The following is a 70,597-nucleotide window of genomic DNA, read 5'->3' on the forward strand; positions in this document are numbered from 1 at the left end:
GGATGATCCTTTTTTTTTTTTTTTATCCCTTGGAGGAGTGAGTTTTTTTTTTTTTTTTTCATGTTGTCCGTCCACTGTGGCTTCACATGCTGCTTTGCTGATTCCAGATAATGAGCGTTCTCTCTCCCTCGCCTCATTTCGATCCACCTCTGTCTTCAGCTACAGTCGGGAAAGGCAAGAGTCTCATCCCTACTGGATCCCAGTCTACCAACAAAGTTTTGTTTATTCATTTAATTTAGTTATATATATATATATAAAGATGACAACAATGCATTTAAGAATGATTCTGATTGTTTTATTGCTCTCATTTAAATCACTACTTCATAGAAAAACACCCACACTTTAAGTCCTTCGGAGCAGCCTGACAGTTTAGCACATACGATGCGTGGCATAAAATCGGTTTCAGTGTCACAGCACGATAAATATAACAGTTATGTACAGATGACGGAAACAAAGAGTTAAACCTCTGGGGGCGGGGGGGTTGTTGGGAAGGGGAAAAAAAATGCAACATTAACAGTCATTAGCTTCACATTTCTAAAGATTAAACATACTGTGAGAGATGAATCAGAGCCGCTTAGCAAGACAAATGACAGGCAAAATAGAGTGTGCATGAGAATATCGTAAAGTTGGAAGTAATAAATATGCTTACACAGCTCAAATGATTTGGATGCATGAATACACAGGTCTATTTTAATCAACCTTGCATAAATCAGTTTGGTACCGGTGATGAGCATACTTGAGCCGGAACATTATAAATGTGTTTGCTAAATGGAAATCAGAATACAGTGCTGCGACAAGTATTTGTTCAAAATTACGTATTTCTTGTGTTTTGGCTATTCAGTCACATGTTTCAGATCATCAATCTAGTTCTAAGAGGAACCAGCCCCATGTGAAGAGGGTGAATTAGCTGCGTTTGACCACATGTGGATGCATTTTTAATACTCCAGTTTGTTAGAAATTCAGCGAATAAATCAGGGAAAAACAGAACAAGACCAAAACTACCGCAGGCCTCAATTAAGCCTCAGGGTTCTTGACTTAAAAACAAGAAAGAGATTGGATCAAAACAGCCATCATGGGAGAATTCACTGGCAAAAAAAAAATAAAGAACAGGAAGGTCAATGTCAATTTTTTCTAAAACCTACTTTGTTCATCCCTAATGCTTTTTTCTGTCACTGAAAGAAACAAGTGTAACTTTTTAGAAGTTATTTCTGCTGTTAGAGCATCTCAGGAACAAAAGAAAAGGGAAAATGCAACTTCAAGACCTGAACAAAGTGTAGTAATTTACAAAACCAGAAATTCTGCTCATCCGTTTATGACCTTCAGGTCAAGAACGTTGTGCAGCAGGACAGTGAACATCTGAAACACTCACCCAGTGAAAGTCCAGACTTTCCATTGAGATGTTGAGGAATTTCAATGGGATCAATTATTTTTCACATAATGTTGGGTTCATTTGTGCAGGTTTTTCTCCAATAAATAAATTGAAAAAGACAAAAGATTGCTGGTTTTGCTCACTGAGATTTTCTTTAGATGGTCTTTCACATTTTTATGTGGCCAAAAATGTCCAAAAAAAAATATCTGTAAGTAGGCAAACACATTTTGCAGCACCGTACGCATCTTTTCTGACTTTTTACTCCAAAAGACAATGAATCAGTAACCGGTCCAAATTTGGATTTGCATTATTTGAAAAAAAAAAAAAAAAAGACAACAACCTAAAAAGTATTTAAAGATTAAATATTAATCAAATCATCAGCCTCTGTATAAAATCACATTGTAAAATAAAAGCCACCTAATAAAAGAATCGATTGTCTCTCGCGCCAACGTTACACTGAATTCATGAGACGAGCTAGAATGCTTCGTTTCTCCTCGACTTCAGTGTTTGAAATATCATCAAAAGGACGAGTTGCCACATATTAATATTAATGCCATGTTCAGTTGTTCAAATACAAACATTAAAGTACTATCTTGTTTGTTTTTTATAAATCAGGTGGATTTACCCTTTCACATATCTGCTATTTCACTTTTTACAATGATAAAAAAAAAACAATAATAGTAATAATATAAGTCACAAAATGAATCTGACACTTATACAGTGCCAAATTGAGGGGATACGGAATAAGTCAGATTAGTGTTTGATCAGAAACCATTGCACAATAGAAGCATTTCAATAATAAAAAAAAAACAACAACAAAAAAACATGTCTGGCACCTAAAGAGAAGAAGAGGTAGAGCTACGTGAGGGCTTCATAAATCTAAGACTCTAAACAGGGAAACGACAGATGAGTGGAGGCAGACCACTGAGAAGACAAAGTGGAAAAAACTATGTCCACCTCTTGCATAAAATCCAACCAGCAAGCTATTTTATTGAGTTTAAATATAACAATAAATATATAGAAAAAGGAAAATGAGACTAGAGAAAAAAATTAAGATGAAACCTGTGTTGATTCTGAGACGAAGCTGCTATTTATTTTTTTTTTTCTAATTTTTGGATTTGTTGGAACAAATCTGTTAAAATATTTACAAGTCGGCTTGTGACTTTTGCATAGATGACTTTGTGTAGGCCGTTTTGTGTGCAACACGTGAACGGAAGACGCGGATCCCAGTGTTTGTGCATGCATGCAAGTTTTTCATAATAATAATAATAAATTAAAACTTTGGATATTGGTATGTACAGAGAAATGGACTTTAGCAAATCATATAATTACTATTGCTTCCAGGACCTCTGTTCATGTCTACAAACTTTATGTTTAATAAATTAATTAACAACACATACTTTCAAAAGTGAAGTCAGATGACGTTCTGTTTGATTTTCAGCCGACGACGCTGAAAACTCAGTACCACCAAAGTGTTAAGACGCAATACTTCCATCTATTCAGATTCAAATCCTTGTGTGAATTGTCGTTGAAATAACCGCCACGGATGTGGACTGTGGTAATAAAATAAAAGGTCAAATAAAATAAAACAAGAAGATGTTTGCAGTGTTGCGCTGTTTGAGTACAGATTTCTTTCACAGTTCAGTTTCAGAGCTCTTCCTGCCGAGGAAGCCGTTCTCCACCCCGTCGATCCGAATCCGAGGTGAGCCGTGTGGACCGCAGCCAAAACTGAGAGAAAGACACAAAAATGAAGTGACATGAAGCGTCTCCCCGTCTTCACGTCTCTCAGATTTCTTCGCATTTTGTCACTTTGCAACCACGAGCCTCAATGCGTTTTATTTTTTCTAAAATAAGATATAGAAAAATGTCTAGCTAGACGCTGGATTCAGCCCTGGTTACTCTGCCACATCTCAATAAACTCCTGTGCAAGTTTTGAGTCCAGTCAAAGTCCAGTACTGAGCTAAATTGGGAGTCTGTGGTGATACTTTGGCAAACTTCTGCTTAGGGCTGAAACGACTAATCGGTTTAATTGTGATTATTCAATTGTTGAAATAATCGTCAACTTAGTCAGTAATCGATTAATCGTTAACTGGAGCATACACATTATAAAAATGTCCATTTGCTAAAAGAACAACACTCAGAGTAGAAATTAAGCAAAAATTGTAGAAGAAAAAAATAAGTTAAGGTCAAAAAAAAATTGTAAGTATGTTCTACCAGAACTCCTCTAGTGATTTCACTTCAAATGTTTCAAATTCTGTAAAAAAATTAAATAAATATCCCATTAAGCATATTTTATTATCAATTATTAACCAGTCAAATCACAAAAAAAAAAATCAACAGAGGGCCTTTTTAAGCATTAATGTCTGAGCTTTTCACATGTTCATGTTAGAAATAATTTCACATCCTTCGCAATAAAACATTTTCCTATTTTAAAAAGGAAGTGACTGTGAATGTATTTTTCATATTGCATTAAAAAAAATCTTAAATAAAAAAATCAGCAGAATTGGCAATTTTAGTTATCCGATTAATCGTCAGAATAATGGGTAGATTAATCAATAACTAAAGGAAACGCTAGCTGTGGCCCTACGTTTGTTAACTCTTAGGTTCTAATTAGCAATGAATTTTTTTTTATGTAAAAACAATATAGGACAGCTGTGCAAAAGGAGGATGGTACTCACTTACACAGAGGGGGAGCCAAAGTAGTGTTCAGCACGGTGAATGGGGGTTAAGGACAGTTTGCGGCGAATCTCCTGATGGGGGGGAAGAAAAGAAAAAAAAACAGCAAAAATGTTTTGGCAAAATCCTAAATTTCAAGTTAGGCTGCACAAGCAAAAACTGGAGAAGGAAAAGAAAGGAAGCAAGCAATGTTTTTAATTTATTTTTTCTTAAGGTTCCAACATGAACTCATCCGCTAACGGTTTGAGCCGGGCAGGAAGTCAGAGTCAGAGCTAAAGGGTGAGCACGGCAGGAGAAGCTTCGAGAAGCAAAGTCTGAGTGGCTCTCTTAGCGAGAGCGAAGCAAACCCTGGCCAGTGGTACTCACTATCCAAAGATTTATCCCCCAACATGGGCTCCTGTTCCATCATCTCCATAGAGATTTTTATAGAGGGGATATTTTCATGGTAGGGGTAGTCAGACTGTGGGAGGACGGAGGGACAACATTAACCGCTGGAGAGCTACTTTCTGACACATCACATCAACAGTGGAGTGGAGAAAAAGTGCCATTTTTCTCCCATTTTTACTGTCGACTGTTACTTACGTAGTCAATTTCACTGTCGATGCTTCCCTTCTTCTTGTTTTTCTTCTTCTTCTCGTCCTCCTTCTTTTTCTTGTCCTTCTCCGGGATCACATCGTCCAGGTAGCTGAGGTCGTGCTGGGAGAACACGTAGTCCATGGCCTTCCGTACGGCAACTAACGCCAAAATCTAGGAAACGGAAGCGCAGGGAGATCATTCAAATCAAACTTTATTTGTATAGCACATTTCAGCAGCAAGGCATTTCAAAGTGCTTTACATCAAATCAAACACAAAAATACAATGCAACATAGAATAAACAATAAAAACAATATCAAGTCAGATTCCGTCATTCCCAACAGAAGGTTGGAGAATTTATCAATCCGTAGCAATAAGTATCGCGATAAATGTATTGTCAGTATCGGTCGATAATACATCTAACAGAATATTCAATGTAAAGGATATTTACTGAAGTCCTATTCAAAACAGTGCAGCATTTCTGAAGATGTTACCAGAGGAAAGGCTTCAGCGGCTTTACTTCTCATGATTAGATTGGTGGCATCAGCTAACTCACTCTTTGGTTACCTAGCAACAACCTGCAGAGTACTGTGCACGGCAACAATTTCGGTTTTCGTCACCGTGCCTCATAACAACTTAAAATATACAATGGCATGGAAAACCGTGGCTGAAGCAGGAAAGGTCACGTGACCAGTTTGGCAGTATTTACTTAAAACAAAAAACACCTAATAAACAAATTACTGATATCGACATCTAATCGATATAGCACGCTTTTCTCGCGGTACATTTTTCAGCACCGTCCTTCGCGCTTCAGTTTTCACTCGGCTACACGTCAGGCGATCCTCACCATGACGGGGAAAATGATGGCGGCGACGGTGGACTTGAGGATCCAGAGTAGAGCCAAGCATAGGACCTGGATGAAGGTGAAGAGGTGGATGCGTCTCTGGGGGACGTGGCGCAGGTAGATGAGGTCCGGCTGGTGCTTGGCAGGCATGAGGAGCAGCAGCAGACGGTCCATGAACTGTCGGTTTTTTTGTTTTCAAAGCAGACAATCAGATGAAGAAAAGTGAAATAAAAAGAAATCAACACTTCTGTTGTGGAGTTTTTTTTTTTTTTTTTACCCCCCACAAAAGCGTTCAGAGAAAGGCTGGCGGCTGAGAACTGGTTCGTAACTGGTTTTAATGGAAGTAAAAAGCAACAGCGAACAAGTCTGTCATTTTACAAAAGCAGGGCCAGCCCGTCACAAATCTCTTTTGGGCTGTTTGGTTTCAATTCTGACTAGAATACCCAACTTTTGATCAGTAATCTAAACACTAATGGACCAGAATCTACACAAGAACAGGTGATGCTATAGACACAACAGTATTTATGTGCCAAGAATATACAATTAATATATAGATGTAGTTACTCCTTCAATAGCTTGGCTCTCTTCAACTTATGTTGCTATGACGATACTAAGTGCCTACCAGTACTAATATTAATTCCTCTTCGCCATTTTTCCCCCATTACAACTACAGTGAATGTAATCGGACACTTTTTTGAAGAAGGGAGAAATGTATGTGACAGCCCAAAACAAAGTAGTGCATAAATGACAGGAAAATGATTTGAGTCTTTGTAAATAATAACAGTATTCTGAAAACACAAATTCATTTTGTATTTAATTCAAATGCGCAGTTTTCTCCTCAGACGACTCTTTATATGTTGTTGTTGTAGATCTTGTCACAAAAAGAAATTTTCACAATTATCCACTTTATGATGGTTTGCTGCACAAAGTTTCGACGAGCAACTGTAAAGTTTATTATTGCAGCGTCAACCGTGAGACGCATAGAGGGCTATGAAGAAGGCACTGTAAAATATAAGCTTTGTATAACCATCTTCTAAGAAGCTAACACAGCCATACGCTTATGTGGTGATTACCAATGCTAGTTAGAGTGAAGCAACTCACCTGGACACCATTGAGAGACGCCACACCCATATAGAGGAACACGCCATAGAGAACAGGCATCGGGATGAACTGCAGACAACAAAGCAAAAACCATATCTATCTTAAACATGCAAATGAATGTAGTATCAGTAGCTAAAGCTAAATTATAAATAAGAAAATAGAACAGTTTTGTGTGTTAAAGCTCCAGCTAGTGTAGGCATTAATACTTTAAAGTAGCTCACAAATAGCAGATTAGACAGCAGTTTGAGGAAAAACTACTTTTACAGAGCCTGGAAAACAAAATGGCCACTAGGGGGCGCAGCAGCTCCAAAAACAGCCTCCGCTCAGGTTGTTTCCCACCTTAATGAGGGAATGGAAACTCTACCCTCTTCTCCAACTGGAGCTTAAAGCCCTGATGAATGTGCCTTTTTTTCCACATCGAATTAGTGCAGCTACAGGGGCTACTAATCGGATGAACGGAAGATTCTAAATGATTTTTAAAAAATAAAGACAAGTGACGAGAGCTCGCCCTAAAAGGGACGGACTGTAATCCGTGTTTCCATGGAGGAATTAGGAGCTGGACGGAATACCTTCAGGATAGGAGCCATGAAGACAGAGAGTCCCGTCAGGAGGAACACAAAGATGCCAGTGACTCTTTGTTCCCTGGATGGGGGGGAAAAAATAGGAAAATCAGCATCATTTGTAAAGCCTAAAAGTAATTAGTTTGATTTTCACACACTGAGTGTATTTACATGCCACAAATGTATTTAAAAAAAATCAGAATAGGAGATTTTTAATAGAAGAACTTGGTGAGATCCTTCTCACAAATACTTGAAAACGCTTCAAAAACGGCCGTCAGTATGATGGAGCAAAAACATGAAAACGAAACAACAACTCACCTGACGCCCAGGAACTTGGGCTGCTCTCCGGGGGCCGAGGTCTGGGTCTCCATTTTCAGGGAATCGATGTGGGCGATGGAGATGACGGTAGCAGCTACGTACCATGGCAACCCCATGAAGGAGCAGAGTATAATCAGGACGGCCACCCAGAACAGGTCCAGGTGATAACCGGCCCCTTTCTGAGCACGAAGAGAGAGAAGACAAAGGGTTTCATAGGGTTATCTACTCGAGTAGACGGTACTTTTTCATTTTACTTAAATAATCCTATTATGAAGCATTGCTACTCTTACTACAGACAGATTTCTTGACACTCAACCCACAACGAGTGACTTGGTAGGATTAAAAACAAGTTTCTTTTTACCAAAGATTCACACACCTGCATCGTGTGTTTTATGTTGAAATAATTGTTTGGGGGGGGATTGTTCTTTTGATTGTCTTGGTTGTTTTGTACTTATTCACAGGAATTATTTCCATTTTGGCCTTTAAAATACCAACATTTCCACATAACTTTAGGTTTTGGTTTAGCTAATGATGTATTATTATGTTGTTTTTTTAAAATATTAAGTGATCGAAGTTTTGATCAGTTACTCGGTACTTGAGTTGCCTTTTAACCAAATACTTCTTTTTTTTTTTTTTCTTTTTTATGTATCCGAGGACTACCTTTTACTTTTACTTGAGTAAAAATATGTTGAAGTAGTACTACTCTTATCTGAGAAAAAACTTGGCTACTCCACCTGCTTCTGTTCACAGAGGAGGTTGGTGTTATTGGATGCTGATGGCTCCTGTCATTTGCGTGAGAGAGTTGCAGTGTAAACGTTTTCAAAAATACATTTTGAGAGGACTTTATGAAATAGACGAATGCAAATTAGTACACAAGGAGCATATCTTAGAAGTAGCAAAATGAAATGCCTGGCACTACTTACTAAATGTGTTGGTCTTTCACGTAACGTGGAAAAAGCTTAAACAGCTGTGAATATTTTTGTGTAGTATTGTATCTACCCGCTTTTGTGAATGAATGAAAAGCAGCTTAAATAATAAAAAAAAAAACAGTAATTTCTCCCCCATGTACTTAAATGCCTCATTTATTATCAAGCTTTTTGTCTTCACCGTCTTTTTTCCAATGTAATTTAAAAGTAATTATTATATACAGATCCAAAATATTTCTTAAATAAGTGGTTAAAAAAAAAAGAAGCTTTTGTCACTTCACAAGGTCAAAATGTTAAATTTTACTTTAAAAAAAAAAAAAAAAGCGATTACTGATGTAAGAGACGTAAAGATCTCCTGTGTACATTTAACAACATTCAGGTGAGCTGCCTACCTTTAGCTTGTGTTCTTTCCTGTTCACAATCACCGCAGTGATCTGTTGATCCATGAAGATCAGAATCGTGACCAAAAGGGCAGGAAGTGCAGCTGCCAGGTACACCCACCAGGGGTTTCCTCCAAACGGAGGAACAAACCAGCCTCGTGCTGGATTTGTGGGCTGAAAAAAAAAAAAAGCTTTAGTTGTAATGGTGAATCCACATGCAAGGACACGGCTAACATCCGAAGCATGAAATTAAGAGAGCAGGTACCCGAACACTCTGTAGGTTTCGATTACTTGTGCATTTGTATGTGCAAAGAAAGCCGCCTCTGTGCTCGCAACTAGAAGAGCGTCGGCTCTCACATCACCTGTGCTCACCTTTTGCCAACTCCTCCACGAAAATGGGAGGGCTGCGAGGGCCTGCCAGCCGTCCAACATTTGAGCTCAGAAATCCCCAAGCATGCCTGTGTCTTAGTTTCAAGGTAATATGTGTCCAACTGAGCAAACTACAAAGAGCGCATTGAGCAGGGGACTTGAAAGAATTAGGGAGTCTTTCTTGCAGAAACATGGATCATTAACGGTGTAATCTAAGGAAACAGCACTCTGCTCACCACAGCATCGGCCTTTGTCTAAGGCGGAGGGGGGGGGCGTCCAGCTTGCATCTTGGTGGGGGTGGCCCATGTGAGCCCCCCCACCCGGGGCTGATTTCAGTTCAAGAACGGCACGTTTAGCCAACCCAGCACAGGTGTCTGACGTAAATGGAGGCTATTCTATTTTTTTGTTGGGGCAAAATTATTGGAAAGTCAGATTTTCTCACAATGAAAAAAAATGTTAGCAATAAAACAATCACTGGTCTTTAAATGACCACGCTCTTTGCATTCTCTTGCAAGCAAGCACCACATCTATCCCTTTTTACTCAAAAGCCGAGTTTGATGCACCCGAATCTGCTTCTAAAGAATGTATTTAGCATGGATTAACCCAGCAAGAGTTTTCAAATAAACGTCGACCTAAATCCCGGTTTTATAGCACTGAAATTACTAAAGGTTCTAGTTTTTCCTGTTGATACCTAGAAAATTGGCAAAGCATCTTTTAAATACAGGAACAATTTTGTAGCTGTAATAATATCCACATCCCTTTCCAACAACAAATCTGACTACTTCATTTGTTTAACTAAAAAAAAAATATATAAAAAATCACATGCTTAGTTTATTGTTGAGTTGATAAAAGAACATTTTTTGGCCCTCAAGTCCTTTTGACTTGACGATTTTGGCCCATGTGTCAAAAAGTTTGGACAACCATGGTGTAAAGCATATCCAGCACCAAGACGTCAAGCCCACATTGAAAACCGTGCATACGTTTCTATATGAAATGTGTAGTGATTACCTTAAATTCACTAGGCACTATGAGCTTTGGAGTGTCCACCCCGACCAAGGCGTCAATGCCACAGAAGAGAAGAATGGTCAAGATGATGGCAAAGTCACTGATAAGCTTCCTCACCTAGACAGGGGACAACATCGCTGTAGGTTAGAGAGTTTATTTTAAGACCAAAAAATAAATAAATAGCAGATACTTAACAGTAATAATAACATTTTTCTAACGTAAGCACATACGTTCATTTGGGTTTCATGCGTAGGACCGACACAAATCAGCACACGCTTGTGAAGCTGGGAGAATGGTGTCAAATTTATTTGTGTGGCATATTTCAACAACAAGGCAGTTCGAAGTGCGACACATCGTAAAAACACTAACCGATTTCGAAACAAAAGATAAATATTACGTTTTGTCAAATGCCGTCATCAAGCAAATTTGCATCAAGTATGTTGATCAATATTCCACCTACTACTAATCAAAGGTAACTCTAAACCGCTGGGTTTCTGGTCTCGATTTAAAAAAGAATTCAGTGTTTTGGCATCTTTGCAGTTTTCTGAAAGTTTGTTCCAGATTTGTGGTGCATAAAAGCTGAATGCTGCGTCTCAATGTTTGCTTCTGGGGATGCAGCGTAGGCAAAAGACAAACACATGGATGAGTTTCTAGTTCTTGCTTGGACATTCGTCCTTTAATCCTAGAAATGTTCTTCAGGTGATAGAAGCCCGACTTTGTAACTAATTTCCTTTAAGTTTGTAATGTAAGTAATGTGGGCTCTGAAAGTTCAGAGACACCCCGATTTTGGACCTGGTGTACAAACAAAATGTCAGAAGCATAGAGTTGTATAGACCCCATAGAGTCAATAGTCTGCAGAACCTTTAGCTGCCAATACAGCTGAAATTCTTCTGTATGTCTACCAGTTTGCAGAATTACGGACTTTGCCCATTCTTCTTTGAAAAAGAGTTTCAGCTCAGTCAGAGATGAGATATTGTTCATCACTCACTGTTGTGGGGAAGAATCTACTCGTCTTGAACTTCTTCAGAGCCATGGAGCAGGTGTAGGTCCCAAAGAACAGGATGAAGGACATCAGGGTAATGTCAGGCACATAGTCACAGGCTTTTCCGACCAGCAGCCCTCCGAACTCCATACACTCATGCTGTGTCAGGGACGCCCAGGTGGCGTTCTCCGGCTGGAGAGGCCAGGAGTAAACAATGAGTTGGGTGAGAACATGTTTGAAAACGCGATCCCTGAATTCAGGCTGTTCACATCGTTCAGTTTTGTGTTTTTAGAGAACAAGGACACCACATACCAGATCAGTACGGTTTGTCCAGGCAGAAGTATCATGGAGCGTTGATGAATTACCTAGAAAGAAAGAAAAAAAAAGGAACAATGATATCTAATCAGTGAAGCGGGAACGCTTTTGATGTCAGCTGAGTCGCTCTTTGCCAGTTTAAATCTGATATGGACGATGGGAAAGATAAGCAGGGGTGTCATTTGTTATTTCCAACGCAGACATGCAAATAACACACAAGTCCGACACCATGACAAATTCAGCAACATCAATCAGTACCACGGCGACCAGGGCAGCCGAGAGGTTTGGACTGTCAAGCTGCGGGATACGCACCCGGTACGCAGCGGCAGTCGTACTGAGTGATGAGGTTGTGATCAAACTCCGGGTTGATGGGGTTGTGGTGGGCCAGCTTTATCATCTTCTTGAATGCGTCATAGATGAAGATGAAGCTGATAAGCGCAGAGAAGCCTTCCTCTGTGAAGCGTGTGAAGTACTGCACCAGGAAGCTCGCATCCGTGGCGACCAGCACCAAGCAGAACAAACCAGACCACAGGCCGATCCACAGCCGAAACTCGAGGTAGTCGAAACTGTTGTCTCTGAGTGCGGATGGAAACGGGGAAAAAAGCAAGTAGTTTCAGTGAAAGTGGCAACTTAAAAAGACCGCTACCCCTCTGAGAATTCAGTTTTTTAACACAAACTCAGCAAACAAAAGCTCTTGTCATACAATACAATATTTTTTTTTTAAGAAAACACTGTTGACAAACTCCATGCAGCATTAGCTGCAGTAGACAAGCTAATGTTAGCTGACTAACAAGCTAGTGTTAGCTTCTCGGACTTGTGTTACAATTTTAGAAGTTCTCAAATAATCTCTAACCTTCCTCAATGTCCTGCTTTTGACACACACTATTTTGTTAATAACGTCTATTTCCAAGTCAAAGACAACATTTTAGATGCACCTGTTATAGTTGAAGTCGTGTTATTTAAGCAGCAGTAGGAGTAGCTGCTACTTTTCTGCGTTAAATAAAAGTAATTAACATTTTTGTTAAATATATTTGTGTAAATACCTTCAAAGTTAAGTATCACGTTATTATGATAATGTCATGACAGCGCTACGATAGTGAAAGCAAAACCCGAAATTAAAGGGCTCCACATGCAACTGCACCACACGCTTTTATCTATTTAGCATCTGTGGCGCAGGGCATGAAATAACTTGCGTGCAGCCTAGCAGCTGTTACCAACGCCGGGCACACACACCCACAACATTCTTCACTCACAGCGTAAAAATAAATGAGAGTGAATTATTGATAACGGAACAGAGTCAGCATGTTGTCTGGTAATCCTAGCAGACCGACTGAGGGGCTTAGAAAGGAGCCAAGAGAGAGACGTCGGCATTGGACAGCCTTTAGTGATTGTAAATTGATTCTGTATGTACAATTTTTATCATCGCACGAGGAAAGATCACTCATCTGAATGCTGCGGTGGATTTTTGTTCAGCTCTATCACATGAACCAGGGTTTTTGTGTAGTTGTTGGTTTTTTTTTGCAGAGTGCTCAATGAGGTTTGATGCTGTTCTTGTCTAATCAATCAGAACAGGAAGCTAACAAACTGTTCTGTGAACAATCTGTAAGTGCTAAGAGATTTACAGCAGGAACAATCCGCCCACTTGCAGCAATCTTAAAGAAAAATAAACATCCGATACAAAGCTTAAACCGTGCTCCAAGTGTTGATAGTTTCATGTATGATAGAGGAGAATTTCTTGAAAGCTGCTGCTCTGGATTCTCAATCGAATCTCCCTCTTGTCTTTATTCTTTACATTATGTTTGCATGATGACTATCCAGGCACAGGAGAAATCCTGTGACTGACTAGGGTTCATTGGGAGGTACTCACTTGCTGAAAGTGAAGAGAAGTCTTTCGAACACAAGCACCGGGCCTGTGCTACTGAGGATAGTCAGGGGCTGACCAGCTAGCAGGCAGAACACTACTCCTGTCAGCGCCGTACCGAGGAAACTTTCTAACACTCCCTGCGGCACACATCAAAAACAGGTTAGGATCATTTTCACCAAGGTGATAGAGTGAAGAATTGAACCAAAGTATGACTATAAATCTACCAGAAACACATTTTATCGCAAGTATTATACAGCTTTAACCGTCACAAGTCAACGCTAAATTTGTTCTTATGCAGATGACACTTTAGTTTATCTTGGAGACAGCATAAATTGGGGTGGGCCCATTAAATATTTATTCGTTTACAGCATGATGCTGAGAAGAACAATGAACAGTAGAGTTCTGCCTCTGAAGCAATGACTAAGAAAGGCTATTCCAGGGCAGGGATTCCCTCTTTCCCCAAATTAGAAAACAGGATTGCAGAACAGTGATGAAGTTCAGGATCGAAGGGGGTTGGGGTGGGGTTCATTTAACACCCGTGCTGAGGCTACAATGGCTGAGTAATCTGGATCTGTGGTTATTTTCAGCTCTGGCAAATCCCCCGCACACGGCTGATGCTCTCTGCAGGTGTCCGTCACAGCAGAGGCCAACGCAAGTACGGCTTCCACTGGACAGGCTGTCACCTAACAGGTGCGTGTGGATGATGGCAGCCAACACTGCATGCTATTACAGAGGAGTTAGAAATTCCTGAAAGTTATCAGCAGTTTGGTTCAGCAAATGGATTTACTATGAGCTTCTAAGCCTTAAATTAGCATGGCTTAGCAGCTGAAGAGACAAAATTGGTTTAACACGAGGAGTGATGACGGAGCGATGAGCTCAGCTGATGGTCGATGCCAACTCAGCGTCCACTGACTCCGCATCAAAACTTGGGGTTGTTTAAATGACTTAAAGTTAACAGGTAACATATCCGGCCGCACAGATACAGCACTTTTTACATCGTCCTTATTTCCTCCTCGCTTCCTTTTCTCACCGCACTCGACGTCAAGCGTCAGGACACCCAAACGGAGGCATTTTAACGAGTAAAGTCACCTGCATGTTCTCTGTAGCGTCTCCAAGCAAGCCTCCAAACGTGATTGCGTTGGTGACCGTGCCCAGATAGATGAACAGGATGGCAGACAGAGACTGAATGTGGAGGGCGTCGTAGAAGTCGCTGGCAAAAAACGGCAGCTTTCGCTTCACGTCCAGGATAAGACCTCCGCAAAACCTTAAAAAGACAGAGCCGTCGGAGTCTGTCAGCTTCACATCACAGCTCAGTTTCATCTCTTCAGAGAAATTCGAGGTTCACGAGGAGTAATAAAAATCGGCCCGGATATGTTTCTGTCATAGTTTCACAAGAGGGGGAATGCTCTGAACAAGAGAAACACAATAAGGTTATTCAGCTGTGAAGTGAGTCCATTGTTCTAGTTCGTTGTGGAGTTTTTCCTCACTGAAACTTTTACTGGAGAACAAAGGCTAAAAGACTTTCATTTGACAACAGACATGTGTCCTGACAGCAATTGGAGGCAATCAGGATTATAAAAAATGATTATAATACACCCATCTGTCAAAAACCTTTCCCCAAAAAATGCAAAAACATTCCAAGCTCCTGTTTTTTTTAAGCTGTCAGCTCCTGTCGTTCCCATTTGAACTTGTCTCGCACTTATAATGATTTCACAATTGTATGGAAAATTCGATTTACTTTCTTGTGCACTGAAGCTCCTCTCCCACTTGGTGCCCTCCACCTCCGCCTCCTCCAGCTGCGTGTCCCGTATCGTGGGGGGCGTCTCCATTTATCGGAGGAGCCTCTCCTCCAGCATACATGTTCTTTCTGTGAAAGGAAACAAAAAAATTGTCTTCAGTTTAGCAAAAACATTAACAAGAACCTTGCAATAAATATCTACTACAATGCAAAATAAATAAAAATAAAAAATGCTTACTATAAAGATGCGTAGCAAAAAAACCCAAAAAAAACAACAAAAAACCCCCCTTAAAATAAATTTGTCTTTTGCTGTGTAGCAAAGTCTCACGCTTCAAAAGTTAGAAAAACACGACCACATTGTTTAACTGGAGAAAAAACAAAATGAAAGAAACTCTCTTCTTCACTTCTGGCAGACATATTTTTTACTTTGAAGTGGTGCACACATAATAGATTTTATGAATATTACTCAAGAGCCTCAGGAATTCATGTCAAAACAGATTGTTTCACTTTGGATATTTCATTAAGTGTCCTCCTCTCCACAGATCACACGCCCACATGGTCTTATTTGGTTTTGTTCGATGTGAGGGCTCCGACGGCAACGTATGCATTACGCAACAGGTCAAACAGCGGAGTCCGTTTGTTTACTTTAAAGGCTCGGTCCAAATATTTCCGTTTGCTAATGTAAAATCTAAAAGCACAAAGGTAGGGCACCAAAACTAAAACAAAAAGTGTCACGTGATGGCCAATCAAATGAATGGCAGCTTATTTCGTTTGGAAAATAATGCGAATCAGATCAGACCTTTTGTCTGAGGAGGGAAGGGACTTGGGCGGCTCTATTCTGATGTCGGGGTCCCACTCGCCAGGAGGAAGGACGATCACTTCGTCCAGGAACTCATCGATTCCAGCCAGCAGGTCCTTCCTGCCTTTCGCTTTGTAGGCGATGTCATGAAACACCTTCAATTGAAACAAAACCGACCAATTACCATTTAAGAAATGAACGTGTGCTTTTTTATTTTTATTTTAATTTTTTTTTACAATCCAGTGCCTGGAAACAGAAACAAACAGGAAAAAAATAAACAAATAAAGATAGCAACTCCAACAAGTGAGTGGAAGAAAAATATTTCCTAATAGCTTTGTTTACCGGAGCGAAGAGTGGAGCATGTCACTGACCGTTATTTATGGCACTTAAAAATCACCGCTATGCAGATGTTTCTCAATGCGCACACACACACATACGGGTTTATGCCAGCATCAGGCCTCCCAGTGTGAATAGTTCTACCAACAAACACGTGAGTCAGTGAGTCAAAAATACTCCAAACATCTGATATACTTGCGACACGACAGTTAAGGGAGAGCTGAGAGGGCAAAGTTCAACTCGAGGAAATCCAGAGAAAACAGTTCCTAAAACTACTACATCAACAGAGAGCATGTGGGAGAGCTGAGGCTTGTGGGAAAAATGCAGGCCAGGTGCACTCAGTATTAAAAATGCTAAAAATGTTGACCTTTCTGAGAAATACTGTGGCAGGTGTACAAAAGACACCAAGCAGGAAGATTGAAGAAATGCTTTCTCCAATCCTTTTGCTTATAACTTCAGCTAGAAGTTGGCCAGAAGCTTGACTGTTTCCTTATTGGTAGAAAACAAGCTATGTCCCCAGTTTTATAAAATCACAACCAGTTTTTTTTCCTGTGCACTGCTTGCCAGGATGCCAGATAGTCTAACCGCATTATTTTACTGATCCAACAAATCTGGGTTTTCCAAAACAATCCAAGTGTTCGGTCTTTGCAATGACGTTAACGGGGAGCGAGATGCTTTACTGGCTGCTGTGGCTTCCTGTCTTTCCGTGGTTTGTCACATGCTCTCTGTTCAGAAGTTTGCACAGAAAGCAGCGGAAACTCTGGTCGTTAAAGTTTAAGACGTACAAAGCAAAAATAAGGAAAACTTTACGAAGCAAGAAACAAACTTTTTAAACCGTTTTCCACAAGTGGTCACCTGGAACTGCTTTAAAATACGAGACAGTGATTAGAGAGTGACATTAGCCTAGCATGAAAACATCTTCAGCAGGAGCAGGAGGGGAATTTATTAATGACAGCAGACTATAAAGATTATGAAAATTATTGGTGAATCAGTTAAATTTGACACTAGGAGAATATTAATACAAGCCAGGTGGTGAAATAAAGAGTGTAGCAAACACTGATTTTTATTTTACCTTTGCCGTATTACTAAACTGGGTCTTAGTATTTACCAAATGTCTTTTCTTAAATGACTAAATTAGTATTGGCAGACAAGAAATATCTTGATCCAGATATCTATTCCATAATTATTTATTTTTCTCCGAAGAATTTTTGCGGCGCTAGTGGCTCGCATTTTTGCGACAGTAGGCAGACAGGAAAGAGGGCGAGGAGAGGGGAAGACACGCGACGTCTGCGTCGAGGACTAAGGCCTCAATAATTCCATAATTTTAAAGAAAATTTTTAAGAAAAAAAAACAACATTCTCAATATCAACTTACCTCATCGGACATCAGGGTAGCGATTGCTCTTCCGATCTCTCGGTAAGACTTGGACTTTCCTTTAGGTCCCAACAGTACAAACATAAATCTAGGTACGACATGGAAGCATTAATTAGTGATTTTTTTCCGTTTTGTTTTGTTTAATGCATGTTTCCATGCGACATCAGTAGGTCACAGGGGAGGTTTTTCCAGCAGATTACCTCGTGGGCACGGGGACTTCGGTAAGCGCTCCCAGCATAACGGCCTGCTGCAGACGGACAAAAGCAACAAACGGGGTTTCCAGGAAGTCCACCTCTCCGACCAGCACGTTTGATGCCTCGGCATCGCGGGGCAACTTTTTCATGAACTTATTCTTCAGCTGTGGAGCAAATTGGAGAGAGAGAATATAAGGGTGAGTGTGTAAAGCAGGGGAACAACATAGAATATGATCAGGATCAAAACCTAACTTGCAAGATGATTTATGAAGCATCCAAATTCTTCCATTTTAAGATTATGAAAACATGCCCAAGACAAGACAAAGAAAGAAAGTAGTGTTGCCTTTATTGCCTTTAAGCATGTAGAACAGCAGCAGTGTCTGCCCTTTGCTTGAGTTATGTGGCAAAACGCATCCCGACTTTATGCCATCCAATAAACAAACTTTACAAGCGTGTATATCCAAAGTCTACACCGGTCTTGCTTTGTAGTTGACAAGGGGACAAAAACACATGTTAACCGATTTGTCGCAATCCTAAAAACACCCATAGGTTGCAGCACATTAAAGACATGGAGCAAAGTCTTGTCTTGCCTCAAACTTCTGCTTCGACAAAAAGGAACCCGCTTGAACAGTAGTTCCAGCCCCTCCGAGGGGTTACACCGGTTCATCGAGGTGGGGCAATGCTCTCCAGAACAACAACCCCCGGCTGCCTCCCCAAGGAGAAAACTGTGGTGCAATTGTGTTGTAAGAAAAATGCTTGGAATCATTAAATCAGGGATGGAGTTGTTCTGTAAAACAAATATCTGTGTCTTTCCACAGTACGGGTTTCACATTTTAAAGGTGTTTGACTTTGCTTTCAAGTGTAAAAAATAAAACAAGAGCATAAAAATCTGTATATTTGTGTGCATTAGCATCAGAAGGTTGAGAGGTTTTGGTTAAAACACTTTGCCGCTCTCCGCATCCCAATACCAAGGAGTCATGTGCCTGCTCTTTATTTGGGTCAAATTCTTTTAAGCTGAGGACATTAAAATGATTATTAAGAAGTAAACAGAGTATTATATCTAATCGGCGTATGAATTAGACGACAGTCAAAGAGCCAAAATAAGAATCAATAGAAAAGGAAGTAGATAAGGCCAAATTAGTTGAGCACATCCACAGAGTTATTAAAAGTTGTTACATTTTAACCGGATCTGCCCTGCTTTTATCTCCTGCTGTGGATCTGTCACTATGACAACAACTTAGAGAGAACTACTCCGTCTTGAACGATGACGGGGGCAGAAACAAAAAAGAGACAACTTATAGAGGCCAAGATCTGTATTATCATTAACTTTTTTTTTCCCAAACAAATGTAAGACATAAATACAAAGGACCTACCACAATAATTGGAACTCTTGCAAAGATGTGTGAAAGGCCTGAAAAAAGGCGGTGTTTTTTGTTTGTTTGTTTGTTTTGTTTTGTTTCTTGCAGCAACAGCAGAACACTATAACAATATTTTTTTTATTTTTTTTATTTGAGAACAAATACTCAAAGGGAAGAAAAAAAACCTCACCTGAAAAACTTATTTTACAACATTTACTATCATTTCAATGTACCTTGAGTATTTTAACTTTTTTAGCTGATCTGAATCTTCAAAATGGGAAACACTAGAGAACATAGCATTCATGTACTTCGTTCACATGTTTACGGCAACACACAAAGAAGAGTCGCTCGACTCAATTTACCCATATATTTACAGCCAGAGCAATATTTAAAAACAAGGAAGCACCAAGAATTGGGACAATCGGGTTTATATTTCAACTATACACCCTGAGCAGGACGGAAAGAGAGAATTTAAAAATAGCCTGGAGAAAAAACTGTTGGTACAACCGCCTGGTTATGGTAAAAATCCATGTGGATGGTGCTTTAAAGGGACACATTACCTGATCCTTTTCTGGTTTATCAGAGAAATCGCTCAGGCTGTTGGAGGTGAGGTTCCGGTGGGAAGTGGTAGGGCTACCTGCAGATAGATCATATATATATAAATGCATTGTTTGAATCAAAGAGACAGGACTACGCAGTAAATTAGACATAATCTGCCTTACAGGAGGTGAGCAAGAGCAAAGAAAAGCACGAGTCGGGCATACAGAAGGAGCTAGAAATATCAGCTAAATGTGGCAAGGCTTAAGCTTAACAAGTAATGCCAGATGGCTGCTCATTCAGTCCCTCCACAGAGAGAAGAGCTGGGCTATGTGGTCATCTCAGGGCTTCTGCTTACAGGCGTCAGCAGACACATGCTGCTTAAGCAACTACTGGCAAAAGAGAGAGAGTGTAAACTTTGGATTTTTACTCCTCCGTTGTTATTGGCAGAAAACAGAGACGATAATCTCTGTAGCCAAGCGAATATTCTAATAGGTTCTAGTAAGAGTGCATCCACATTCGAGTCAGTCTGCACGTCTAAATGTAAATGTCAGTGAGGCTCTGCTCTGTCCCGTGTTTTCACTTATGCGCTGCTTCTCAGCTGGAGGGCCGTGACCTCACTCACAGAGGTGTCCCATGCTGGAGCTCCTCATGACCTCACATGACTCCGTCAGGTCTTGTGGAATTAAATAAGGCACAGAGTGATCGAAGGACGAGCGCGGTGCTGCCCCACCCCGGATGCAGAAAGACAGCACAGACCCCGGCAAGATCAAGAGAGAGGGGAAGAAAGGCAGGAAAAAAGGGAAAGAAGGAAGAGTTTGGAAGGGCGGGGAAGAAGAAAAGAAGGAAAAGAGATTCAATCAGAAAAATATTAGTGTAGAAAAGGTGGTTAGTCTTAGAAGAAACTTAGCTATAAATGGTAGAAATGCTGGAATTGAAAATCTGAATTACCATTTTCCTGATTTGAAAACAGCCGGCTTGCACTGGAAACGCTCTTGCCGATGTCGGCAAGAGAACGCAAGTTGGACTTCTTGGTCTGGTGGCGATGCTTTCGTAACAGAGTGTACACCACCTTCTCCTTTAGGTCTGCCTTCAGCTGACCAGTCTCAATCTGGCTATCGGTGATCATCTCTGTAAAATGGAGGCATGAAAGACTAGGACAGTGTCCTCTGCAAAACATTGGATTTTTTGTGCGTCAACTCCACCGACCGACAACTTGTGGCAGTGTGGACGCCTCCATGTCTAGCAGGACCGTGCCCTTCTCGATGTACGTTTTGAGCTCCATCAAGCTGTGTAAGGACAGCGTGGCGACATGAGGCTTGCTCCAACGCTCTCCACCTTTCTCCACCTTCTCCTCAAACTTAATCCACCTTGACGCAGCAGGATGAAGACAAAGAGGCAAGGAACAATGTCAAGAGTTGCTTGGACAACAGCCAAAAAGGCACAGAGAGTGATTGTCTTTGCTACAAGTCCTATTTTTGAATTGGTCACACTCCAAAGGGTAAACACAAGGTACGCATAAAAGCCTGCAGATAAAAACTTAAATCAGTGGCTGTAAAAGAAGAACAAGGTACCATTGGGATGAAGCTGGTGTTCAGTGGTGCTCAGACCACACACACGGATCATTTGGCGAAACAAGACTTTGTTGGCACCCTGGCTAAGCTTTCCTCAGGGTACAAACCCGGGACATGGATTCTTTTTTTTTAATAACGCATCACATGTCAATGGTACAAAGAACTATTCACATGAGGCCAGAGGATGGGGTTTCCTCTCGGAATAGAGTATCTGTTTGGCCGTGGTCCACATGCCTGCGACCTGCCGTCTTGCCTAAAGCGGAGACACCGTTGACTTGTAGGAGTTCATTTGCAGACACTCCCATTTGACCCTTGCTTCCTCAAATAGGAATGAATTTTAACTTGTGAGGAGTTTCTGTTATCACCTTGGAAATTTCTGCGGCCTTGTAACATTGACTACGTGCGTCAATGTTACGGAAACACACGTTTCTTTAGAAATGGCTCAAACTGATGCCTGCATGTCATTGAAAAACGACCTGTGGAAAAGCAGTTACAGAGTTTTAAGGCTGGGCCTGTGCCAAAGTAAATTCTGTTGGGATCATGTGGGAGTTCGAGCCCTTTCCTGGTCTCACAGGGCAGGTAGCACAAAACCCGATCAGATTAGAACATACTGGGTGTTCACTGGAGTGCAACCTATTTCCTTAAAACAATCATAAAACATGTTGGGATTGTGTTCCACGTTCAGGACTGGGAAGCAGGAAATTTCTCCTGACTTTGCCCACTGCTCTTTATGTGAAAGAGCAGTGAGGAGTTGGGCTGAGGGGCCGACGCATGCCAGCCTTCTGAGATATCCGGCCAAGCGACTCACCTGGCCGTCTCTTTCCATTCCAGCTCCTGCCCGTCCACGGACAGGAGCTCGTCCAGCTCTGTGAAGAGCTGCGGGGGTGGTGGGCCGTCGTCCTCCTCTCCCAGAATGAACCGAATCCTCTCAGCTGGAGAAACTACACAGAGAAAGGTCGCGAGGTTGAGACTCTCAAAATCAAATAAAACATATTTCGTACTTGCGTTGTCTTGCAAAGCAAAGCTTGACTCGAGGAATGTCGTCACAAAAATCGGGTTTTCCTAATTGCTGTGATCAGGGACAATTTTATCTGAAGTTGGCAAAACAAAAACAGTAGCCAATATGACCTTCTTTACTCTCACGGTGAAAAATCTGCAAAGGAAATTTATACTTTTTTTTATAAAAGAGTTATTAAAATCTAATTATGTGTTATGTCACAAAACCCAAGTGAAAATACTTAGATATCTTCTTCCATACACAGAAATCCTTGAAATACCAAGATATTGGATGACAACATGTGTCAGAGAGGAAACATTCAGCAGGTAACAGTAAGGCAGAACGGAGCACAGAAAAGTTTCTCTTTTTCAAACCTTCCCTTTAGAAATCTCACATTTCGGGAAGGATCTTTAGCCTCAGAGTGGGAATACCCTCTATTGTTTTAGAAGTGCTAGCTGAGCTAACTGCTAATAACTGCTTTCTCGGCAGTGTGACATTAATTGGCTTCCATACTAATAAAGGTACTTATAAATACATTTTACAGCAGGAAGGCTCAGAAGCATTTTTAAACACTGTTTTTATAGTTCTTAAAATGAAATTGGAATCAGCTAAAATTTTCAACAAACGAGAACTTGACAAAAAGTACAGCTAGCATATTGTTCATATTTTTTTTATTATCAGCTCCAGGAAGCAAAACCTAAGTTACATGTCGTCTTACACACAAAACCTGCAGTTTCCTACATTTACCCATTCTGTGGTGTAACAGGGTTTTTATAGCCTTTAAGAAAAACAAAAAACAAACATTGTGCCATCTTAAAACCTTGGCAAAAGAAACAAAGGTTTAGTCAAGAACTGGATGGGTTGGTGTATCCAAACAGCACAAGATTAACAGAAAAAGAGAATGCAAATACTACAAATCTCAAAAATAGGATAAGCAAGTAGCAACACACTTGAATATTATGATTAAGTGTTTATAAAAAATACAGAAAAAACTGGATCTGCATAGCTTTGTATGGGAAAAGACATTTAAGGTAAATTAATACTTTCATCAGACAAACCGAACTGATCAATTCATCTTCTGATCAATTGTGTACTAGAGAAACCTCTAACCATGAACCACAGCAGTGGAAACATTACAATTTGGCAATGCTTTAATACCCCAGGTACTTAGCACCTTGTTGTTAAGTACTAAAAATGCAGTAGGACTGTTCAGCGAAAAGCGTTTGGACACCTGGTAAGGAGCTGCACTGGAAGTGGAGCAGTAATTCAAATACTTCTCCCAAAGCACAATCGCAAATCCAACAAGGAATGTCTCGAAAGGTAGAAACGGCGAGCCATGGAATGCTAAAGTCAAAGGGCAGGTTTGAATCTGGCCTTTGACTTGGGCGGTGGGGGTGGAGTGTTCTAGACGGGTGGTACGTGCATCATACAGCTGCACGGGTTAAGTGTTCAGAAATTTCACCAGGGTGATGTCATAGCTCCTTCAAACCAAACACTGGCTCCAGTGTACCAGCATATGTAAGGAACACCCTATGAAATGCAATGATACTGGTTGAGTATTTTTGGAAAAGGGAACCCCGTCTCACCCTCATCGTTACGATGTAATGTTCTGGTTATCTACAAGAGAGACTAGACACACACTCTGTATCCGGAGTTTGGTCTGAAAAGAGCCATTGATGCTTGATGGGAAACCTTTGGCAGCACACCCATAGGAGGAAAACATTTCCCTTCCCTTCTGAGAAAAGTGAAATCTTACTCAGGAAATCATAGAGTTTATTGGCATATGTTAGCATTTATTTATCTTCTTGCTCTTCCTTGAATTAAGCTTAGGCATACTCTAAAAACAATAATTCCCTTTGTTTTGTATCCTACATCCAGCGGGTTTTCCATTGTATAATACAAAATAACGGTTCATGCTAACACTACCAGGAAAGTTGTGCAACCATGTTAAGTAGCGAGGCACAAGAGGCTATTTTTAAAGCTCTTTTTGTACAGAGTACTAGTCAGCCGTCTACCTTGACGACATAACATGGCTTGTAACCTGAAATAGCGCTCTGTCACCTTAATTTAGGGCAGTTGTTTTTAAACTCGTACAATCTAAAATTGAGCTACAGTGAGGTCAAGATAAGTGCAAGTTAGATCAACTTATAGGGTATTAGCCCTGTGTGAAACATCTCGATCGGACCACGCATACAAGATGTCCCCGGGACGTCTCCGGAGTCGGGACTGCTTGCCACCTCATGGCGTACCTAATCACCAAGCCCGTCTCAGGTGTTCAGTGAAAACCAGACCTTTTGTTGTGGTTAGAAACAGCTTACAAGTGGTGGTATGAATCAACGGGATTATAGGGATTTAGATAAAGGTCAAAACAGCAGGAAATCTATGAAGTGGAAGGCGGCTGTGTATGCACCGTCTACAAGTGTTTGTGTTTTCAGTCGGGACAGCGCGTGTGGCACAAAATGCTACCCACATATCTAATCCGATTGTGCCTCACTCCAACACATCCTGCATAAGTCATCTGAGAGAAATGCTCCCATTTGTACTCATTACAGCGAGTTTCTGATCATTTCTCCGGAGAAAGTACCAGAGGCGTAGCTTACGTACGGCATGACAGGACAGGGCATAACAGCCAAAGCCAACATCAAATATTTTCCATGGGGTCAACAAGGTTGCTCACGGCTCCACAGTGGAAAAATGTTTAATCCAGGAGTGGCTCTTCATACACAAGAGTTCGTCCTCTCCCTCAATCTTACGAGTGAGAGGACGGGACTGTTTACGCTTCAGATTTCCTACCGAGATACACGCCGATAATAAGGTGGGAGTCGGCGTGTGGACGAGTGTGTTTGGGAGGCATTTAATGTTCCGTTTCAGTCGCTCTTCGCTGCTTAAGTTTGATTACACTCGTTTCTCGCCTCCTGCTGTTTTACAGCCCAACACAGAGTCAATGGATGAACAACCAGCGGTAGTCGTGGCTTTATGTTGTTGTGTTGCAATTATGAACGTAGAAAAAGCAGGAGGGTTCATTGAGTTTTTATTTTGTAGGGGTTTTTTTTTTGTATGTGATCTGTGTATTATCTAATAACTACATAATTAACTAGGCCTCTATAAGTGGACTGAACTGATTTTAAAGTAACACAAGAAACCATTTAGATTCATAGTATTATTTACTGAGTTATACAGAGTAGCTGTAAAGGTTTCACAAGTTTAATTGCTGGATCAAATAGCTTCCTACAGCCTTACGCTTTTGTCCATGACCAAACTTAATTTTAAAGATTTATAATAGATACAGACATTACACACTTATTTTTCAGACGCAGAGCCTTTTTGGCAACACTGGTAAAGATGTTCAAAAAAATAAAGAAAGAAATAAAAAAACGCCTTAAAATAAAATCTTTCTTGTTGCCCTACCAAACCTACTATGATACAGTAATAATATAAATGATATAGTTGCTCTTTAGAAATATTAGCTCCCAAAGATTATTTTGAAAACAATTTATTGAAGTTCTAATCAACTCTCCGTCGGTCAGAGGATCTGAGCACCTTTAGAAAATAATGGATGATTCCTGTTACACTGGGGTTTCTTTTATTAAATGACTACAAGAATTTGCCCATATCTACATCCACATTCAGTAATTCAGAAAAAATATTCGGATTCTGCTTGTATATCAGAACAAATGGGGTTTTATTTTTAAATAACAACCTTTAAGCAGGTATTAAACATACTTTCTCATTAAGATGAAGTAATATTCCAATCTAAAATGTCATAATTTCACTGACTGTAAGTGGAAAATCATTCTTTGAAAAAGAAGGGGAAAAAAAGGCTAAAACAACAAAACAAGTTACTTGATCACATTTAGTTACTGGAATAAATTCACTTTTTAAAAATGTTCTAATTTATTGAACGGTTCAAGCATCACAAATGTGCAGAGTTTGCTCAACACCACCGAGACTTTAACTGAAGCCGTATGTTTTGGTTCGATCAGCACAAGATTAAATGTTTAAATGTTTAGGGGGAAAAGAAAAAAAAAACTCCAGGTGGATCTCTAAAGCAGTGTTTGTCCAGCAGTCCAAAATCAGCAAAAAAAATATAATTTTTAATTAAACGAGCAAAAAAAAAAAAAAAAAGTGATTTTTTTTTGTGTGTGTTTTGTTTTATTTCCATGCACTTTAACTAAAATGTTAAAATTAAGGGGGTTTTAAGTGCCTGATCTAAGGGTGCTAATGGCCGTGGGGGTTGCGTTTTGTGGCTCATGCGTTAAAATTCAAATGATTTTCAAAGTAATTAAATTGGGCCTGAGACATGAAGATAAGGAGATTAATGAGACCAAGCCACTTATCATATCAAGGTATCTTCGGATGACTGAGCACACAGGCTGCATGACACCAGACCGTGAGGCGCAACAATGGATTACAGCGTCAGAGAAGAGAGGATTACCCAAGAGCACGTCTGCACCATCGAGGCTGAGAGACGACGGCTTCATGTCGCAAAACGCACGACATGGAAAACGTGGGGAGAGAACTTTCATTCATCTTTCCTCTCCTCCCACCAGTTTTAAAGTAACATATTCTTCTCTGCAAGAATATGTCACAAAGGCAAAAGAACACACTGTAAATATTTGTTCTTCTGGCCAAAGAAGCCCAACGAATTTCAGATGCATCCTTATTTACAATCCAAACATTACACGCAACGTTCAGTAGTCTCCCTTGATATGAAACAATCATGTGGCCGCAACAGCTGACATTGATAAAAAAATACAACTGTCAGAAGGCAGAACAGCTGGACATTCCTGCAGACCTTCTGTCTCCATGCTTCACTTCGTACTCCCACACAGTGCAGAAAAAAACATTTCACTGTAAATTCTGGACCTTTATTTTATTATTTTTTTTTATATTTCAGATAGCTTGTTATATAGACATAGTTTAACTTAAAAGACATAACTTAAACTATGTCTTTTAAGTTACCATCCACTATTACTGGAATGAATGCTAACTGTACATTTGGGACAATAGTTTGGATTTTTTTTCCATATGGGTTCTGTGGACAGGTTAAGAGTAAACATGGGCTGGTTAGTTGTATCAAAGTTTACCTTGGATTTAAAGTTTCAGGCTGCTACACATTGCCAGAGAAAGTGTCAGATGTATGAAAAATGTTCCCAGGTCTATTGCTGTGCAGTTGGCTGCAGGCTACAACAATTCTCCCTTACATACAAAAGAGACATATTCAGCTGTTTAAACAGGGTAATAAATCAGCACCGCCCATCAGCCTTATTAAGATAACTACTTAAAAGAGAGGTAAAATCTTACCTGAATGTTTATACACTTTAATCTGTTTTATCTTCATGTGAGAATAAGAACTAGCTTCACTCAGTCTCTGGTTTTCTTTAAAGCACGTAGAAAATCTCTAGGCACTTGGTAACTAGTAGCCTGGTAGTCTATGTAATTCTGCTCGATTCTCATCTACCCTCTGTACTGCACCAGAGTTTCCTCCCACTGAGTTGGATTTCTCCAGTAGAATTTATCGGGTCAATCAGCGCACAGAAGGAGAAGTTGTGAAGGATGAAGTCGATTTTCTGCGGCGTTTTAAAATTGCAGTCTGCCTGTAGTTTTAGCGACAGCAGTGGAGAAATTGAGCGAGGCCGTTCAGTCCGTTTGGGCCACGCTTCCAAATGTTGGATTATCATTAACAGCTGCCGTGTTCGACTAACGCCTCTCATCGCAGTGGAGGGTAGCTGTTCATAGTCCAGGCCATTTGCAGCAAGCGTCATAGCATCGAACCGGCGCATTGAATACGTCACGGACACATGTTAGCGCTTGGGTAACATTTAACACTAAGAGTCCACGTCTCCAGAAAGCAAATGTTTCTCAATATCAAAGAGCCAAGACCCTCTTTACAAAGCAAAGCATAGAATAAGGGGTGGGCTTTTTCTGCTAGTTCTCCAGTTTAAGTCTGTATGTAAACCAAGTCTCTTTATTTTGCCGTTGCACTCTTATTTGATTCTACTATCCTTAGTTTCAGCTTCTCTGGTACCCTTTAATTTGTTCGTTATTTCCTCACAAAGACCATCCAAACCCGTCTGAACTTAAATCATCCTTCTAATCACCAGTTTACTTCCCCACATACTTTCAACTATCCTGACATTTTTCCCTACATGCCCTGTTCAGTTGGGAGATTTGCCTTTTCTCCAGCTCTTCATTCACTTTAATACCTTAACGATTACCTCAAACAGACTCGTACAAGATGTTTCAGGCACATTCCAGTACTGCGAGTGATAATTATACGACTTGCAATTGAAATGTTTTGGGGCAAACCTTTCGGGGTTAAACTAATCCCCCTATACAATTACAGTAAGTGGATCTTTTAGTCTACACTGATGCCAAATTATAATGTTGATTCAAAGGTTGCTGGATCGTTCCCACCAGCAAAGCGCATTAAAGTTTTATTTTGTTGTATAGCAGGTTATGTACATCACAAACTAAAGCTAGTTTTTTTTTTTCTTCCTTGCAGATATATCCTGTTTTTGGTCATTTTTGTTGCACTTAAATGCTTCAGATCAAACTAATCTTAAAATCAGGAAATTATAACCTGAGCGAAAACACAAGGCTGTTTTCAAAACAATAATTCATTTCATTAAGAAAGATAAACAATTTAACAAACCATGAAGTAGTTGTCAATAACTGCATCTTTTGGTCAGATTTTTCTAGCCACCGACAATTGTGATTAGTCAAGGAATAGCGCCTCACTGACAACACGAAGTAGGCTAAAAGAGCCTCATCAAAACCCCATCATCTACAAAAATTTAAGAAAAGATGAGAAATAAATCAATGGACACCCATTAGTCTGGAAAAGGGGTTACAAAGCTATTTCTACTAGGGCACCAGGGCTTTAAGCAGCAATTTTCTGTGAATGGAGAAAACATGAAACAGATGTAAAACTCCCAGAGAGTGTCGACCTTCAAAAATGACTCCAAGAACAAAACTCTGACTCATCCAGAAATCCAAGAAACAAATAAGGTATGCACGCAAACTCTTGTCTCAGTGAATGTCGGTGTTTATGATTAAACAACATGAAGTAGACTGGGCCAAAAAACAATATCTATCGGAAATTATCCTGCAGAACGGAACATTTTCCTGAGAATTTAAATATGACAAAACATCTTGCGTGTTTTCTCAGCAGCAGAAGAAATGATAACGGACATTTCACATTGTCCTTGACTTCTGGTAGTGCTGTAGTTTCTCAGGGGTAACATCTGTAATTCTCTGACTTTCCTCTCCAGTTTCTGGCCAACTACCTAATTGCCTCCATCTACTTAGGTTTTAGCTGCTGAAAATCCTTTCCCACAAAACCCCAAAGAGTATAGAGCCGTGGTTAAGCGCCCAGGTGTAAGGGAACACCTCTCTTTGTGTTAACTTTACACACATTAGGCCAGTCGGGTGTCATTTTAAGATTAGCCTGTGCCGTCTTCCCACTTCTATTCCCATGACCCATCAGCTTTGTTCAGCTTCCCTAGCAGCAGAAACACTCGATAACGATTTGTGGTGAGATGTTGAAATGTATCCAAAAGCCTCCTGAGTAGATTATGAAGTGAAGGCGTCGGCGTACGTAGATCTTTTTTATTTTTAATCAGATCTGAGAGTCAATTCGTGATGTACTCACTGAGGGGTTTCAGGATGCTCGTGCAGGAGTCGTCCGCGTTCTCCGCGTCAGACTTGTACGCTCCCACAATCTGCTCCACACGTTCCCGCTTCTCCTTGTGGTTCGACTTGCGTCTGTGGCGTCTCCTGCGGTGGTAGCTCTTGGGAACGTGCACACCGATGTACACGGTGTGGTGGCCTGTGACGGCACAACGGAGACACAGATCAAGATCTGTTATATTCATAGACGAGGAGACGCTATTTTAATAGCAAAAGGAAATAAAAAAAACAACAACAACAAAAAACAATGGAGACCCAAGTGATCTGGCTTTGTATGGGATATATCCTCATCTTAGGGGATAGACTTAAAGGTGTAGTTCAGAATTTTTAAAAGTGTGGTTCTGTAGAAAGTGTTGATACCTCTCAAAAGGCTTTACATAGCAACGGCTGAAAATCTGATGGTCCAAATACAAGGATGTAAAATAGGGCATGAAATCAAACAAGGCAACGCAAACGCCCTCACTGATCAAAATTAGAATGAAAATATTTTAACTGTCAAATAAAAATAACTACCACTTGGGTAAGAAAGAATGCCGTAAATCTGATGTTAATGTTAACTTAGTTAATACAAGTTGGCAGAGGATCTCATAATTTTTATATAATTAACAAAAGATGCACTTTTTTAAATCCTTCTGCAGCTGTTTTAAGGAATCTTTATTAAACTTGTAGCACACGTCATGACTTGATAGATTTTTTTTAATTTTTTATTTTTTTTTATATATTTTTATTCAAAAAAGTACAAAGTAAGGTACATAAAAATACAGTAACATGAATTGAATTTGCTTTATCTTTTAACAACCAAACCCCACCCACCCACCCACATTAAACAGAAATAAAAAAAAAAAAAAAAAAAGGGGGGGGACAACAGGGGACATTACATGTCAATAATACAACAATTGGACATAATCAATTATATTATATATTTGATTTTTTTTAAATCTATGTCAAAAGTAACAGGAAGTCCATATAAGGCAGGTTAAATGTTCTCGTCTCTTTCTTCCCGTTAGGAGTAGTTATTATTTTCCCTTCAGAGGATTAACCCCTAGGTGACTTCATTTGGCATAAATCCAAATTAGTTGGTCCTGGAGGCTAAAGCTAACAGCTGGCCCAGAAGAGCAAAGTTCAAAGCAGACTTTGACCATCTTAAAATAACACCAATTTAAAAACATCACAGCTCTTAATGTGGGAACTATTTGGTGACCCTTTAAATGATCAACGCGTGTGAATTTTAATGGTCATTTACGGAGTAGCTAGTGATCATTTGGTACGTGGGAAATGGAGATGGCAAGCGGTGCACCGACAGTGATCTTCCTGTGTGAAACACGTACTCAGACCAGAAAATGTAAAGTGTTTCGAGTCAAAGTAGTTTGCTATTATAAAAGTAAAGTGACGTAAACATTACAGATATTTCATTGGAATATTAAGTTTTACATACTCTCCTTTTCCTATCAGGACGTTATTATCACTGGAAACCATCTGCGTGTTGTTTGTTACAACCCGTTTCACGCAGGAAGGGAAGTGCAGGCAGACCGTCTCCAACCTGCATTTCCTGAGTACATAACGGTGACAGTTTAAACATTTATTTTAAAAAAAAACTAACATTTGGTCTCATCCCCACTAAGGCAAGCTGTTAGCTTCAACTTCTGGAACCAGCTAGCCTGAATATACACTAAATAAAAATACCAGGAGAGTTATGTGCCGAAAGTAAGACTTTATCTGGTAATCTTCTAACAGAATCATATTTCAAAAACTATGAAATACCCCTTTAATGCACAAGCCAATAATATCAGCCGGGAGTTAAAGTTTGCCGTCAGTCACAAGAGCAACTACTCCCCACATTAGAGGCTCACTCAGGAAATGATCATTTATTCCGTCCAGGAAGTAATTAGAGGGAAGAAAAAAATTAAACTCTTACAAATGCCGGGATCAGCTGACTAAGTCAGAGTGAAACAACCATGTTTATATTGGCTTTGTTTTATTTTGTTCTATTCAATCTCTGCATTCCTAAAGCATGTCTCGCAGATTTGAATTACATCTTCTGCGTTGCGGCAGAAACCGACGCGCACCTGAGAGGAGACGAAAACCTCAACCCTGGACTCCCATGAGGAGAGGCTGAAAGCAGACAAACAGAGGGACAAAGCGCCAAGAACGCCGACGTGCCTCTCTCTTTATGCGAGCCTTTAAGTGGAGGTTGGGTAAACATGTTGGGCGTCTCAGTAAATACATGCGAGTGACTCTGGATTCTTCTGTGGCTTCAGCAGACGGACAATGGAAGGATTAGAACGGCCCTCGTGTGCAAAATGTCATCTTAGAAGAATTAGAGCCGTCATTGATGTAAGTTTCTGGGTCGATACTTGCGGGAAGATGACACGTTTTTCTCGGTATGGCCACAGAGGCCGTGACAAGCGAGACTTTAAGATCTGAACCAGCGGGACAACTGGCCAGAAAGCAGTACTCCGCCTACCTTCCACTTCCTCTTCATCACAGATATGCTTGACAAAAGACGCGCCTCTGTCCAGCACCGCTTCATCTTCCATTCTGCTAGACAGAAAAAAAAAAGAAGAAAAACATTGGTGATTAAATGTTAAGGAGTGGAAAACCTTTTTAGAAATGGGCTTTCTTCACTGTAAATCACAGCCATTTTTTTGCCCAAAGGTTTATTCTGCTAAATCAAGTTTCAAAAAGCATTTGTTGCCAAAAGAGCAGTTTTTCTCACTTTTTAGTCATGTTGCAATCATGAACAATATTCATTTTATTGGGATTTCATCCGCCAAACCAGCAACAACATCATGCATAATGAACCCTTTTTCTTCTTTATTTTTAACAAATAAAAATCTAGAAAATTTTGCCAAGTGTGTATGACTCAGTACTTTTTAAAACCACCAGCAGGTCGACTGGGGTGCGTCTCTGCATCAGCTTTGCTCTTCTGGCAACTCCTGTTTTAGCCGCGTCTTTCTTGGAAATCAATAAAGCTTAAGCAGCATGCATGGACAGCATCTGTGAATTCCCCGGCTGTAGATTCTGAACTGGAATAAGGCCTGGGCTTTGACTGGGCCATCCTGACAGATGAAAACGCTTTGATCTAAAATCATTACATCGTAGCTCTGGTCCTCTGTGCCAGATTATGTTCGCTGCGTCTCCGTCTTTATTGTGGAAATATATTCACGTCTGGTTTCCCTCCTGGGATGCGCAGTGGAAGGAGTTCCACTCTGCTCTCTAGCAGTCGGGTGGCTGCAAGCTTCAACATGCGCTAGAGATCAGTTTATAACTGGAAACCTTTCTGCTAACACCTTTGCGTCTGCAGCCACAAGGCCTGAAAATATGTCAGGAATTAATCAAAACCTCATTTTATCAATTGATTTCAATGTTTCTGGAATTTAAATGAAATTATTAATGAGGAATGCTATCTTCTTCTAATTTCTGGTATAAAAGGGATTACACAACGCAGCTAGTTAGTAGCACTGGATTAGCTTTCACAACCAATCTGAAACATTATACAGTCAAAACTAGAATCTGACGTTTTCCCTCCAATGTTACTGTACATACCTGATACCTTAATATTATTATTAACCTACTTCTGTAGCATGAGGCATGAATTTATTTTACCAACAGTTTGTTGTTGTTTTTTTTTCCCATTTATCACAAGTGCAGCTGACACACTTGAACGTGCCAGCAAACGAGTCAATACCAGACTCTGAGTAAGGAGTGAAATCCATTGCGAGTCTTTTTGGTTTTTTTTTTTCGATCTCAGTTATAAGCCACATCTTGGGCATAAAACAAGGATGCAGGTCCATACAGCATCTGAGGCGACTTTTCTTCTCTGTTCTTGACTTCGTTCCTTTTCGTCAAGCTGCTACTTAAAGATATTCCTGTGAGTTTGGGAAGAAAATTTGGTTCCCCCCCCCGACCCCCTGACCCCCGGTCCAGTAAAAATACACACATCCAGGCTATAAAAAAACTGCTTTAGGCCACGTGGCGAAAAATAGTCAAGCAACCTTTTCTATAAACAGAAAATTGGTCTACCACAAGCATTTCTTACTTAGCGCCACAGACTAAACTTTTCATCACCTGTGCCTTGGTTTGCTCCATTAAACAAACCATTAAAACCGTCTAGAGCGTGAAGGGAATCAAAATGAGAGATTCACGTTAAAACTGATCTCGACTGAGAGCGTCAGTGCAGATTTGCCAGAAGGAGAGGCTGGAGGGGGTTTTAGGCTGAGGAGGAGTCAGATTGCAAATTAATCAGAGTGGGGCAGCGCTGACAGCTATAAACAAAGCCAGGAAGAATACAGCGTGTTCCTTCAGTTACATTACATGCTCGTTTGAATTTCCCATGAGGATAACGATATCTGGACGTGAGATGACAGGGGTACAATGCCGATAGCAAGTGTGACGCTGCCGCGAAATCAGACGAGTCAGGAGAAGTGTGAGTTCAGCATCTACGATGTCAGTAATATCTCTGCCCTCCTTTTGTCGCTGAATAAATAGCAGTTGTGCTTCACTGCTGCGCTACGTGGAAAGGCCTCGGCGTTATCTTCTAGCTGCCGGTTTCTACCTGGTCTCCCGCCTGCGCTTTACATTCTACCCCTCCAGGACAGACTGTACTGATAGTACCACTCGTTTCAAGAGCTCGATTATGTCACTCTGTTTTCCTTTGTGCAGATCTTGTTCCTGGGCAGACCCACTGACACAGTTTGAACACGAATTATCAGCAGACTTTTTATGTTGGCCATCTTTTCGTGTTATGTTACGGTGGATTGTTCTGTTCACTGAACAATTTTTTATATATTTTTTTGCTGATCTGGTCATGTTTTTACACACTGCGACGAGCCAGGTTAGGTTTACTACTAAAGGCCCGAAGATTGTTTTATAGCCTTGGTGTTGCAAAGGCCTTCTTCTTTGAGCATGTTTTTAATCGTAAAAACATACCAACTTTTCACTCTCAGAACATATTGTGTGTGAAAGCTTAAGGCATTTCTTCTAGTTTCTTCATTAAAACCAAAGGTGTTACCAGAGATCAGTTCTTGGCCCTCTCTTAATCTTTTTGCATATCAACAGTCTGCGTTGAAAAGTAATGAACAGTGACTTCCATTGTTTTGCCAATGAAGCTCTAATACCTGCTGTTCTAACCTCCACAATCATTCCTTTATGATTCAGTGCACGTGGAGCTACGTTATTTCAATGCCAAAAAAGTGTTTTTATACATTTTAATTAGATTCTTAAATAACTTGGTTGTATCCTTCCTATGCAACCTTGCATGATTCACATCTCCTATCAGTGCTCCATCGAGGATTTCTCCCACTTAGCTCGATTTGCATCCGCGTGGAGGATGCGAGCGAAGCCATTCGGTCCGTGTTGGCCACGTTTCTACATTTTCCAATCAGCTTCATCGAGCTGGTGCACTGCAAATGTCACTGCCGAGCCATTGGTTAAAATCAAATGCAGTGGTTTAAAAGTTAAACAAACGCCACGCCTCCAACAAGCAATCGTCTCTCCATGCCCTCTGTATGACGCAACGCTTAGAGCAACTGCACCCTCTTCAGTTCTTCGTTTTGTTCTTTAACAAAGACCTGATCGCCGTTTGAAGACAAGCAGGCCCACTGCATTGCACATGCCCCACTATAGGAAACTTTTCCCACCAAAACCACCTTGCGGGTTTATTATCAAGCAGATCAATTTTACATCGATCTTAACCAAACCACACAGTTTCACTCGAAGCCTCTGTGGCGTTAGCTGAACTTTTGGACAATAAAAGGCTTCCCACTCAAGAACAATCTGCTGATGTCTAAAGTTTATTATTAAGACATCCGTTCTCACTCTGCTCACTATCACTGGTACCGAAATATAGGTGACATCTCCCAACCGAGTACCCAGGGGCTAAAGGAAATTGACTTCATATTTATACCACAAGGAATAAGGAAGTCATAAATTACTGATAAGCACATACCACTGGATGTTTTCTTTCCGAATGAATTAAGATACTGAACTTAAATGGTTGTATTTTCCCACCATTTCACTGTGAGGTTGTGCTCCCAAAACCACATCACAATTTATTGTAAGACTTCTTACTCTTCTGAAACTCAAAGGGTGCAGCTGCTTTCATTCACTGCAGCACAATCACACCACACGTGTGGGAAATGAGCCTAAGGGGGCGTTCCGAGAACGCGGCTCCGCTTTTTTTTTCTTTTTTTTTTTTTCTTCCTTTGCTCCACCTTTGCAGCAGGTACAAAAATGCAGCTAGGTGCATGGAGACAGGTCACGTAGTGCGACGAAAAAGGCCCTAAGAAAACCGCTCAATGCACGGGGAGAGAGCAAAGTAAGTTCATGTTTCAGGTTTCCTGCTGGCCATGGAGCAGCATTAATCACCTCACACGGCGGCCTGGGACAGGGAGGGCTTAATAAAGGGAAAACTACCAGAGGGGGTGCAGGGACACCCAGGATGCAGCAGAGGAAGTGAGCGGCCGGTGTGTGAAGCAGGCCTGAGCGACACAGAGAAACCTGAATTCTGCTCTTTTAGCATCGCTCAGCAAAGTCAACATGAGGCCAAGGCATGGGAACACATGGAAGAAAAGACCCCACAGCGTCTCCTTCGTCACATCATTGTTATGGGAGCATATCTGGATCTCCACTTTCACTTCCTGTTGTGGCCACTTCGTGCGCAGTGGCCAACGCTCCGCTTTGCTTCGTAATGCCCTCGTGAGGCTGGATAAACCCGCCAGAGCATGAGGAGGCAGGATCAGGGATCGGGATCAGGGATCATCTACATCTCTTTACAGAGTGACGTCCCCAGTCCCAGCAGTCAGATAGATTTACCATGAAGGCAGCAAGTGCAACAGGATGTACAATGATGAATTAGGAGCCCTGCGGTGGAAACGTTTACACTTTGCTGAAGGGGCTAAATTCCCTGGAGTTCCTCATTTCAAAGAGCCCATTATTAATCGGTGTTAGCAGTTGTTGTTTTTTTAGAAAGTTAAGTAAAACATTTCAATTTGCTGTAAAATTCCTTAGTCAGCTTAATCTCAAATTGACATCTTTTCAACAGTCATATGATGCCAGGTGAGTTTGTTACGCCTCAACAGCGTTAGCACAGAGTATCTAGCCGATTTCCTTTTATGCCAAATGGTACATTTTCACACACTCCATGAAACTCTCTGTAGATAACGCTTACCCTGTCTAGAGAATACGTTGTGCACAAATTAACTTTCAAAAGGTTGAGGAAAAATGTAGCTGCATATAAAATAGCAAAGGGAAATCCCATCTGACCCTTGTCACAATAAAAACAAAAAGAAAAAAAACAGAAAGAGTTACTTGAATAATTACAAACATAGTTCTCAAGCTGTGGATCAAAAAAACCCTGATGAATCCTTTAAAAGGGGCAAAGAGATAAGAGGGGAGCTAATAAGTCCAAACCCCTCAGTGGACACTGAAGCAGACACCAGGAAGTGAACCAGGAAGTACCAGTGAACCAGGAAGTACCACTGACCGCATTGTATTCACTTCTGAAATGGAAAGACAGATTAAAACCCAACTTAAACATATTTCTAGCTGCAAGTTGGAAAACTAAAAGGATCTGCCAGTTTTCTGTACTCACTGAACAGGCTAACAGCTATGAGAAACACAAGCTAATAGCATGTAGTTTAGTCATTAGCAGGTGTGAATCTTATAACAGTGAACCACTTTGCCATGCTGGTTAAAAAAATTGACAGATATGTAACAGTAAAAAGAAGAAAAAAAACCATAACAGTTGGTGAAAGATTTGATTACTTTTTGGGGGTGAAACTTAATCCATAAAGTCAATTTTCCTGTGCTTTCTACTGTCTAATGTCTTGTAAGGAAAATAGTGGAGACTTAAGTTCTAACACAATTCCTGACAAAAAAAAAAAAAAGTGATTTAAGGCGCCTTTCATACAATAGATCACGACCTGTTGGACAGGTGTGTCTTGGTTTTCGCAATTTCCAACAAAGAAGGTCTGACCGGTTAATGAATCAAGAGGAAGTGCAATTTCGAGGAACATAACTGATAAGTTGCAGCCTAACAGTAAAAAGGCTCATTTGTTTTCTTGGCATGCAGGAAAAGAAATGACAGAAACAAACAAAAAAAACAAAAAAACAAAAAAAAAGAAGGAAGACAAAAACATCTCCTTGCTATAAACCACGTGTCACCCAATGGAGACAAAGGAGAGTGAGAAATCAGGCCGTGTTCGTATACGCCCCCACACAGATACGTCACTCTTCACTGCATATTTACTTTGGCGAGGACTCAACCCAACCATGCAAATATTCAGAGGAAATGTAAAAGCCAACAGTAGATGGCACAGCAAGCAGCTGATGCAATTCAGCTGCTTGAGAAATAAGTTCAAATGACACCGAGGGGATTTCTGCTCGACGGTAATAATAAAGTCTGATTTGTGCCAGGAATTGCGCAACTGTGACTTGCACAAACTTTAAAGCAGCGAGTCTGACTTTTCGACAAAACCCAACCCAACTCACTCCAGACATAGTTTCTAACCTGTTGAAGATGCTGATCTGTTTTTCTGCTTTATTTTTTATTTTTTAATCATTGTTAAACAGTGATCCCAAGCCAGTTAATCCAACAAGGTTTGGAACTTAAATGTTTCACCACATATTTTGGAGACCCGCAAATTTTTCTCATCTGCCTTACTTTATTCACACCAACTTGATTGTTGTGTCTCTTGTGAGGTCATAAATCCAGACACAAGAAAGCAGATTTAGCAGTTTTTCCTTCAATATGCTTTTTCAAACATGTTTCCTGAGGGACATCTAGATTTCATTACTATTCTGTGATAAGAGCGCTTTTGTTTTAATCCTTACTTTTGATTGCCGTTACAATTCCTGATATTGGATTTCTACCATCAGTACTCCCTTGGTTAAATGGTGATCCCTCTAAATTACCAAAATAAACCCCATCGAAACTCTTCATCCTCCCTAAAGGGCTTGAAAAAAACAAAAAACTGTGAATCACCAGTAAAGGAACGACTCATCTCTCCATAAGTCTGGCGGCTGCTTTGACCAAACCTTTAAATGAAAGGAGTCAAAAGACTATTGTACAGACTTCTTTCTGAAAAACAAAAAGCATGGAAAAATACTATTTATATCTTATGCCAGTAGATTTCAGACGTTTTCTTTTTAGATTGTGAATTTGTCTGGGTTTTAATCTGTCTTTCTGGTCTTAAGCAGTTTTTGTTTTTTTAACTCTGTGCTTTTTTCTTTAGTTATAAAATTGTCAGAAAAGGTGTCCCTCAAGGTTCTGTGTTAACTCAAACTATTTTTGACATTTCATAGTAATTGTGTGGGTTGGGTTAGTGATGCATCGCTCCATCTCTATGCTGATGACCCAGTTATGCAAATATACTTGGCCTACTTGTTCCACAATACATTTTTCTGCTACGATTTGTTCAACTCAAACGGAAAAATCACTACAGTGCACGTACTTTAATCACTGTACTTTAAAAAAAATAAAAATAAAAATTAAAGTACACGGACACATGCCTACATGTACGCCTGTCCAGGGAGGCACACAAACAGCTTTATTGGTTTTTGTCATCATTTTTTGTCCACAGAAGGTACAAATATGATGAGGTTTTTTTCTAAATATCATTTTCACTTTAATTGATCACAACCTGGCTGTCTTGTGGAACTCACAAAAAACTCAAATTGGGATTAGGGCTCTTTAGTAGCTGCTTATTGTGCTTTCATTTAACATATTAAAAACATACTACATTATCATCCAGCCGACTTTTTGTCTTACATTGAAATAAATCAAATTGACACTTTTTTTTTATTTTGGTTTTAAATCAAAGGCTCACCGAGGTTCATCACAGAATGTAAACCTTTCACCCACAATTGCCCGTTTATGCATCCACTTCCTACAGGCACATTCAGTATTTGTGTTGTTTCTAAACTTGAGTGAACGGCATGTGAAACTTTAAACAAGCTCCAACAAAACAAGTCTTACCCAGGTGAAAGATGCACAATACACTTAAAGGATATAGTCGAAGTACCACGGGTACTTATGAGGTTTTAATGTTTTATTTCTAGCGTCCCTCGCCTTCACACTCAGCCATTTCTATTCCTTAACTTTCCAATTCTGTTTTGAGGATAACACTGTTATCTTGGTTTTGCTTAGAATGGACCTCTGTTAAAAATTAGGGGTAGCTTTAAAAAAAAAAAAAAAGAAAGAAAGAAAAAAAAAGGAAAACAAATACACCGCGGCGGGATCGTGGTTTTCAAATCTAATATCACCGCGCCTGCGCTGTGAGGCACACGCGCAGCTTTATTCATAAAGATGTACAGCAGATGATCCATCCACCGCTGGGCCTGCTCCGTTTTTCTCTTCCTAATTGCTAGTGACAGGCTCTTGGAAAATAGATTACCGTCCATTCATAGGCACAGCGGTGCAGGAACAGAGGCTTATCCACGACCAAACGGAGCCTTTTTCAGTGACTGGTATTTTTCCGAACACAATTAGTTTGTAATGATCCACTTTTTTTCTTTTTTTTCTTTAACCTAGTCACAGAAATACAACTCGAATAGAACCGACATTCACCAATGATAGAGTATAAATCAGATCTCTACTCCACAACACTCCTGAATGCAAGCGCCAATTTGCAGATGAAATGGGACGAATAAACTTCATAGTTGAAGTTGTACTTTCTCCGAAGAACACAGTAGTAAAGTCAACTTACTTGCTCTTTTCGGAACTCATGGCGACAAATTTGTTCTTCAAAGATAATCAAGCCTTGCACTCGGCAGATATCGCTCCTTTTTTTTATGTTGTTCCAGTTGCGTTATTTGGAAGCCTTCACCTTCGCTCTCTTTAAAAAAAAAGAGGAGAAAAAAGTAACAAAGGAGGCGATGAGTTGCGCGTTATCTGGCGGGGATGATCTCTTTGACTCGGCAAACCAAGCTCGGCACAAGAGGACGCACAACCCTCCTCATCTAGCTGGACTCGTTGGGCTCGTGCCGGGCCAACATTTTAAAGAAAAGCGGAGCGTCGGAGGCGCGTGGAGAGTCTCTTGACCTGCGTGTCTGTTTTCCATATTTAACGTCCTATCCCTCCTCCTGCGTGACGCCAGCGTTTGGACCGGGGGGGGGGGGCGGAGGTCACAAAAAGTTACTCATGGGTGGCGCTCCAGATATCTCCACTTGACAAACTGCTCCTCTATTGTTTACCAAATTAACTTGCCCTAGAAGCACTTAAAAAAATAAAATAAGAAAATCAAACTTCAGCGCACTAAATTTAGACAAATGAGGGAATGTGACATCGCTTTTAGAGAGCTGTTTATTTAAAAGACGTTTTAAATTCAGTAGAATTTCATCAATTAAAAACTGCAAAAGGTTTTGGTTTCACCTTAAGTATACATATATATATTTAAAAAAACCACACACAATTAAAGGAAACCAAAGCTATTAATTCAGGTGGTTTTGTTGAGTCCTACTGGTAGTACCCAGTAAAGGCAGACAGATGTCCAAAATAGCCTACAGGTTGTAATGGGGACTGGCGACACCTTCTGGAAGAAATACAGGTGCATCTCAGTAAATTCAAATATAATCACATTTATATTTATGCAATCCAATACTTTTTTTTTTTTTATATTTACTATGGTTTTCTGTCCAGGCTGGCAGAGCCTGAGGGCACAGAGATGAAAAAATAAAAGCTAGAGTGACAACACTGAAGTTGGAGTCCATTTCAGTTATTTTTAATCAGAGCTACATGATCATCTCTCGATCAAAAACACTTATTTTTAAAGATAGGTCTGACTTTGATGATTCTTTAAAATTAAAAATAAAACTTAATTTTATTTTTAAAATCAACACAGATGCTGAATATTAAACCAACCTGTACAGATAAGCACACAAATTAAAATTTCAAAAAGCACAAAACTTTACTAAATGTTGGAAAGCTATGCACTCATTTCCATATAAATACAAATAAAAAAAAATAAAAAAAGCAAAATCATAATAAAAAAAGTGCACATTTTCTATTAAAAACATCAAGTGAATGAGAAAAGTGATGGTTTTTGGGGTAATTCATTGTTCCCAATATTCCAGGATGTTGTTCCCTTTGGCCGTCACAATGTGCTCAAGAACTCCTTCACCTAAAAAAAAAACAACAATACATTTTTTTTTTTTTTAATCATAAAGGATATTTAGAGTCACCAAAAAAATACAGTTAATGTTCATTTCTGAGACCGTTGATGGAAAGCCCCAGCGTCCAGCTTTCAGCTCGATAAGCAGTTTTCGATTTGAGGTTAAACCGCAAGGTGTTCTTGTTTACAATCAACAAAAAACTGCCCAATAAGCATCTTTTTTTAGCTGTGCGAAACCCTGTTGCGAGTTTCCTTCTCAACATCAGAGCTCACAGACTCTGCAGAGCAGATTGGACAATAGCATTCTGCCTTGAATAGCCCGTTTAACGTCTGTGCTACAAAAGGGAACTGATGTTTCTATAAAAGTAGTGACTACTACTATTGTCCTCAAAAGTGCAGAATTACCAGAAAACAACTGGAAGTGCACCAATCAGAATTTTCCTGGCCCACACCGACTTCCTGTTTTTGACCCCTCACCCCTTCACGTCGACCCTTCCAGTTCCCTTTCTGACAGCGTCTTGTGATTTGATTTTTCTACATGTTGTTCCCCCTTTTTTTTTTTTTTTTATGAAGACTTTCTGCATTGCTTAATAACCTTTACTCACCTTCTCAATCATGTCGGCACTCTTTGAATCGTTTTGCTTAAAATCGTCGTTCACATCCAAGGTCAGAACGGGAACGTCGCTGAGATACTCGAAATCCATGCTGCGGGCACACGCCATGTAGTTAGTGAGGTTTAACAAGTTACATCTCTGCATTCAAAACCACTTCAAATAGAAACTCATGCTTGTCCATGTCCGAATGTATTCAGTTTTTAAATAACATTTGAGTCTAAAATATGTTTTTAGGCAGTTTAAATCAAACTCTGCTTAAGAACAACCGAATTTAAACTTGCCTAAAAAACAACAAAAAAACAGTACACATGCATCCACAAGTATATATGTAGGTAAATATCAAAAATCAGGTTGTGATGTGGCAAATCAAAGAACGCATAGTTTCACATCTTCAGACAAACAATGAATTAGAGTTATGAGACAGAGAAAGCAAATTCATACCTTTCCTGTGTTCATTAGTCTTATTTTTGAGCATTATATCTACTGTAAGTGCAGAATCGTTAGGATCACAACTTGTCACAGTCTAGCTCCTGTTTGTCAATAAAAGTCGTTACCAAATAATAATAATTAAAAAAAAATGCCCATCATTGTCAGTCAGGTAAAAACACACACATTTTACCATTTTTATTTTTATTGAAGTAGAGTGAATAAAACGATGTCATTTCATAGATCACCAGTTTACCATTAAATTATAAGTGCTCTCATGTGTATATAGCTACTGTCAAACATCAGGTTTGAATAACTATTTGTTAAATCGTCTTAGATTGTTACTTAAGAAAATGGAAATTAGACATTTATTTTTTCTACCACTTACCCAAATCTAAGGAAAATAAGAAACGATGGAAGGAAAATATATTAGCATTAACATCGGTCGATTATAATAATTTTTTTTAATAGTCTGATAAGTAAAACTAGGTCAATATTAAAAGTTTGTATTTCTATCTTTGTACAGTTTTTGTTCCAGAGGGCTGGGCAGTGATGGGGCGTTAAACAGAAGCAATGTAATCGCTTTGACATTAGCAAAAACAATACGGGTCAATATTGGTTATCGGCCATAGCAGCAGTATTCATATTGGCGACTGACCCGAAAAACAACATATTCCATCCATTTGGATTGTTGTATTGTCCTCTTGACTCGACAGCACTTTACAGAGTGAACCTTTTTCCATTTTGTTCCATGTCGGGAACATGGTTATGGAGTTGTTAAACACTTTCAATTCTAGCTCAACCTTTAAATAGCATGCCAACAATTAGGATGTGATGTTAGCAAGCCCTTTCCAGCTCTATACATTCATCTGTTGTCCCATGAATGACCAAAGCAGACCAGTTCAGGTGCATGTGACTCACTTCATGGTCTTATTCTGCAGCCAGCTCTCATGCTTGTAGTGGAGCTTCTCCAGGTATTCCAGGGGGATTTCCTGTTCCTCCTCTCTTCCCCTCATGTGTAATCGCTCCAAGCATTTCTGTGACGCAAACGGGAGAAAATGAACTTATTTGGGTGTACTCCATTGCAAAATATTTCTTTCGACCGAAAGAAGAGCAACCAGTGAGTGGAAGAGTACCTCTGGTGAAGCTCTGAGGTAAATGATACCATCTAGCTCAATGTGCTTGCCAAACTGGTTGTGAAGCCAGCCATGCAAGTCCTGGTAGATGGACCATTCAGTCTCATTCATGCATTCACTCTCATATAGATTGCCTGCAAAGATGTACCTGCGGCAAAAGGTGTAAAGAAGACAGGAAGGCCTACATTACTAAGACGTGAAACATGCCCTTCAGTTAAAACAGAACATACCATAAAGTTAAGAGCTAAAGCAGAAGCAATGTTGCAGACTTAGCAATAACATGATTCGTTACAAGAGAAAACTGGGTTTTCTTTTGGATGTGTGCGCCCTGATACCTGTCACTGTAGATGGATCTCTCGTAGAACAACACAGGATTCTCCGCCTCTCGGAGCTTCCCGCTTGCAGATTTGATCTGGGCGCGCACTCGGCTGATGCAGGCGTAGCTCTGGAAGGTGTAAGCCCACCTCTCGGGCTTCTCGTACATCATCTTCAACACGTTGCCGCCGCTCCTCTGAGACGTGGTCAGCTCCTAACGAAAACAAGGTCAAGACCGTGTGAGAGGGTTTCTTCCTCAATCGGCCCAAAACGCATCAAATTTATATCATTGTTAAATATTAAACGTACCCTGACATAACCAAGGCTACTGAGCAAAAATGAAAGAATGTTTCAATATCAGTAAGGTAAATATACATTTCAGCTCTTGAGGCTCAGCTTATTGCCTCTACATTTAGACGATCTAGATTTGATCTGCTCGTCAGTCCCGAGTTTAAAAATTCATCATAATTACTATTAGGATTTAGTAGTTTAGGGGGAAACCACTTTTCTATGATAAAGGGTTTGGTACATACACATTTAAGATGAAATGTTTGAAACAGACAGAGGAAAATCTACATTCAAGGCTTTATGAGCTTAAATTGAAACAGAATTTAAGACAAAGAACAAATCCTGCATCTCTATTATTTTTACTCCAACAGATGAAGAAACCATAAGTTGCATTAAAGAACATCTCTTAGCCCTTCTTTTATCAAAATTACTTCAAAGTGGAAAAAAGAAACAGTAAAAGGAAACTCTTTAGTTAGATATGAATACAGATTTGTTTCAACCTGCCACTAGAGGGCGTCTTATTACGCAAGCGGCTGTTTATTGTAGATGTGGCAGCAGGACCTTGTGCAGTGGTCTGAAACATGGGATTGTTGACTCAGTGACATCAATTCCCGCCACCAGTGTCCGAGTGCATAATGTACACAAAAAATAATCTATGCAACTGTTTTTCTATTTATTTTTTTTAAACCAACTTCAAAAGCTGAAGCTGATTCTAACCTCACAAACCAGCCCTGTTTCTTCTTTTTTAACTACATAGTTCAGTTGCCTTCTGCTTACAAATACAGAAATTAATCACTTGCAACATCTCTGATATTATGTTTATGCCTGGCAGAATAATGTGTGTGCATGTTAAACAAAACAAGCCTGAAGCTACAGGTGTGCATGTCTGTGACGATGACATGCTTAACTGTCGTAAAAGCACCTGTTTCCCCTGGGTGTGTCATGTTAACTGTAGATATGTGGACAGATGGCAGCTGCACTCTAAATACAGATGAAGACTCTCCCAGTTATCCAGACATGGACAAATGGCGGTCTGCTGCCTTCTGAAGGAGCTTTGACCCTCAAATTATAGATATGATTCTCAGAAGTCCACATTAAACTGGCTTTCTGTGTTTTTGTTTTTTAATTGTAGCCTCCTTTCAGCTCATTAAGCTGCAGTGTTGGAAATACCTCAAAGTCGCTGCTTGTTGTTTGAACGTTGCACCATCTAGCGATCGGTTCTGGTACTACCTCCCAGTCGGTGCTCTCCTGCTCCAAAAGGCGGACAAAAGTAGACTTCCCCGCCGCTGCGCACAAAAGATACACCAGCTCGACTTCAGCCATACAGTGCAATAAGAGCTACAAGCTTAACAGCAGAAGGAAAAAGTATTGTCACTAACTTTCAAGTAAGTTATAGAGAAAAAAGGCGGACATATATATATGACTGAAATTGGCGGCAAAGTACATGCCCGTGCGAAAAATAAAATAACAATGTACACAATTAGAAGCGCGTGCTATATAACTGAAATATGACTCAATACACGTTTAAAAACCTTTAAAACTTTAATAAAAATCATATTTCTCTCAGAAAGGGTTGACTCACCAATGTTTCCTTCGATTGAAATGCGTGTTATTCTCTTCTCCATAGAATCGTTCATTGCGTCGGGGCAACGTCTCTTCGGTATAGCAGGCATCTTCAGAGATTTAATAAATGAGCCGAAAAGCAGCTTAATTGGTTAAGGAGAACAGGGTGAACAGCTGCAGCTGGTGAGAAGTCTCTTGTTTAAATTTGGCGGAATAAGTCCGGAAGCAGTGTTACTCCGCCCCGGAAGCGTTCTCCCCACGGACCACCCACTTCCGCCTTTGTTTACGTATTTACTGAAGCGTTTTAATGAGAAACCTCATCAAAGTCTCATTAACCCCCCCCCCCCAAAAAAAAAATAGATGTGCAGAAGTAGTTATTGCTTCTTTAATATATTTTAGATGCTGACGCGCAAAATGTGGGGAAATTCTTACAGTACTCAGTAAAAACAGGTGAATCAGCGAGTCAAGACCGCCTTTATTTGCCTTGTAAACAGAATAAACCAATTCAGTAGCACTGAAAATCCATGTCAAGCCATTATTTACAAACATCTCATCAATCAATAAAGCAAAGAGGATCAACTGTAGGCTGGAGGCTTCGTTGTGGGCATCTCATATTCTATTACACCTCAGAGTATCTGCTGATCAGTAACATTCATAATATTAATTAGAAAAGAAAGTGAAACAAACATTAAATATGCAAAACAGAAGTTTTCAATAACTGAATAAAGGAGACGAAGCAGCCTCTAAAAAGACTCAATATATTCATTTAAGAGAAAGCCACTACTCCATGCTCACTTCAAAAAAAAAATCAGTCAGTCCTCAGTATTTACACGTGTGCATCAATATTACATTTGACAAATTCTGAGGAAACGTCCGAATATCGCTGTTTTTGAGCTAAAGCGGACGGGTTTTTTCATTTCTGTCCCAGCCAAATTTAAGAACTTTTACGATTATTAAGATTTAGCGCACTAAAGAGCCAACTGGTGACCCGTTTAGTGTTTCAGTCATTGCATAGCAACTAAACTTTTACATTAAGAAATGGGAGCATGCTTCAACTTTTTAAAGCACAGCAACAAAAAGAAAGAAAGACAGAAAAATCACATAAGTAGAATAAATCATTAGTTGTGCCTTACAGCTAACCTCGTAGCAAATGGATCCATTTAACATTCATTTGGAAAAATATGAGGAAAAAGATACAGTAGCTCTCAAAACTCAACTGTTAAAATTTCAGGATTTTAAGAGTTTGAGCGTAAGTCATTTCCAACGTTTTCCACCTTCAATGTAATGTAGTAATTACTTGCACAACTTTAAAAAAAAATAATAATAATAATAATTAAATCTAAATTTAAATTCCAGCATTTAAATTTAAAGTTGTAGTTTGTAGATGAACAAAGGGATCTCATGCAAAAGTATGATACAGTTCAGGTTCGTTCAAGGGCGCGGACACTTTCTACTTTTTTTGAGTTCCGTCCCAAAACGGATTCGTTAGCGTAGCTTTTAAATTGCACAATTTTGTTGCGCTAAAAGGTGGGGAGAAGTCTGGAAAGTTTATCCATCATGATCTCACATTTTTAGCTCTCAAAAAAAAAACAAAAAACCCTGAAATTATACGTGTATACGTTTGAGCTCTACTGCATACGATCAGTCACATGACACATCTTCTCACAACGTTCCGACATACGCAGAGGAGAAACATTCAGGCAAGAGTGGTTTGAAAACTTGTTCAAAGTGCTTCATGGCCATCCAGATACCAAGCTTTATAGCGTTATCCGACTCAAAACTGCTTATAAGTTCTCAAACAGTGGAGGTTAAATATGCATCTGTATCTATCTGCAGGTATGTATGTACAGTTGAAGGTTTCCGATCCCTCGCTAAATGTTTCTACTCGAAAGGTTTGAGCGTTTAAAGGAGGAAACTAGCACGCAGGGACAAACCTAAGAGCTTATTATTAGTAGTATTCTTAATATTAGTCCCTGCTCTAAAATAAAAATAAAAATAATAATAAAAAAAAAAACTCTAGCCTCACTTCTATAACCTTTGACACATTCATTTATCATCACCCTCTCAGAGCACAAGACGACTTGCAAAAATACAAATAAAAATAAATAAATAAAAGGAGCCAATTTGGGAGCTTACAGAAAAAGAAAAAAATCCATCCAATAAAAGGTAAAGAATAAAGTAACAAATATGGAAATTCAGGGCTGTTTAGGTCTAAAGGGAGGTAGGTTGAAAACTTGAAATATGTCGATCAAATATGGCCTTAATCTTCGGACAGTTCTCGTTGCTGGTATAGGGCGACGATGAGCCGTGCGAGGCACTTAGGGTTCTTCTGTACTGATGGCAACTACAGCAGTCGGCTAAAGTCTGACCTTTCAACGGAGAACGAAACAAAAGAGGGAAAACATACAATATGTCTTCCTAATTCTAATTTATCATCGTCATGTGTGGATACAAGGGATTCTCTTCCATACACCTAATTGTTGTTTTTTTGTTTCTCTATCTATGTTAATCAAGTCTATAATCCCTGACGATGATGATAATAATAATAATAATAATAATAATAATAATAATAATAATAATAATAAAAAGAAAAAAATTAGTCCTGGTGCCTTAAACCTATCAAAAACCCAGCCGTCTTCCTGGCAATATTAAAAACATTTCCCCAAATGGAAATCCATGTAGTACATACTGCATACATACAGCCAGAGGAGGGGGTGGGAATCTGTGCAAAAAACTAGAAAGATAAAATACATGTCTGCATCGCTGCTTATCTATCCTTAGTGGTGAGTTTCTCAATCAGCTCCTGTAGTGGGGCCAGTTCTTTCCTGTCAATGAGGTTGAACTCCTGAGAAGGGGGAAAAAAAAAAAAAAAGGGGGGGGGGGTTTAATACTTGTGTGCAGATATCGATATTATTCTTCAAATATTTGAGAATTTTCACCTGTACGAAAAAGATGAAGTGTTTGAAAGAAGTGTTGAGGTGGGCCTCCTCCTGCAGCTGCATGACGGAGTCAAAGTGCTGGTGGTAGATGTGCGCGTAAACCCTGAACAGCCGCTTCAGGATGGTCTTCGCCACAGACATGAAGTTGCGCTTAAAGGGAACGCCTTTGAAAAAAAAAAAAGAAAATAAATAAGAAGATAGAACAATTAGGTGAATAAGTAGCACAAAAGCTATTAAATGACTAAATGTAGTGCTTTGAAAATTTTGTCCATCCGACACTTGTTGAGGGTTAGAGTCAGGAAGAGGGTAGGCAAAAATCTCTGCAGACCACACACATCCTGGACATGAACTGCCTAGACCTTTTCTCTTCAGGGCTGCACACAAACCAGCCGCCATAGAGACAATTTACAGTTTGGGAAATGTTAACGAAAATGTCAACTTAATGCGTCATGCTGTCCGTTTATTCTGCTTTCTTTTCGTGCAGATGAAAAACAAGAACGAACAAGATCCGGACAGCGTTTTCACCTGGATTGCAAAAGTGTTCGTTGGCAGGCCACAGCACGATTGGAGGAAAGCGAGAACAATCATGACAGCAACACACAAGCGCCTCACGGCACCAACATGTTAAGCATTCAGCTATTTACTTTCCACAACTTTTAAATGTGTTCTGCGGTTTACCTTCCGCTCATTATCTTAGTGTTAAGCAGCTTAGCGTCAGCTAATTGTGATTAGCGGTTTTGCTTTAGCAAATTTTTTTTAATGTGTTCAGTATTAGCTTCAGCTAATTTCAGTAATGTGTTTAGCGTTAGCTTTGGCAAATTGTTTTGTGCTTTGCAAATTATTATTAGACACTAGGTATTTTTCTGTAATAAATCTTGGCAAATTTTGTGCAAAAAATACATTTTCCTTCATATCCGTCTTGGATTTTTCAGTAGCTAGCTTTCTTTTCTTCAAAAATAAAAATAAAAAAATTCCTGTGAACATCTATTGCAAATTAGGTTCTTGTATCCAAATGCAAGAGATTTTGCTGAATTATTCAATTATCTGCTGCACTGTGCTGCTTGGCTCTCAGTATGGAAATCTAAAGATTTTGGAAAAAGAAGGCAAATCTGCTGCCTCAGCGAAGGCACATTGAGCTCTTCTTCCGAGGTGTAGACTTCTGAGGCCAGCTGGCATCCATTTATGGCGGCTGGTATCTACGAAAATAACGCTCGACGCTCAACAACGCAAGCCTCAGCTGGCATAGAGGCTGAGACGTGACTGTGAGCTTCGAACACAAATTACAGAACATGAATCATGGTTAAGTGTCATGTACAAGCATGAACTCCACCTCTGCTAAAGAGGTCGGTTGCCACTAATTATACGTGTAAAAAAGATCAGTGCACTGTAGACTGTATGTAAATATTAAAGCAAGAAGTCGGGGCCATGCCTCTGCTTCGTAGATCCAGGATTTCCATTTTTATTAGCTGTAGCTTAAGCGTATTTGTATAGCTGGAAAAAAAAAAAAAAAAGAAAATAGCAGAAGACGGGTAAAAAGCACCTTTCCACAGAGCTGGAAAGAAACCTCACCGATCTTTGAAGGGAAAAGCGTTTCATCATCCAGCTGGTCCTGCACCCACGTCATGAGGTAATCGATGTACTTGGGGGCTGAGCATTTAATGGGCTTCTTGATGTTGGTTCCGTCGGCCCAATGGTACTCGTACCTGCAGAGAACAGACAAGTTTTGTTTGGGCTTTTTTTGTGTTTGTGTGTGTGTGTGTGTGAATAAACTATAAATATAACACCTGGAAGACCAGAGACGATTTTCCAGTCTAGTCACCAGATGTTATCCTCAGTAGACCTTGAAGAGGCTAATCTAAAATAATCGCTGGCATGCAAAATACCTGATGAGTACGAGGCAAAAACACATCCCTACTATAAGAGGGTAATAAAGTAATTGAATCCATTGGATGTTTTAGAAAACTTCTGCTTATGTACCGTTTGTTGTTCAGCTGACACATGAAAAACAATGCCACTCTCTAATTATAACTATCGTGAGGAAATTTGCCAGACTAATAAAAACAAGTGGCTGCTAAGGTGCTCTTACTTAGGACCGGCAGACATGACTGGACAGCTTTCTTCTGTGCAGAAGTCTGTGATGGTGCCGTACAGCATGTTGATCTGGTTGAAGAAATCCACCGCTGAGGAGAAAAAAAAAAATATATATATATATATATATATATATAAATATATAGAGAGAGAGAAAAAAAAGCAAATTATTATTACTTTGTTGATGCCGGGATTAACAGATGAGAATCAAGTCTCCCCGTATTTCAATCGCCAGGCAGAAAGCCCACATTGCATTTCCAGAATAAAGTTATTTTTAAAGGTTTTGAGGTAAAACGACAAGCTCTTATTTCAGGTTTCTATCTCCATATTTTTCTACAGTGGGCAAGATCCTAATATGGAACATGGAGGAACCAGAAACTGCAAGTAAATGAGGAAGAAAGGATTTAAAAAAAAGTAAAGCTGAAAGCATCCAAGGAATGAAAGAAAGGAGGATAGACAATAAAAGAATAAAGGACACAAGGAGGAAGAAAGGATAAAGGAAAGGAATAAAAATAAGACACCAAGTTTGACACGAGACAGGAAGGAGGACAAGATTAATAAAGATGAAAAAGGAGCAAAGAAAGGACGGAGGGAAGGAAAGAAGAAATAGCACAAGGGAGAAAGAATAGAACAAAGGATTTAAAGAAATTAAAGAAGGGAGGAAGAACAGCAGGATGGGCAATAAATACTTTTCCATACTCAGAATATGATCCCCCTTCTGGACTGTCCCTTTAAATGAGCCACCATGCTGGATGTGCTGCTGCTAGCATTAGCATTAGCATTATCAACGATGCTCACAGTCACTTTTCTCCAATGTAAACAATCACTTCATGGTAGCACTAAATGCTAAAAAGTCTCATCTGAAAATCGCCATCAAGTTCTTTCGTGCTGCCTGTCCGGTCACCATGACAACCAGTTTTTACAGCCTATTTGAAGTTACACTGACCCAAACGATGGTTGCCCATCACTTCCTTACAGAAAGCAATGCTGCCGCTGAATGGAGGCTCGTTTTTTTCTTCTTCTTTGGACTCGCATTTTCCAAAAGGAACGTTTTATTTCATCACTTTATCCCAAAACTAGAAAGCTGCACTCAGGAACACAAAAAGGCAAAGCTTTGGACTCAAACGTCCATTTTGTTACGACACGTTGACACGTAGATAAAGTGACAAACTTATTTTGTTCACAACATGTTAAGAATGACTGATGCAAGGCCACAATCTTGTTTGACAAACAGTTTTTTTTTTCACAGTTTCTATCTATTTGGACTTTGAAATGGGGTCAACGCTCTGAGCAAATAAAAAATAAAATAAATAAAATAAAGTCTTGATGTTAAAACAATATAGATGTAGTGATATGAGAATGAGGTCATCTGATAATAAAGTCTACATAGTCCAAGAATAAAGTCTTGCTATAACCAGAGTATTTGGTGAATGAAGTAGTAATTTTATGAGAACTCCCAACACCAAAGATAAAAAAAAAGCTTCAAGCTTTTTCTTTTGTCATTAAAACAAATATTTTTCCTCCTAATTTTAAGACAATTCTGGTAAAATTGCTTCTTTCTTCTGCTAGCATTGCAACAACACTCTCGTAATCAAACAAAAACTCTCGCAGCCCGGCCCTCATACTTCGTCATGCAACCTATTTTCTGTCATTTGCTTTTTTTAAAAATTATTTTTCAAAGAAAATGAGAAAAAAAAAAGATTAAACTCAGATGTGGTATGGGGGGAAAAAAACAACAACAACCGTGGTTTTATTTTTAAGCCATGTCACACTGTGTTACTGCAGCTTCCTATGAGCAGCAATCATGTGAAAAGTCAGTGAGCCCTGATGGCGAGAGAAGTGACTGCTTACAGCTGTTTTTCTCCCAACTTCCCTTTATTGTGAAAGTCAGAGCAGCTTGTGCAACAGACTAAAAAAAAAAAAAAAATCTTCCACCGTAATGACAACCTGCGCTATGTGGAAAGCGCCGCTGCGAACCTGGTGCAAAATTCTTGGTTCGTAACCATTTGGCTGCGTGTCGACCCTGCTGAACAAATTAAACTTCACAAGAACTGGATCGTGGGAGGAATTCATCTTTAAGCGGAGCCATTCACCGATCCTTTGCGGAAAGTAAACAGGGCCCTTAACGAACGGCTCAATAAAATCTATTTAGCATTCGCAGCGGTCTTCCTGGCATGAAAGCGAGCGGGTCTTCAGAGGGAGAGCCAAGAGCTCACACCGTGAAAGTTCACCCTCACCTGATCCACGACCAGGACAAACCGACATTTGAGGAGCGAGAAGTTATTTTTAAAGAAGAAAAGAACGAAAAGGAGCTGCTGAGATAAAGAAGTTGACTGGGGAAAGAAAAAAAAAAAGGCAGGACTCACTGTTGACGGCGACCCACTCATTTAAGTCTTCCCCCTCGGGCAACATGACCGCCATGCGCAGGTTTCCACTCCCCAGCGTCGCCTCGGCGTGTTTCAACAGCTCATACTGATGAGAACCCTCCGGGATATTCTTCTTGGGCTTGAATGTTTTGGACGAACGGTTGCCACTGTGGAAAGACGGCGACAAACGGAGAGATAAATCACTTGAGTTCCACAGAAAGAAAGTTTGCTTAAATAAACTGAAAAACAAAAAAACAAAAACAAAATCAAAGCAGGGTAATTTTTATTTTTTTCAATTATTACTGACAAAGGAGCCACAGATGCGAGAACAGCGGGACAGAACAGTACATCTCTCTGTGTTTAATGAGGCTGCGTTCAGCATCTCGCACTGCTCCATTAAACAAGAATTTTTCAGGCATCACAGCAGAAACAGCTCGGCGGCTAACTAGAATGTCAGCTAATCCAAATCCGCGACGGCTGAACGCTTTCCTGCGTCTCTCGCATCTGATTTTTTGAATGAAAAAAAAAAAAAAAAAAAGAAGAAGAAATCATGGTGAGAATTAACGTAGATGAATAAAATTAGCACCTAAACCAATGTGTGCTGCCGTTTATGAAACGATTTCGCAACAATGACGAGAAAATAAAGAGGTTGTGTCATCTGAGGAGCCGTGCTCTTTCTATTCCAGTTCGAAGGAATCATTAAGCTTCATAGTGAAGCGATTACCTCTTACATCCTCATCAGGCAGTGTTTGAGCAGGACTGTGAGCTCCAGGCAGAAATAAAAGCAAGAACGTAAATGTTTCTTGAATTTAAGCGTACTGCAAAAAACATACTAAGTTTGATTTTTTTTTTCTTTCCATTTTTAAATTTTGGTGTTTTCACTGTAAACACATTTTAATCCCAGCTTCCCTGTGTAGAACAGAGCATTCAGGCCAATTAACATTTTTTTTCAAACAGACATTTTACTGCTTTTAAAGTACAAGCCAAATTAAATTTTAATCTATACAATGCAACAGACAGAAATTGACTGTCAACATGTTCCAACACTTAATGAGCCAACATCTTCATACTGCACGCACCCTCTTAAAGTGAAAACACAACTAAAGCTGGTGCAAACAAAGCGGATATTTATCAATGGATAAGATTTTTATGAAAGAAAACCTCATTTTAAACAAAACTGAGCTCTTTAGTTTGGGAGCTCTTCACCAATTCATTGCGTTTTACACCAACAATCTTCAATGTCGTATAAACCAATAACTCCAGTAGAGGAAAAGGTTCATTTTCGTTGAAACATAGAATGCTTCTAAAAATTGTAAATATTGTTTGTAATTAATATGTTGATATGTAACTCAGGTCGTAGTTGCTTCCCACCTGTATAGATTTTAAACGCAACAAATCTATTTTAATTTCAGCAGAACTTTGGTTAGAAATGTTAATTTAAAAAAATCAACAACAACAACAACAAAAACAGGTTTAAACTGTAAAGGGAGTGAGATATTACAATTTAGTTTTACATTTAAAAAATGTAATTTTGGCTTTTCGGCTTAATGATTTCACTCATATACAAGACCTGCCATCCTAACTAGTATTTTTACGCCGATTGTTTTTCTTCTCATTTCAATTTCATACACGGTTATTAAACAGTTTGCAGTTTACAGACGACACGGAAATACATTCCTTACTCAAGAATACAGCTTTAGAGGCCAAAAGAGACCGAACTGTGTTTTGTTTAACTGAAGCTAATGTTAGCACTTGTTAGCAGTGTGCACCAGCAAATATCCAGGCCACACGACGAATAGATTTTTAAAAACTCAAATTACATTAACTACAAGTCTTCTTGGAATACATAGTAATTGTTTATAAGTTGATTCAACTAAACTAGAATGTGTGAGGATTTTAAAACAGAAAACAAGAAGAACACACGCAAATAACACTTATGATGAAAAGGCAAGTCCAGGAAGTAGACTAATCCTTTGTTTATTTTATCGCTAGCTGGGTTCTCAGCAATGAAATATCAGTTACTGTTCTCTACAACTTAAAACCCAAATCATGAATGCAAAAAGGGACTTCACCAAGTATTTATAACTCACAAAAGGAAGCTCATGGTTCCCCGGAGATCAGGAAAAAAATCTTCTTTAAATCAGGCTGAGAGGATGGACACTGAAAAGGGACCAAACTCTTTAATCTCACTCTTCTTCTCTGGCTTTTTCTGTCGGAACCGATGAATTTCTCAAATAAATAATTGTATAGCCACAAAAGCTCCCCGCTAGCAACACAGAGGACAGCTTTGTTTGCCAGACTCTGATAAATGACTGCTGCTCTAAACGCAGAGAGAAGGTACCTGACTTCTTCAGCAGATACTTCAATTGGACCAAAAGGGATTTCTGATGTGTGCTGCCATCTGGTGGAGCAAAAATTAAGGCACTCGTTTTAGTAATGACATGGTTTGGGTTTTTTTGTTCTTTAAAATACGTTTTTAAAAAATCCCAATTGCTATTATGACTACAGTGGAATAAAAAAAAAAATATTTACCCTTTTTTATTTCAACCTTACAATTTTAAATGATTTATCACATTCTAATATCCACCTTTTCCTGTAGTGCTCATCAACCTAAAGAGAAAAAAAAATCAAGTAGTTTGCAGAAAGAAGTGGAAAAACCAACTCCACCTTGACAGATAAGAAAACAAAACAGAAATGTTGTTCGGGGTCACAACTTGAAGAATTCTTAAAACTTTGATGAACCTCTACTTCGCTCTAGCATAATAAAGACACTACCTAAATGCCCTTGTAATTGACTCTTATTGACTGGTTGAGATCTTCCTCAGAGAAAGATTCAATCACACAGATGAGGCCAGAAATAGTGTGTCAAGGGCAGACAACCACACGAGCAGAGGACCAGGAGAGGATGTACACAAAATGTCCACAGAGGAGGAAGAATCTTCAATGACTCATTCCAGGGCTTCAGCAAGGATTTCTGAGACACTACATAACATTTAGAGAGCTCAGCTACAGTGTTACTGCTGATAAACACCTTCAGATCTCCTGCAGCCCCGTTTAAGCAGAGTCCTGATCAGATGATGGGTCAATCAAATCCAGGATGTGACAATATCCTGGATTTGTCACATCCTGGTTAGGTAAATGTGGTACTGTCAAAAAGCTTTTAATTGGAAACAGTTTTTCACATCTCACCCCTGCCTCTGGGTTTACATTATCACCAGAGTGATCAGTCATCTTTTATTTTTTATTTTATTTGTAAGAAATATGCTTCTAAAATAAATGTAAATAAATGCCGAAATGAGCCTAATTTATGTCTAATTTAGCACAAACTTGGTTACTAACCAAATATTAGGCTTACATTTCTATGGATTGATGACGATAACATTAATTTCTCTTGTTCCTTTCAGTGCACCCTGATTTTACAAATGCGGGAACACGGAGCAACATGCATAAGATCACGATAAACATTGTAATAACATTATTATTATTATTATTATTATTATTATTATTATTATTATTATTATTATTATTATTATTATTATTATTATTATTATTATTATTATTATTATTATTATTATTATTATCACAACAATAACGATGACATTCTTCTCCTAACGTCATTGTGTCATTGTTGTCATCATTTCACAATTTTATTTCTTTAAAAGTATATATCTATATTTTTAACAGTTATAGACAGATTAAAAATAATTTATTTACTAATTTCACAGTTGATCCCAATGATCACATAAGCATTAATTTAATCGATGGTTTATTGTTGCATTATTGAAACTCGACAACTTTTTTATTACAAGGAAAGTCACGAATCCACTGGGGTGGCTTGTGTTGCTTTCAAGTACCATCTGAAATGAAGGTAATTTATCAAAAGTTTTATCAAAATCTTACGGTTTTTTTGTTGTTTTTTTTTTACTTTCGGAACTCCTAATTTTTTTTAAAGGATGCTTGAGAATTGTTTGTTGTAAATTTGCCACGTGGAAGAAGTTCAATTGAAAGGAAAAAAAACAAACATATAAATGAGTAAACACAGCAACATGAGTGGGTAAGTGAAAAGCAAAGATGCGTTGAGCACTAGGACCTCGCAGGTGGGTGTCAGCTGACCGAAGCGAGGCAGCTATAATCAACGCAGGGCTGTTTGACCTGAAGCTTTTTTCGTCTGGCTCGAAGAACGGACCTGTCTGCCGAAACGGGCCCATGTCTGAAAACCCAGACAGACGCTCTCATTTTCACAGAAAGGATACTACAAGCGAGTACGTCGCCCGCGACAGAGCAGGTAAAAGCCTTTCTGTGTCAGACATGTTTTTGCCTTTAACGGAGGGCGGAGGGAGAAGGTGGGGGTGTTCTCATTTATGAGCCGTTGGCTTTGTAAGTCCTCTGTGTGAGCTTATGTTGTTGCTTTATCCGCGGCAGCAAGATGGAGTGTGAGTGGAAGCCAGACGAGCAGGGGCTTCAGCAAATACTACAGCTGCTGAAGGAGTCTCAGTCACCAGATACGTCCACGCAGAGATCCGTCCAGCAAGTATCCTTTCCTCCGGCTCTCGGGAATAAGATTTAGCCATTTATTACAGCCCAGTCACACTCAACAGGCTAGCTGTAGCTAATGTACGCCAAGGTGTTTACCATTAGAAACATGTTCACCTGTGCTGACCGGGTTTTCTTTCTTTTTCCCCCTTTCTTCCCATAATAACCTCACCAAGGTTCATGTAAACAAGGTCATGTGTACCGTTATTGGAAAGTTAATGTAGAAAGCTGTTATTGTCAGTAATTCGTCTAAAAACAATGCAATATTTGATTATTTTTTCAGACATTTCATTTATTTAAGATAAAAGTAAATAGGAATTTTATCAAATAATAATCATGCTACCCCCTATTTATGTTTCTTGCGGTTTAGTTTGAACAACTGTGTACGCAGAAAAGTCTCACCAATTGCACACTAAATTGAAATCTTGTCTTTTGTTCTAACTATGCAATATCACTTTAGCATTACGCTGTAATTACAGCTTTGGTTGTGTTTTTTTAAAAATATATACTTACTTATCTTGAAAATGAAAGCAGTGACTTAAGATGGCAACGATCTTACACCACAAGTATAAATTACTGAGAGGTTGCATGAAAACAGGATGATACACACAGTTTAGACTCTCCTTATTTAAAGCGCCACAGAATCTCGTGTTTGAACAAGTCCTGATGAAATTTATTGACTCTATGCAGCTCTGCCCTATTTTATCTTCTTTCAGCTAATTAGACTGAAGTTCTTTCCGATACACACGCTTTGAAATGAGCAAAATTTAATGAGCTGCTCCCTAATTTGGATGGCTTAATATCAAGGAATAATCAAAAAGTTGCCATTTTAAAACCACAGAATTTTCTGTCATACCATTGCTATGATGGAGAGCCCTTTTAAAAAAAAATGTCAGGGAATTGCCAGAGTTTTACCTGACTTCATGGCGTGAAGAGTGACTACTATGAATACCATTTCTCATATGTTGCTCTGCACTGCTGAACAGCTGGCTGAAACGTTACCACACCTTTCTTCGATTACAACGTAAAGATGCAAACAAGCCCTAGCTGTAGTTCCTATTAAAGTAAAGGCGTTATAAAAGTGCGGCTGACAAGGAATGAGGAACGTGTTGGTTTAAAAGTAGCCTGCGTTTTGCTAAACTTCAGTAAATAACTGTTAGAAATATTAATATCAGTATTTTTGATTTAAACTAAACGTGCATTTTAGTTGCGGTTTACTTTCGTCTGGTACGCTTAAGATGCAAGGAAGATGGAAAAAAAACCCCCAAAAAACTGGCCAGCTGTCATTTGAACTTTCACGTTGACATTTGCCGCGGTGTCGTTTTTCAACGGGGTGCCAAAAACCAAATCGCTAACGTGTCGGAATGGACATGTTTTCACTCTCATGAAGCATCCGGACGCAGGCGTACAGAGACTTGAACGGGGGGGGGGGGATAGAAGCTGCCTCGGGGACGAGGGGTGTGTGTATATGTGTGTGTGGTTTTCGCTAATTGCAGCTTATACAGTGTTAAGTGCTTCGTTACCTCTGCCGTCGTTTCGCTCGTGAAGTGCCATCACATGGAAATGAGCTTTAATATTTTCACATTAGAGGGAAAAAAGGATCATCCACAGCTAGGCTGACTTGTTTGTGTGTGGCTGCTTGTTGATCCTAAATGACTTGCTTACGCAACCCTCCTGCCCCCCTTTCTCCACCTACACACACACACACACTCTCATATGAGCCACATCATTAGCTCATAGACGATATTGCCCTAAAGACGCCATCTGGTCGGGTACTCACAGTACTCGGTCATAGTAAATTACATATTTATGACCCATTACAAACGTCCACACATTACACCACCACTTAGACACATTAACAGTATCCACTTCTCTTTTTTTTTTTTTGGTTCTGGATGAAAAAGTAAATACTCTGCGTCACTGCTGCAATAAAGACATTGATGCTGTGCATCCTGTGTGTACGGTTGTCATCCTCAACCGCTTTTTTTTCTCTCAGAGACTCGAGCAGCTGAACCAGTACCCGGACTTTAACAACTATTTGATATTTGTTTTGACCAAATTAAAATCTGAAGGTAAGCTACCTCCTTCTATTTTCACATCGCATGTTTTTTTTTGTCTGTCCCCCCCCTTTATTCTACGCAACACCTTTTGGGAGGGAGCTGTCTGGCCATGACTCAGGGTGACCCGGGGGCATCTTCGCTATAGATGATGTGGCTCTGGGAATATGGGTCGCTCTAAATTTAAACCTGATTCCTGGCAGAGATGCAGCGTTTGGCACGACTGTCTGCTAAGTACAAGATCCGAGGGGTGTTGAGACGTTTTGATTTGCTACTTGCACACCTTAGGTTTAAATGCTGAAAGGTGGACACATTTTAAATTTAGTAGATTATGATATTTAAATAGAACGGTAACATCAATAGGGCTGTGAAAAGTATTTGCCCCCCCTTATAGAGTTCAGTCATTAAAAACTGTGTTAATATCTGACGGCAGAGTGTCTGCGCATCCTTTTATAACATTTACTTTTATGTGTCTACAATTAGAGTCTTACAGTGTCTTAGATGTCATAAGAAAAAATGTAAGTCGGTCTTAAATACATAACAGGGTGTCTGCACGTCCTTCAAAAGTTTTAATTTCATGAATCTAAGATAATGGCCTTTAAAATTTGTTGAATTCATCGAAAAACAATAAGTCTTTCTTAAATACATTGATCACAGGTCTTACGTTTTGTGGTAGCAGGATTATTTAATCTTGTATTCTCTGTAGTTTATTTTTCTCATGGGACTTTTCTGTCAGGCAAATGTTTGAGTCGCTCGCAGACATCTACGTTGGCGGTCTGTAAATCGAGGCGTCTTAGGCTACCGCTAACTTGCAGCTATACCCTTACTTGTTAGTTAGCTTTTTTACGTCTATCTATCAGATTATTGACATTTTTCCTTTGAGCCATTCAGAGATGAGCTTCCTGGTGCATTTCGGATCATTGTCAGTATAATGTTCTTTTTCTGAATCGCTGTGTTAGTTTCCAAAATGTTCCAACTTTTTCGGTCTTTTACTTTTTCCATTTATTGGCAGGTTGGTTTGGAGATATTTTCCCCTTTTATAAATGGATTAATCTTTTGAAAACTGTTTTATTTTTACTTATCTTTGATATCAAAGCTTGTCTGTCATCTGAAAAAAAGAGAAAGCCAGAAAGGGGGTGAAATAGGTTTTCACTGCACAGTAAAACTGTTGAGGCAAATAATCACTGTTTCTTTTTTTTTGTTGTTGCTTTTATTAACATTTGTTTTTGTTTAAGTCTAAGTCATGTTTCTAAAAATGCCACCCGTGTATTAAAAGTTACATTCACTGGCCTGTTTCTGGTCGTCTCACAGACGAACCGACCCGTTCCCTGAGCGGACTGATTCTGAAGAACAACGTAAAGGCTCACTACCAGAACTTCCCAAACGGAGTGTCTGATTTTATCAAAAGCGAATGCCTCCAAAACATCGGAGACTCCTCTCCCCTCATTCGTGCCACAGTGGGTAAGTCGGGTGCCATGTTTTAGGGAAAATCTGTCCAATGATGACAGTCATTCGACAGATAAAATAAACTCAAAATGACTGAGTTTATTTTGTGAAATTTCCAAAACCGCCTGCACATTCAGATACCATGAGAGCTGCATGTCGTATCAAATCCTAATTTCTTCATTGGAATCGTAGCACTTACATTCTGCATGCCGATAATATATCTGGCCAGTTGGATCCGGTTTCAGTGCCCTTGATGTCCAGCTAAAGTGTATTTTAGTGACCAAGCCGCTAAATCTCATAAAGACTGGCGGGGATCTAGTTCTTGTCATCGGATATTCAGCTTTAATATCTCAATTGCATACCTACCTAATAACATGTTGCCTTAGTTACCGCAAAGCTTACTTATACGTGATTCTAAATGGATATTAGATGAAGTGAGAGTTTCTAGGAAGGATTTCGGTGTTTATTCATCACTATAGAGAAGAGTACACTCGGGGGGTGAAAAAAAACAAAGAAAATAATTTTATATTCTATTAAATAAAAATATTATTCACATAATATTCAAATATCATGTTGATTGTTTGACTGAAATGACTTCCCCTGAGAATAAAAACCTCCACCAAATGTTGAGAAATATGTCTGCTTAAAAATAATCAGTTAGCAAAACCGCAGCCTTTTGTTTGAACGCATGCAGCCATGAATGTGTTCAACTTCAGGCTCCGGTGCACCAAATACTGCATGCTTGCTGCTCTATCAAACTCGGGCTCATCAGATTGGTCCAAATCCAGTGAAAATCAGAGAAATGTGTTCTATTGTTTGTGAGGGATAATTGATGAAAATTGACACATTTAGCGCTAAACGAATGTCATTTCTTTATTCCTCTCTTCCCCTCCCTTTTCTGAGATGAAAACAAATTCATGCAGGGATGTGTCGGACGTATTGCAGCTAAATTCTATCATGGTGTCGGCAGGACAGCCCGGCAGCCATTGTTGTTGTCCTTCCCCTCCTTCACCTCTGACTGCTTGGCTTTGCAGCAGCTTAGCAGGATGCTGCTAACATGAAGCGACATTCTCATTCTCGGGAGTGCAGTTCAAATCAAAGCGAAGACCTTTACTTAAGGCTATTCCTGTAGACAAAAATCTTTCTCTTCTTATTTTGTTTTGCTAGCAATAAATGAAATATTAGGAATGCTTATTATTCCTTAAAGTATTAGGCGTGAGTAAAAACGACGGTGTAAAATAGATTTAAAAAAAATTGTACTTGGGTCATGGGGCTAGCTCCAATTAGCACCGGGCGCTCCAGATTGTCAGGACGCTGTAGCCCGTAGCTGCTGGGATCTAAGCTTGCCGTGCTTCTCTTAAGACTGGAACATGACCTGCTTAATTTTCCTGTGAAAGGTTTTAACAAGTTGTGGTCGGTGCGATGAAAAGAATCTTTCATGAGAATAGGTGATTTGTGGCTTTATTGCTTTCTGTTGAGCCTTCTTGCAGAGCAAAGCCTAGACCTTGGAGCTGCAGCTGCGGCTATTTCAACTTCACGTTCCTGTTCTGTATAAAGCTCCTTCGTGTATGCTTGTGGTAGCTGGTGTGATATCTGTGCATTCATGTGTGAGCGATCTCTCCACTGCAGGAATCCTCATCACCACCATCGCCTCCAAAGGAGAGCTGCAAAACTGGCCTGAGCTTCTGCCCAAACTCTGTCTGCTGCTGGATTCTGAAGACTACAACACATGTGAGGTGAGAAGTTCGCACATTTTTCATATGTCTAGCATGTTTGTATACTGTGTTGTTGCAAGATATAGCCATAATTGCAAAATTCTGAACAAAATGTGTTTTATTTTTTGTGCTGCTACATAGAAGAGGTCCTTCTGTGGATATATCCGCTAGATTTTGCAAAATAGCTCAATTTCAATCAAGTTGGGCCGATGGCATCTATGGACATTAATTTGAAGTCTTGTGGCTGATTGGAGTTAGGTTCCGGTCTTTGACTGGGCCATTCTAACACGTTTATTTTTTAACCCAAGCTATCCGTGCCTGTGTATTCAGGAAATTCTCGCTAGAAGTTTAGTCTTTTAACAGTTTTTCATCCAGTGTTGCCCTGCAAAAAATTCTCAATAAAACAATTATTTGCCTAGAATTTGGATAAAATCAATTTTAAGTCTTCTAAAAATCATGAGGATTAAAGCGCGGCTTTTCAAAATTCCCGCAGCACCTGGCTTTGCTACGCTACTAAGACTTGCTTGTGTTCAAACAGGATTCAGCCGTTGTGCTTTTACGTTTAGATTTTTGGATTGCATTTAGCGGTATAAGAACAAAGGCGGCTACTTTGTGTTGGTCCGTCACATAAAGTTCCAGTGAAATACAGACAAGTTGTGACTCGATATGAAAAGTTTCCTTTTTAACAGGGCTGAAAGTGTGCATGTTTGTCGCCGAAGACTCCCAGTAAGCATATGTGTTTGTTCAGTAATTTGCTGTGGGCAGAGAAGAGCTGAGGCACGACTAAAACAGCATCTGGATGACGTCCTGCTGGCCAGATGAGCTTACGGCGGCCTCACAGCTGGAGCAGCAGCTACTACCACAGATTATTCGACACAGGAATATCATCAATCTCTCTTTTCCTGTCATAACCTGAAAACCATATGACCCCATTTTCTGGCATTTAGCACATTATCATCCAGAATGAGTTTATGCAGTGAATATTTGGGGGGGGGAAGCAAACCTTTTTTTTCCCCCATGTCCTCCATGTTTGTTTTTAATCTCTAATCCATTGTCATTCAGTTTTTTTGGACTTTAAACTGTAGGTTTAGCTCCCTGTCAGATTCACAGTTTGATAGCTACATATTTAAATACCCCAGAGCAACGTTGGAATAAATCACAGCAGTTTATATATTTTGTTACTTCATAAAAGTGTCTCACCAGTGTTGTCCGGACAGGATTTCTCGTTACACCAGGAGCGTCCAGATGACTTCCAGGAAGCAGGATTATCTGAAATTTAAGGCAGAGGTGTGGTGGGGGAAAAAAAAAAAAGAATCCCCCTCATGGCAACCCAGCCATCATTTCTTATAAAGCTGATTCAGAGTCTTAGATTTAGGTCAGCTATTTACTGCAGAGGATCTTGAAGTGTGTCTCAGTGTGTGTGTGTGTTTGTGTGCGCAAGGCTTAAGACTGAACAGCGGCCGAATGTAAAAACCCTTTAGTAGAGTTGATACGTTTTTGAAAAGCCGCTTGAAGGCCACAAAGCTTCTTAATGTCTGATTTTGAAGATGATTAAGTTAATGCTGGAGCACAAGTTGTGCTCCAGGTTTAGATGTGTTCTAAAATGCTTTATGTTCTTCTATTCTTGGGTTGTTGTAGCAATGTGGACATTCCTTCTGAAACTATTGTTCAGCTTAATGGAAGCACATCTGACTAGCAGCAAATATCACAGAAATGTTCACATTTTCTTGCTGTAAAGAATCCAATTAGAGATGTGTGATTGTTGCGAATGTTTGTTTGCAGATTTATACAAAAAACGCTATTTTTGATTAATGCTAAGCCCCAGTCCCATACAACAGTACGTTTAATACAATTTAGTTACTCAGTGCAATGAATCATTACCCCACATTCTTTCAGTATTACGCTTTTGTTAGCACCAAAGTTTTTATAGCTACATTCCTCAGTAAATTCACATTTTGTTCTTGCTGACGAGGTTTGCACATAGAACAGTTTGCCAAAGTGCTAAGCCAACGTTAGCATACATTTTCTGTGTTTTGATATGACTTGACAATGTTCTTATTCATTGTGTTTCCACTGCTTTATAAACACAGCGCTTTGCCTTCACCGTCATAACATTTATGGATTAGTGTTTCAGCTGCTTCCTGCACAGTTCTCGCTCTCATACATCAAAAGCTGTTTGTTGACATTTGATCAAAACACAAAGAGCAATTCATATGACACAGACGCATAAGGAACAGTAAAATCTACCTTTGAGAAAGCTAGAGTAGTTCGAACAACAAATGCCTGGATTAGGATATCCTAGTTTTAGATGCATCTTCCAAGGGAATCTGTGTTGTGTATGTGTTGACCTCTGTAATTTTGCTGGCAATAACCAACATGTATAAATAATCCACAGTCGCTGTGTTTCCATTACAAATGCAGGCAAAACTTTGTCGATATTCCGCTAACATAGAAAAAGCACATCTTCTCATTTGCAGTGTTTCCTTAAATAATAAACTCAATGAAAAGCCACACATGAATAAGGTTGTTCTCGCGATAAGCCATTATGAAAACATTCCACCATTTTCCCACCTACCACTTTCTGTTGTCTTCTTTGTCATTTCTGCCAGTAGTAACATTCGGATTTTGATCATGTGATGTGTTTGTTGTGAAAAATAGTGTTTCCATTACAGTTTTGCAAAATACACTCATATAGATATGTTTTCAAAACCATTGTTGCACCAAAACATTTAGCAATAAAACATGAGCTTTTTTTTATTTCTAAATCCATGTGTTCCATAAAGCTGTGGTCCCCAACCACCGGTACCGGTCCGTGGACCAATTGGTACCGGGCAGTGCAAGAAATAATTAATTATGTCTGTGGATGTATTGAGTATGGAGGAGCTTTTATTTTGAAAATCCTAAACCGGATGCTGTCAGTTACGCGCTAACATGCAGCAGAATGACTAAGAAACTGAAAAGGTTGGGGACCACTGCCATAAAGTACTGTTTTGTATTTCTAATTGCACAATAACATAGTCAATGAGAATGCAGCTAGTGTCACAACTACTGGTGCTTTGCTGTCTACGTTTGGGACATATTGACATGATTGTGCAGTTTCTAAGCCGCATACGTTGTTGTGAGATTACAGATTCCAGCACTGAGAAACATTTGCTGCGCTTAGCTAATTTCAAGTACTAACATATAGTGGTTCCGCATTAATTTTAGCTCTATGATGTGATAATGTAAAATGTCAGCTTAGACTTTGTGGTGCTGTGTGATGTCGTTGCATTTTTAGCTTTATCGTGAAAGCCACATAGCCCAATTAAGTAAAAATACATTTTTAGCACTTTGGAAGTGGTATCAGTTTCAAGCTTACTGCCGCATCTTTGTTTATAGTTTCAGATCAGTATTTGGTTGATCAGGCCGAACTCATGCGGCTGTGCTTCACACCCGACCGCCGCCTCCTTTGCTCTATAAAAAGGAAGAAGCAGGTGTAAGGTTGGGGCCGGAGGTGGGGTGTCTTAATATAGGTTTTGCCTGGACAGTTTCACTGTTTTGATTAATGGGAGTTGGCATGTGGTCGCAGCGGAGTTATAAAGGTCAGTTCGATTTCTTCTTTGCTTATGTTGCTTACTGGTGGATTTCAGCTCCCCTTCTATGCTCGCGTGTTCTTCTGATATCCAGGGCTGTCGAGTTCGCCGCACACACCTTTCTCACGACTTGGCTGTTTACACTCCCATTGCACTCTGAGCCTCTCTCATCTCCCATGCTCACTTAACAGTTTGACTTGTTTTCACATAGCAAAGCAGCTGCTATCTTATTTTTCAGCACCGTTAAATGTCACGCACATCAAAGAACTCCACAATATATTTTTTCCCTGTCAACCCAGAGATGACATTTCCAGAGGCTGCTGCTTCTCATCAATTTTGTTGCTTTAACGCCTGCAAGTACTTTGCATTCTAATGAGTGAAAGTGCTTCATAATGTCTCCGTCTCCACCGTGGCGTGTCTGTGACCTTGACACCTTACCCTTTCCGTCTTATTTCATCCCCTACGTTATTTTTTTTCCTCTTTGTCGTCGCCTTCTCTGCACGCTCTGTATCTGCCATCTAAAAAGGGAGCCCTGACATGGGAGCAGGTTTCCATGGAAACACATTTCACACACCGTCTATGTCGGTGCCGTCTGCTTCTCCGGGCTGCTTTTTTTAGAATATGCACCATATTGTAAGGCTGCATACTAAACATCTGCCAGGCAGCTAATATCAAGTGAGGGGTCCGTTTTAGGGCCGCTGGCCAACAGATTGAAGGTTATTGTAGCAGTAGCAGGTGAATCCTGTTGAGGTTTGTGAAACATTTGTTTACAATAGAGCCGATTACACAAGGATTTGCAACATATTTCAATATTTTTGAAAGCTTTCGGCTGAATAGAAATCCCCATTAACTCCATTGAAGTCTGTTTCCTGTAGCTGTGGTTCAGGCAATCTGTCTGACTTGCTGCTTATTTTGAATAGAATTCCTTATTAATCCCCCACATTTGCAGAGTTGTGAAACATTTTATGCCTATTTTTTTTTTTTCTTTCCCCTCACATTTTTTTTTCTCTTTGCATGTTGTCTTTAGGGAGCGTTCGGGGCGCTGCAGAAGATCTGTGAGGACTCCGCCGAGATCCTGGACAGCGACATGCTGGATCGTCCTCTTAACGTCATGATCCCCAAATTCTTGCAGTTTTTCAAGCACAACAGCCCAAAAATTAGGTAAAAATTTCTCTTTTTCTTTTGCTGCAATGAAAGCTGTTTTCAAAATGCAAGTTGCTTTATAAACGTCACGCTGAATGTGTTATCATTGCGGACGTTAAGATGCTGGTTTACTCTGCATTTACTGCGATATCAGAATCCTGGATTCCCTCTGATGCTTTGTTGGGCTTTTTTGTTTCCCAACTGGTGTCACAGTTTTTTATTTATTTACAGGATTTAAATCAGGTACTGAAATGTCCATGTCATTCATCATGTGTCTGTGGAACCATTTTTGTGGTGATTGTTATAGGTCTACGCCGTTTGCAGTTTCTGCCCGATCACTGATCTTCAAAAAGCATGCCCTGCCAATTCCAATTTTAATCCGATATTGATTTTTATTTATGTTTTTACATTTTTAAATGTAAAATGTGTTTCACAATATTGTGCATTAAACAAACTTCTGTGCTTATTTGGAAGGAAAACGAGCCCATAAAATCGCACATTCTAAACCATTTTAACAGTGGGCATGAGATGCTTTCTTAACACTGTTTACTTTTTATGGTGGCAAGATAAACTCGTGTCTTTCTCTCATTTTATTGGAAACTGAATTACTACTAATTGGGAGTTTTATAAACTCTCATTTGTTTAAGATAAATTGGCAGGTGTACCAGTAGTTGTGCACAAAAAAATATTTTTACATGGTATTTTATTGCCCACCGAATCAATGCGCTCCAATAAAATGTAGTATTTTTCTTAATTCTTCAGTATCAAACACTGAAGGAGGCAGCAAAAGCTGCATTTATTGTAAATTTGTTGTTTTTTTTTTTTCAATAAATCTTCCCCTGGTTTAAAAACGTTCTTGTATGTGTAGATTCTGAATTGTTTTCTTGCGCTAGCGTGCCGTTGACGCACAGTCAGTTTCTTTATCCCTGCGTTTGAATGTGGCTGCAGTTTGCATTTAAACAGAAAACTAGAACTGCATAAGAAGCAGCACAGAGGCTGCATTTATAGTGGGCAGCATGTGAGCGAAACAAGCCAGTGTGACTCTCAGGTGGTGTGGTTATTGTGTTGCAGGTCTCATGCCATCGCCTGTGTCAATCAGTTCATAGTCAACAGGACCCAGGCCCTAATGCTCCACATTGACCCGTTCATCGAGGTAAGCGCAGTGCATGTGGACGCATGCGGCATCGATTTGGAAAAATGTGCATTTGAGTTTGTTGTTTTTTTTTGTGTGGAAATGTCGGCTTTTATCTAAAAAAAAAAATCATAAAGACGAGGCGCCAAACAGCCAACAAACCAATGTTGTTTCATATAAAAATTTTGTTATTCATGTCATTTTATATTTTTACTTTTTTTACATTTTGTCACGTTAAAACCACACACTTTAAATGTATTTGGGAGTCAAGGATTTGTATTTCAGATCAAGGTTTAGTCCTCTGCGGTCTGTTACTCTAAGGTACAACGTAACTTTGTTAAGGATGCACCAATTCCAGTCTTCTGGCCGATCCACTGATCTTTAAAAACGTCTGATCTGCCGATTCTGATTTTGGCTGATACCGATTTATTTTTTTTGTTTTTGTCTGAAAAGCGTAAAAAAGGACTGTGGCTGATCTTCAGACCTTTGCGGAGGTAGATGAGATTTGGTTCACCCAAGATTAAGAAAGTCTGGACCGATTTATCAGTCACTTTACAATTATGAGCATTATTTTGTGCCTCTCTCCGATACAAAATCCCAATCAAACATATTGAAGAGTTCAGAAAGGCTGTGATTACCTTTGCGAGGGCACTGCGTCTTTCGTCATTTTTAGTACAAATAGTCCTTATTACCAGTAGTAAAAGAAAAGGTGCTGGTTTGTGTGTTCTGCAGAACCTGTTTGCACTGGCGACTGATGAGGAGCCCGAAGTGAGGAAGAATGTTTGCAGGGCCCTCGTCATGCTGCTGGAGGTTCGCCTGGATCGTCTTCTGCCTCACATGCACAACATCATAGAGGTAAACGACGCAGAATGAAAATGTGTACTCCCGGAGAAGACTAAAACTAAACACAGAGTCTTCTTCTGAACGCTCAGATAATAGCAAATCTAGGTCCATGATTCAAACAAACAAGAAAATGTTGACTTTATTATTGGTGTTAGACTAGTGAAAGTGTGTTTTTGTGTGGCTACAACTTGTCAGTCATGAGAAATGTGTTCATAAAGCTAAATGTCTGTGAGGCAAACTGTCGCAAAGAAGAAACGAGAGAAGAATCAGATGACGCTTATTGTATTGGATTTTGGAGTAGCTGTTTTGTCAACTAAACTAAAGTTAAAGCTCACCATGATGGAAGATTTAAAAATTTACAGACTGTGGCTTAAATGTCTTCCAGGTTTGAAAAAGTATGGAGTTGGGAAGAAGAGCTAGAAGAGACTTT

The 70,597-nt window shown here is 39.6% G+C and overlaps 4 protein-coding genes and 1 long non-coding RNA gene across 11 annotated transcripts in view; 2 read left to right on the plus strand and 3 right to left on the minus strand.

Moving 5' to 3' along the window:
- Positions 1-273: 273 nt before the first annotated feature.
- Positions 274-40,954, minus strand: LOC122819601 (electrogenic sodium bicarbonate cotransporter 1-like). Of its 5 annotated transcripts, none has more exons than XM_044096431.1 (27): positions 40,588-40,954; positions 32,346-32,419; positions 29,844-30,020; positions 22,001-22,133; positions 20,828-20,988; positions 20,570-20,749; positions 20,244-20,342; positions 19,642-19,718; positions 17,730-17,887; positions 17,530-17,617; positions 15,820-15,974; positions 15,021-15,149; positions 14,372-14,546; positions 13,286-13,419; positions 11,731-11,993; positions 11,416-11,468; positions 11,110-11,295; positions 10,125-10,238; positions 8,760-8,921; positions 7,442-7,620; positions 7,133-7,205; positions 6,564-6,632; positions 5,466-5,639; positions 4,628-4,792; positions 4,412-4,505; positions 4,048-4,119; positions 274-3,097 (listed from the first exon to the last, which is right to left on the minus strand). In XM_044096431.1, the coding sequence occupies exons 1-26, from the start codon at positions 40,605-40,607 to the stop codon at positions 4,076-4,078; spliced, it is 3,336 nt and encodes a 1,111-aa protein (XP_043952366.1). In that variant the 5' UTR covers positions 40,608-40,954; the 3' UTR covers positions 274-3,097; positions 4,048-4,075. The 5 variants fall into 5 exon arrangements, with proteins under 5 accessions (XP_043952366.1, XP_043952364.1, XP_043952365.1 ...); XM_044096429.1 differs by having other exon boundaries at positions 4,052-4,119; positions 32,346-32,422; positions 40,588-40,941; XM_044096430.1 differs by having other exon boundaries at positions 32,346-32,422; positions 40,588-40,941.
- Positions 11,890-32,335, plus strand: LOC122819604. The gene is made up of 3 exons (XR_006368635.1): positions 11,890-11,974; positions 13,870-13,972; positions 31,934-32,335. It is a non-coding gene; the product is annotated as an uncharacterized LOC122819604 (long non-coding RNA).
- A 211-nt stretch (positions 40,955-41,165) lies between the features above and the next one.
- On the minus strand, positions 41,166-46,549 carry dck (deoxycytidine kinase). 2 transcript variants are annotated; one of them, XM_044096436.1, is made up of 7 exons: positions 46,353-46,549; positions 45,941-46,056; positions 44,503-44,696; positions 44,168-44,315; positions 43,953-44,068; positions 42,597-42,696; positions 41,166-42,000 (listed from the first exon to the last, which is right to left on the minus strand). In XM_044096436.1, the coding sequence occupies exons 1-7, from the start codon at positions 46,441-46,443 to the stop codon at positions 41,974-41,976; spliced, it is 792 nt and encodes a 263-aa protein (XP_043952371.1). In that variant the 5' UTR covers positions 46,444-46,549; the 3' UTR covers positions 41,166-41,973. The 2 variants fall into 2 exon arrangements, with proteins under 2 accessions (XP_043952371.1, XP_043952370.1); XM_044096435.1 differs by having other exon boundaries at positions 44,168-44,348; positions 46,353-46,544.
- A 239-nt stretch (positions 46,550-46,788) lies between these two features.
- On the minus strand, positions 46,789-56,083 carry mob1bb (MOB kinase activator 1Bb). The gene is made up of 6 exons (XM_044096437.1): positions 55,817-56,083; positions 53,727-53,893; positions 51,359-51,452; positions 50,842-50,975; positions 49,273-49,436; positions 46,789-49,178 (listed from the first exon to the last, which is right to left on the minus strand). Exons 1-6 carry the CDS (start codon positions 55,828-55,830, stop codon positions 49,101-49,103), a joined length of 651 nt encoding a protein of 216 aa, XP_043952372.1. The 5' UTR covers positions 55,831-56,083; the 3' UTR covers positions 46,789-49,100.
- Positions 56,084-57,837: 1,754 nt separating this feature from the next.
- tnpo1 (transportin 1) overlaps positions 57,838-70,597 on the plus strand; it is a 26,503-nt gene continuing 13,743 nt past the window's right edge. Inside the window, exons 1-8 of one of the 2 annotated variants that reach the window (XR_006368584.1) lie at positions 57,838-58,011; positions 58,149-58,257; positions 60,256-60,331; positions 61,628-61,777; positions 63,392-63,498; positions 68,077-68,210; positions 69,264-69,345; positions 70,057-70,179. Coding sequence is in view for 1 of the 2 variants with exons in the window: in XM_044095962.1 (XP_043951897.1) it covers positions 58,153-58,257; positions 60,256-60,331; positions 61,628-61,777; positions 63,392-63,498; positions 68,077-68,210; positions 69,264-69,345; positions 70,057-70,179 (777 nt within the window). In the remaining variant the exon portion in view is untranslated. The remainder of the gene's footprint in view (positions 58,012-58,148; positions 58,258-60,255; positions 60,332-61,627; positions 61,778-63,391; positions 63,499-68,076; positions 68,211-69,263; positions 69,346-70,056; positions 70,180-70,597) is intronic. The other variant, XM_044095962.1, reaches the window with a different exon arrangement.

The sequence above is a fragment of the Gambusia affinis genome, linkage group LG17 (genome assembly GCF_019740435.1).
Source record: "Gambusia affinis linkage group LG17, SWU_Gaff_1.0, whole genome shotgun sequence".
Lineage (NCBI taxonomy): Eukaryota > Metazoa > Chordata > Actinopteri > Cyprinodontiformes > Poeciliidae > Gambusia > Gambusia affinis.

What these genes read in the sequence shown, in the direction of transcription:
- LOC122819601 (XM_044096429.1), bottom strand. Translation starts at nt 40,607, where the DNA reads ATGAGTTCCGAAAAGAGCAA. An exon ending in CACACTGCCACAAGTTGTCG is followed by an intron (nt 20,750 to 20,827) that starts GTCGGTGGAGTT and finishes TCCATTTTACAG; the next exon opens with AGATGATCACCGATAGCCAG. An exon ending in ATAAACCAGAAAAGGATCAG is followed by an intron (nt 17,888 to 19,641) that starts GTAATGTGTCCC and finishes TTTGCTCCACAG; the next exon opens with CTGAAGAATAAGTTCATGAA.
- dck (XM_044096435.1), bottom strand. Translation starts at nt 46,443, where the DNA reads ATGCCTGCTATACCGAAGAGACGTTGCCCCGACGCAATGAACGATTCT. An exon ending in TTCAATCGAAGGAAACATTG is followed by an intron (nt 46,057 to 46,352) that starts GTGAGTCAACCC and finishes TTTTGTGCGCAG; the next exon opens with CGGCGGGGAAGTCTACTTTT. An exon ending in GTGCCGACATGATTGAGAAG is followed by an intron (nt 42,001 to 42,596) that starts GTGAGTAAAGGT and finishes TTTTTTTTTTAG; the next exon opens with GTGAAGGAGTTCTTGAGCAC.
- mob1bb (XM_044096437.1), bottom strand. An exon ending in GTCATGTCTGCCGGTCCTAA is followed by an intron (nt 50,976 to 51,358) that starts GTAAGAGCACCT and finishes TGTTCTCTGCAG; the next exon opens with GTACGAGTACCATTGGGCCG. An exon ending in GCTTTTCCCTTCAAAGATCG is followed by an intron (nt 49,437 to 50,841) that starts GTGAGGTTTCTT and finishes TTTTTTTCAAAG; the next exon opens with GCGTTCCCTTTAAGCGCAAC.